Below are 72089 nucleotides of genomic sequence, written 5' to 3' on the forward strand. Positions count from 1 at the left end.
CACCCCGAGGACCGACCTCCGAGATCGCCTCAACTCTCAGAGAGGAGACCCAACTAGAAATGGTAGTCGTGCTCATCGAGGGTAGGGTCTGTCGGAAGTACGTGACAGTAGGAATGTCCCACATAACCTATCTCAAGATAGGAGGGAAAATAACCCACCTAATGCGTACACTGGAACTGGAGCTGTTGAACAGCCCCAGAAAAACCAAGGAAGTAAGGACCAAACCCTGGAGCGTCTGGCTTAGATGGAGGAGCTGATGAGGAAGCTCTTATTGGAAAAAGAAAAAGATGAGTATGACTCGGGGGACGAACTCGAGCTCTTCGCCCCCAGCATAGCAGCTACGACGTATCCATCTGGTTTCCGTATGCCTCACTTGTCCAAATTCAATGGAGATGGGGACCCGTTAGATCATTTAGGTATGTTCAACACCCTGATGATGGCCCACAACATCGGTCCCGAGCTGAGGCGTTTAATTTTCCCTTCCACCTTGACTGGGGCGGCCAGACAATGGTTCAAGCAGAATAAAAGGCAGTCCATCAGCTCGTGGAAAACCTTTTCTGCCGACTTCAAGAGGGCATTCCGAGCTTCTCAAGCTGCCCGCGTCAAAGCCGACACCCTGGTAAACGTAAAGCAACAACCTGAGGAATCTTTGAAAGCTTACTTGAGCAGATTCGCAAACGTCGCGGCTCGAGCCAGGGACGCAGATGATAGTTCCAAGCTTATGGCCTTGAGGACTGGGATCCTCGTTGGAGGCGGACTCTGGGAAGAGATACAGAGAAAAGGTGTTAGCACCGTGAACGAATTCCAAAATAGGGCCCAGGGATGGATAAACATGGAGGAGGCGCGAGCATCGGGCACGGGAACCAGCCAAGCCTCTGATTAGCCCGCTGGATCGGGAACGGATGTCATGACAGCGACCCAAACCGTTACATAGAATTACCAATTTGGTGGAGGCAAGAGAAAAGGGAGCAGCGAGGGAGGCCAGCACGGCCCGAAGAAGAACAAGCCCGAAGAAAAGTTTAAGCCAGTCTACGCGACTTACACCGAGCTCACGAACACTAGGGAGAACATTTTCCTAGCAAACTCTGCTCGCCTCCCCTGGAAGAAACTGGAGCCTTTGAAGCACCAGAAAGCTAAGCGAGACTCCTCTAAGTTTTGTCGATTCCACAACGACATTGGCCACAACACTGACGATTGTAGGCACCTGAAGGACGAGATCGAGACTCTCATCAGAGCTGGGCCTTTGACTCAGTATGCGCAGAATAGAGTTCTTGCCGGTCAACTAGCTCCAGAAGCTTCGATAAGCCAGCTCGGGTCTCGGATAAATCAGGACACCCCTCCTCCTGTGATAGGAGGAGAGATCTCCACGATCTCCGAAGGCCTCATCTGGCTGGCATGAGCAGGGGGGCCCAGAAGAGATATGTCAACGAACTGAAAGCTCATAACGGAGTGGAGTTCTTCCCAGAGCAGCATTTACCCAAACAGCAATGGCTGGAGAGGCAACCAATCATATTCACCGAGGAAGACGCCAGTAACATCCAGTTCCCTTGTAACGACCCTCTGGTCATAGCCACCCAGCTCGCCAACCGGAGACTAAGGAGGATACTGATCGACAATGGGAGCTTGGTGAACCTGCTGTTTCGGTCTACGCTGGAAAAGATGGGTTTATCTATCACCGAGTTGAAAGCCACCTCCATGATTCTATATGGATTTTCTAGAGAAAGGTCGGCGGCAATAGGAAAAATCGAGCTGGTGATCACCTTGGGAGAGGGACCCCGGACTGTCTCAAAACTCCTTGAATTTGTTGTCATCGATTGTCCCGCCGCATACAATGTTATTTTAGGCTGACCTACATTGATAGCGTTTGAAGCCATAACCTCCATTCGCCACCGCGCGCTAAAATTCTGCTCTTCCACAGGGATATGCGCAGTCCGAGGTGATCAGCTCGCTGCCAGGGAATGCTATAACATTTCTATGAAGGGAAAATCAAAACCCGGGCAGCAGACGATGACCATCCAGGCCAAGAGTGAGGATTCTCAGGAAGTTGTGCCTAGTCTTGAGATTGAAAAACTTCAGAGTGCCAGAAGGGAAGATATCATCTTAAATAATGATATCGACCCCAGAGTAAGCGAGGATAGATCCGAGCTCCAGGCCATCGAACAGCTCGAAGAGGTACCTATCGACCCACAAGACCCCTCGAAGGTGGTAAAGCTCGGGAAAAATCTATGTAGCGAAAGGAATGCGGAGCTGATTAGGTTTTTGTGAGAAAATCTAGATGTGTTCGCCTGGTCTCATGGAGACATGATAGGGATCCGTCCGAGCGTCATCATGCACACCCTCTACTTGGATAAAAACATGCCTGCAAAATCCCACAAACAAAGGCGCCTAGGAACAAGCGGAGCTGAGGCCCTCGAGGAGGAAGTAGCCCGGCTCTTAAAGTGCGGCTTTATCCGCGAAGCAAAATTCATGGTCTGGGTCTCCCATCCTGTGTTGGTCCCAAAGCCCAACGAGAAATGGCGGACCTGCATCGACTTCTCCAATCTGAACAAAGCCTGCCCCAAAGATTGCTTCCCCTTGCCAAGGATCAACCAATTGGTAGATGCCACGGCGGGGCACGAGCTCATGTCTTTTATGGATGCATACTTGGGCTATAACCAGATCACCATGAATCCAGCAGACCAAGAACACACTAGCTTCATGACCCTAACTAGCGTTTATTGTTACAAGGTCATGCCCTTCAGGCTGAAAAACGCAGGAGCTATGTACGAGAGGTTGGTAAATAGGACGTTTACCAATCAGATCGGGAAAAATATGGAAGTTTATGTTGATGACATGTTGGTCAAGTCCAAAACTACTGATAACCATGTCTCCGATCTGGAGGAATGCTTTAAGGTTTTGAGGGAGTATGGCATGAGGCTAAACACCCAAAAGTATACTTTCGGGGTCGCGTCATGAAAATTCCTGGGTTTCATTGTCAATACCAGAGGAATAGAAGCGAACCCCGATAAGATCCAGTCGCTACTCGAGATGCCCTCACCCCGGTCGTGAAAAGACGTTCAAAGTCTGACAGGAAGGGTGGCGGCCCTTAATCGGCTTATTTCTAAATCTACCGAAAAATGTTTGCCATTCTATAACCTGCTCCGGGGAAATAAAAAAATCGAGTGGGCCGAGGAATGCGAACGTGCCTTCCTCGACCTGAAAGCACATTTAGTCAAGCCACCCGTATTATCCAAACCAACGACAGGAGAGCCCCTTTTCCTTTACCTAGCTATGACGAAAGATGCAGCTAGCGTCGTGTTAGTTCGAGAAGAAGACCGATCTCAAAAGCCAGTCTATTACTTCAGCAAGAGGCTTCTCGGAGCTGAATCCCGGTATCCGTTGATGGAAAAGATGACTTTCTGCCTTATTACGGCCTCCCGAAAGCTCAGGCCGTATTTCCAGTCCCACTCAATACACGCCATAATCGATTAGCATTTAAGGCAGGTTTTGCAGAAACCTGAAGCATTGGGGCGTCTGTTGAGGTGGGCTATTGAACTCAGCCAATTTGAGATACTGTACATACCACGAACTACAATAAAAAGCCAGGCCCTGGCTGATTTTGTGGCAGAGTGCACAGGGTTCCAAGAAGATCTTGTAGAAGAGTCAGCCCAGGCCTCATGGAAGGTCTTCGTAGATGGCTCGTCTAACGAGAACGGCTCCGGGGCTAGAATCATATTGATATCCCTAGAGGGACATCGATTCCACTCAGCGTTACAATTCGGATTCAAAGCGTCCAACAACGAGGCCAAATAAGAAGCTTTATTGGCGGGGCTAAGGGTGGCTCAGAAGCTGAGGGCCAGCTCCGTCCAGTGTTACAGCGATTCCCACCTCGTGGTAAACCAGGTGTTAGGAGAATACCAAGAACGGGGAACCAAGATGGCTGCTTACTTGGCCAAGGTAAAGAAAGAGCTATCCGCATTTGAGCGTGGCTCAGTCGAGAAGATACCTCGGGAGCAGAATGCCAACGCGGACGCCCTGGAAAAACTCGCTACCTCTGGGGAGGCGGAGACTTTGGGACTGGTGCCGGTAGAGTTCTTGGAAAGACCGAGTATAGAGGAAGTCAGGGCGGAGGTCGAGATGATTGACGCCAAACCGACTTGGATGACTCCCCTCCTCGAGTATCTCACAGCAGGAAAGTTACCTGAGGGTCGAAATGACGCAAGGCGGGTACTTTACCAGGCTCCAAGGTATACAGTGATAGATGGGATATTATACCGGCATGGACACCCTTTACCTCTCCTGCGGTGCGTTCTGCCAAGCGAGACGAAGACCATTTTACATGAGGTGCACGAGGGTTTTTGCAGAGATCACACTGGGGGGCAAAGCCTATCCCTGAAGATACTAAGGCAAGGGTATTATTGGCCCACTCTTTCAAAGGGCTCGATCTCCTACGTTCGAAAGTGTAACAAGTGCCAGTGATTCGCCACAATTGCCTGGGCTCCTCCGGTCGAGCTGAAGATGATCTCGTCCCCATGGTCGTTCACGGTCTGGGGTATTGACCTGGTTGGTGCCCTCCCTATTGAAAAGGGAGGAGTTCGCTACGCGGTGGTGGCTATCGACTACTTCACAAAGTGGGCAAAAGCAGAGCCCCTGGCGACGATCACTTCAAAGAGAGTCCTCGACTTCGTGGTCAAGAGTATTGTCTGCCAATTCGGGCTGCCAAAGAAGATCGTGTCGGATAATGGGATGCAATTCGATAGCGACCTCTTCACCAAATTCTACAAGAGACACGACATTGTTAAAAGCTTCTCCTCCGTGGCCTATCCCCAGGAAAATGGGCAGGTCGAGGCTGTCAATAAGACGCTAAAAGCAAGCCTTAAGAAAAGACTGGATGAAGCCAAGGGCATTTGGCCCGAACAGCTTCCCCAAGTACTGTGGTCATACTGGACCTCGCACCGAACTTCGATGGGTCATACTCCTTTCTCCCCGGCTTTCGGGAGTGAGGCAGTCCTTCCTGTCGAAGTAAAGGTAGCCTCACATAGAGTCCCAACATTTGACCAAGACCGGAACGACGAATTTCTCTGCGCGCCCCTCGACCTAATTGATGAAAAACGAGAAGCGTCACAGCTGCAGTTCATGCATTATCAACAAAAGATCACTCGTTATTTCAACTCAAAGGTTAAGAAACACGTCTTTAGCGTAGGCGACCTGGTACTCAGAAGAGTCTTCTTAGCCGGTAAGGATCCCCAGGACGGAGTGTTGGGACCAAACTGGGAAGGGCCCTATCAAATAATGGAGGTCGTGAAAGAAGGATTCTTCAAGCTAGCTCGTCTTAATGGAGAAGCGGTCCCACGGACTTGGAACGCTATACACCTAAAGAAATATTATCAGTAATATCTTTGTAAGGCTTAGTTAGAAAAGCCACTTTTGTTTATTAAGTAATAAGAATTAATCTTTTTGCATTATCGTATATGTTTGTGGTCGTAACGTCAAGTAACCACGAAAGACCCTTTCCTGATTACTTGGGGGGCATATATCCTGGATATAACCAGGTCTGAAAACTTAGAAGTTAGTTCAAATTGATTGATCAACGTTTTTCTTAAAAAGCGCTAGATATCAATATAAAGGATTAACACGAACTAAGTTTTTAAAATTAATGTCCTGGATACAACCAGGTCCTAAAACTTAGAAGTTAGTTCAAATTGATTGATCGACGTTTTTCTTAAAAAGCACGAGATATCAATAAAGGATTAACACGAGCTAAGTTTTTAAAATTAATGTCCTGGATACAACCAGGTCCGAAAACTTAGAAGTTAGTTCAAATTGATTGATCGACGTTTTTCTTAAAAAGTGCGAGATATCAATAAAGGATTAACACGAACTAAGTTTATAAAATTAATGTCCTGGATATAACCAGGTCCGAAAATTTAGAAGTTAGTTCAAAATTGATTGATCGACGTTTTTCTTAAAAAGCGCGAGATATCAATAAAGGATTAACACGAACTAAGTTTTTAAAATTAATGTCCTGGATATAACCAGGTCCTAAAACTTAGAAGTTAGTTCAAATTGATTGATCGACGTTTTTCTTAAAAAGCGTGAGATATCAATAAAGGATTAACACGAACTAAGTTTTAAAAATTAATGTCCTAGATACAACCAGGTCCTAAAACTTAGAAGTTAGTTCAAATTGATTGATCGACCTTTTTCTTAAGAAGCGCGAGATATCAATAAAGGATTAACACGAACTAAGTTTTTAAAATTAATGTCCTGGATACAACCAAGTCCTAAGACTTAGAAGTTTGTTCAAATTGATTAACAGAAGTTTTTTCCTAAAAAGCATAAGATGTCAATCATAACACCAACAGAAACTAAGTTCTCACCAAATGCGTTAAAGAGAAGTAACAATAAAGTTAACCACAAATATATATAAATAGATTAAAATAAATCTAACGAAATCAATTGTCTCGAGGATATAAAACCTCGTAATGTAAAGTTACAAATAAAAATAAGAGAAAAGGAGAAAAAATCCTAAGCCCCGCCAGGCCGCTCCGACGAAGTCACCCCCTCAGCGTCCTGCTCGGTTGCAGTGGAAGTCTCCCCGGTCTCAGAAGGCGCCACTTGTTGAAGGCGATCTTTGAACTTCTCCAAAAAGGACTCCCACACCTCTGGCCCCAGGAAGGAAAAGTCACCATCCTTGTTGAAGGCTCAGCAATGATACAGCATGGCCTCCATGGAGGAGCTGGAAGATGTCCTCTCTGCAACAAGGGCGGCATTGGCCTCTTCAAGTTCGACCTTCGCAGCACCCAGGGCGACCTTGGTAGCCTCGGCCTCCAGCACCTTGGCCCGGGAAGCCTCCAGGTCGACCTGCACAGCAACCAAGGTGGCCTGCGCGACCTTCTCGCTTTCCCGGGCAGTCGCTAGGGCAGCTTTGGCATCCTGCTCCTGTTGTTGAGCGGACGCAAGGGCGGCCTGGTGCTCGCCCCTGATCTCGTCAATCCTAGCCCTGGACCGAGATATGCTTCGGTGGAGAGCCAAAGCCGCCTGAAAAACAAAAAGATAATAAGGCAAGTGCCTTAGAAAAAACAAAGAGAACCAGTGGTAAAGCAAACTTACCGTGAGGGTCATCCCCAGTGAAGACTCCATCACACTCTCGGGGCTCCTCGTCTCGATCTCCCGCAAGTCCCTCAGGGTGGCGTTGTAGCAGTGGTCCACCATGTAGGTTGCGGTTTCGTAAACCGTCCCCCAAAAGGCCTCGGGGATTTTCTCCAAGGCCTCTGGGACGTGCAAGGCAGGAGTCGGAGCTGGCAAGGTCCCGGTTGGTACCTCCTATTCCCGGGTAGGGACAGGAGGTCGCGGGGGAGGTGGAGCCATCTTCTCTACTGCAGGAGGGGGTGGAGGCACCTTCTCTATGGCGAAAGGACCCTGGCTTTTCCCCTTGGCAAGAGACTTGGAGGAAGTCCCAGGAGTTTGCTTGTCCAGCTGGAGCCTCTTCACCAAGGGCCTGGATGACCCGGAGGAAGGATTTCCCCCATGGAACATAGATCGCAGAATGTTGTCCCCGGGCTGCGACATCTCCTTGCCTGATACAAAGACAACGAATCGTCAGTATGCATGTAAAAATATTTGATTGCAAAACAAAAAATCTAAAGTATGTATTGAAAAAGGTCCGACCCTCCGAGCTAGAGGAGGAATCTATTGTCACGACCTCTGGCCGCGGAGCTTCTATGGGGGAGTCTAAGATTATAACTTCACAAATGAGAGGGGACTCTGGGTCCGGATCCGCCTCAGGACTAGACTCCTCTACATACTGCCTAAGCCCCGGAGCTACTATACCCTCCAGACGGGAGGGCCACGACCTAAGGTTGGTCCCATACTCCTCAAAGAAGGCCGACCTAAAGGCCAGAGTATTGTCTACTACTACAGTGCCCCTAGGGGGCTGATGTCATGATGCAATACTAGCTGGTCAACGAACTGGAGTAAAGTTATGTTACGATCTGGGTCGTTTCGGTGACGGTGAACGAGTTGGTTGGGGTTAAACCTAGCTATTCGTAGGTTTGCGGCAGCTCTGTCTAAATCCTTAAACAAGTATGGGTTACCTTGGCTGGAGGGACCAGCTGCTGCCCGGACTGGACCCGCTTCGCATTGACCCCCTGGGCGACCTCAAGAGCCCGCTTCCGGCGCACGAGAGGCACCTCGTCTTCCTCATCCTCCTCGTCAAAATCCGTGGCCCCCTCCTCGGGGATAGGCATCATCTCACGAGCTGCTGGGGCGATCTGCGGCCTCCTCAAGGCTAGAGTCTGGCCTGGAGAAATTAACTTACACGCCAGCGTCCTCTCATCAGACACAAGTTGGCGGTAGTCTTTTTCGCTTGGAGGGAGCCTCGCCAAGGTCTCATATTGACCCCCGAGGGTCACCTATTTAGCTGTCCTCACAAAAATAGCTGCACAATAGTATTCGAGTCAATAACGAATGGAAAGAAACTAATCAGCGACGATCTCGCAAGCTGAGGTTAGAAAGAACTTACGAGGACGAATGAAGTAGTGGTGTTCGTAGTTACGAAACCCCGTCGACATGAAGAATTGATCCTTGAAGTCGTTGGGGTGGCTGGGCAGCTCGATGACCGCGGCAGAGTTGGGAAAATGGGTCAAGTAGTAGAACCCGTCACCTCGCCCCCGTTGATCCGGGCTGGCTTTGAGGCAGAAAAAGTAGAGGATGTCTGCTGGTGTAGGGACCTCCGATTCCTGCTTCAGGAACAGGTACCTCAGCCCCACTAACAGACGGTAGGAGTTAGGGGGGCGCTGAAAGGGGGCCAGCTTCACGAAGTTCAAGAAATCTGCGAAGTACTGGTCCAGGGGACGAAAGGCCCCGGCCTTGAGGTGTTCGTCGCTCCAGGCCGCGAACTCCTCATCGAGCGGTGTGCAACTCCTCTCTCCCTCAAAGGGAGGGCGGACGACCAGAGCACCCTTCCCTATCTCAATGTTGTGGGAAAGCATGATCTTATTGACTTTCCCCTGGGTTGTAACCTTCGAGGCAATCTTCTCGGCCTCGAAGAAGGCGTCAGGTCCCACCTCAATCTCCTTCTCCATGGTGGGACCGAAGTGGGGGATTGGGGAGTCTGTTTCCACCTCTTTCCCCTTGCTGGCCTGCTGGGATGACGAGCTGTCGGCACTCTTCTTGGGCATACTCTTCCTGGGTCCCATCTGGTTGCCTAACGAAAAAAGATGAAGAAAGTTTAGAAAATGCGACCTAAGCATAAGAAAGAGTCTAGTGCGAAGAATGGTTTCCTTCACACGGGCTGAGGTAATCTCAGCCCGCGGCGAGTGAGACCACGCGGTTCTATGAACACGCGCCTATGCTCCCAACGGGTCCCCGATTACTCGGGATCCGTGTGTCAGGAGGGTCAGGATAATGTTTGCCTTGGAGGGAAAGTTTCAGAAGGCAAAACCGCCTGAGAAGGGTGGCCCCTAAGCTACCCGGTTTTTGCAGGAGGGAAAGTGGAGAACAATTGGTTAATGTCTATGGAGTGGATGTTTTTCATGAAAATATTATTATCTATGACACTTTAAAACATATTATGGCATGTATAAATTGATTCAAATGTTTGTGTTTTGGTTTGTTTAATTGTGCATAATCATAAATAAGATCAAGTTTTAAGTGGTGATGAGGCATTGAGTTGAAATTCTGAGGAGTGTGGAATTCATATTTTTCTTATAACCCATATTGGTTGATCAATCTTTGAGATAACTAACACTTTCAACAAAATCATTGCTTATGTTTTATTTGTTTAGTTTTTAGTTTTTATTAGGGATTTTGCTAAGGGACTAGCAAAGTTTAAGTGTGGGGGAATTTGATAAGGGTATTTTGGATATTATATTTTTTATCCTTTCACACTTAGATAATGTTCCTTTCAAGTGTTATTAGGTGTTCTTAGCTTTGTTTTACGAGTTTTTGATTTTTAAGTCATAAAATATTTTATAAGGTATTATTGATGAATTTGATACATTTTTGTGGTTAGGAATGAATGTGCAATGATAGGACTCGAGAAAATGAAGTTTTGAACAAGTTTGAAGTGTTTTAGAAGTCCCTAAACTCGAGGTTTGGGCCTAAAGTTGAAGATTATGAAGAAAAAGCATGCGAGCATAAAATGATCAGTGGTCGCGGCCACCAGCATTTACTGGCTGCGACCTGGGAGGCAGGGAGTAGTGGGAAAAGCCTCCGTGCGATTATGGCCCAGAAACTGACCCGTGGTCACGGCCGTGCGACGATTTTTTCTTTAAAATTCAAATTTTAAATGTAATTATTGAGGGGCTATAAAAAGGAATAGGGTTAACTTTTATTATAACTTTGGATTGCGATTTTTAGAGGCTAGAGCATCAGAGGAGGAGAAAAAACATGATCATCTATATTCTTTAATCTAGTTTTTCTTTCTTCTCAAAACTCTTTTATTTTCATTGAATATTTATGTTTATGAATATGAATATGATTATGGAGTAGTTTTCTTTATAGTTTAGGGTTATTTCAAAACCCTAGACATGAGATCTTGAATGCATTGATGAATTTTATTCCTTCTATTCACTTATATTAAATTGCTTCTATTTTTCTATTTTAATGTCATGGATCTTATAAAATCTTGTTTAGATGGCCACTAATTAGGGTTTTGTATTGTTTAACTATCATCTTAGGATTTCTATTCACCTAATAGTTTAGGATTCTAAGTAGAGTGATAAATTGCAATTAAGGTATTGTGACGGGTATTTTAATTGTGATGAAAAATTGAACTTAGGTTAAATGAATTGCATGCATAATGAATTTGTTGTTTATAAGGTCATTTTTGTATTAATATTTGTTACGTTTTTCTATGCTTGGATGGTGTTATGATAGCATTTTTAGTAGTTTTAACTTAGTTTCGTGATTCTACAACATATTTTCTACATTGCATTTTATGATGATAAATCTGACATTTTGATGGGAAGCATAGTTTATGAATCATAGGTTGAAAAAGACTCGCTGAGATGAGGTTAAAATGAATTTTTTGAAGCATTCCAGGCTTTCGAGATTGAAATGTTGAAGTGGCGGCAGCGTACAAGCTTTTTAAGGTTGAGAATTGAAGAAATTGAAGATAGGTCGCAGACCATAAATTTCAGGTCGCGGCCCTTTAATTGGAATTGACGTTTCAGATTTTCTGTTCCAGACAGGCTGCTACCCAGATTTTTCAGGCCTCTTCCTACTGTGAAGAAAAGTGAGTTGGGTCACTACCCAGTTTTTTCAGGCCGCTACCTACGTGACCAGTTTCAGTACATATTTTGTTTTGGGCCACGACACGCATTTTTCAGGCCGCGGCCTACGACGCTGTTTTTAGATTTTTAATTACATTTTAAATTTAATTTAAAGGAGACTATAAAAGATTTATTAGGGTTAATTTGGGTGGAGTTTTTATTACAGTTTAGGAGAGAAAAAGACTCGGAAAGGGCTGGAGAGAAGACTACAACACTATTGTTCATCAATCTAGTTTCTTTTCTTCTCTTTAATCTTAATTATAATTATATTTGTGATTATGATTACTATTATGGAGTAGGTTATTTTTAGGTTAAGGGTTAATTCAAAATCCAATACATTAATTCTTGATTATTGATAATGAGTATTATTCTTTAACTTCTCTCAACATTAAATTGTTTCTATTTTTTCAATTGAATGTTATGAATTTTGTGATTTATTGTTAGGTGGCCAACTAATTAAGGTTTTACACTATTCAATTTTCATCTTAGAATTACCACTCACCTAATAGTTTAGGATTCTAAGTGTATGTGATAAATTGCAATTGATAATTATGTCAAAAGAATTGTCGAATGTGATGAAAAATAGAACCTAGGTTAAATGAATTATATGCTTCATTAATTTATTTCCTAGATTAATTTGTTTACATAGGACTTAATGCCTTATCTAAGTTAAATAGATTGTATGCTTTATAGATTTATTGCTTAGTTAAAAGAGTTAACTATTGAGCGCTTCGCCTTGATTACTTATAATAGGGAGACTGGGATAATTGACTGCTTCAGCGTTATCTGTAGGGTTAATAGTTTAATTGAGAAATTAGAATAATATTTATTATTATTGATTAGGAATGATTGTTGAGGGTGGAGATTAATCTTTAACTGTTTCTTAATATCGTAATATCAATCTTTATTTGCTTTCTAGTTTATGTTATTAATTTTGAGTTAAAAAATTAAAATCCCCTTCTTTATTAATTTTTTTCTTTTAAATAATAAATTGAATAGTAGTCATCGTGGGTTCGACCCTTATTTATCACTATACTGAAATAGTTGGTATAAGGAATTAATAAAATCAATAATTAAATTTGATACGGCATACGACACCCATCAGTTGCCTAGATTAACCTGTTTCCACAAAGTGCAATGCTTTTACTAGGATAAATAGATCGCATACTTAATGGGTTTATTGCTGGGTAGAAAGGGTTAATTAAGAGCGCTTGACTTTAATTAATTAGATTAGGGAAACTGATATAATTGACTACTTAAGTGTTATCTGCGAAGTTAATAGTTTAATTGGGAATATGGAATATTATTCATCATTGTTGATAGACTGATTATTGAAGGTGGAGAGTAATTCTTGACTATTTCTTTAATATCATTATATCCTTAGTTTTTCAATCGGTGATATTTATTTCATTTTATGTTTTCAGCTATTAAAACTAAAACCCCTTTTTAATTTCAGTCTAGTATTATCTTGAATAATAATTTGATCATAGTACTCGTGGGTTCGACCCTTATTTACCTATACTGAAGTAGCTAGTGTAAGTGAAAAAAAATATATATTTAAATTTGATACAACATACGACACGCATCAGCGGTGGTTCACAGCGACGTCATACAGTGGTCGCAACAGCGATTGGTCGACGGTGGACACGAGGGAGGGGCTGAATCTCTTTCCATGGACGCGGAGTGGTAAGATAATGGTTTTGACATCTTTTATTAAGTTGCAGAAATTGTTTTTCATAGATTGAACCTATTTGTTATATTGTATTGTTTTTCAAGCATATATCCATATGAATTTCTAAGCACACATATATATAAATATATTTAGAGAAATTAAGATAATTTTCTTAGGTTGGTTTTGTATTCACCTAATCAATCTGAAATATTATAATTTTGTTTTCTTTTTCCAGATTGTATATTGGTTGCAGACTGAGTTTCGTGTTTGCTTGAAGTTGGTGAATCAGACCTAGTTTTTTTTGTTTTTTTTCTACAAATCTGAGTTTTTTTTTAGAATTAAATGGGTATGTATATTTGTGGATTAGAAATTGTAGTTTATTATGAATGAAAGTTTGATTATAATTTGTTTTTGGCCTTTTATTTTTGAAATATTGTTTTGTAATTTTAATATATAATTAAATGATAATTTTGATTTCAGTTTTATTATTTAATTAAATAATATTTAACATTAATTATAAACTTAAAATTTAATAAAATAAAATAAAATAAAAAAGAACACCTATAATGTCTTCCCTATGGATACTTTATAGACATTTCACGTCTCCCTAGGGGTGTGTATAGGGTGTAAAACGTATATCCTATGATGACTCCCAGGAGAAGACGTTGAATGTCTACAAAATCTCCCCTTATGAGTCATCATAGAGCACCTACAATGTCTCCCATGGGGAGACTTTGTATACATTCAACATCTCCCCCTGGGAGTCATCGTAGGGTGTAAAACGTACACCCTATAATGACTCCCAGGGGGAGACGTTGAATGTCTACAAAGTCTCCTCATGGCAGTCGTCGTAGGGTTACTTAAGATGGCTCCTTCAACAACGTCTCCTCTGGGGGGAGACATTAAATGTCTACAATGTCTCCCCCATATAGCCATTAAATGCCTATTTTGTTGTAGTGGGTGAAGCATGGAAACAATTTGATAACCTATATCTGTCTTTCGCAGTCAAACCAAAAAATGTGAGACTAGGGTTGGCTATTGATGGATTCAATCCATTTGGCAATATGAGCAACTCCTACATCATGTGACCAGTTATCTTAGTTCCTTATAACTTACTGCCATGGAAGTGCACGAAAGCAAAGTCCTTAATGTTGTCTCTTTTGATTCTAGGCCCTTTCTGCACCTGGAAAAGACATTGATGTGTTTATGAGACTGTTAATTGAAGAGCTTAAGCAATCTTGAGAGATAGTTATTTTGATTTTAATTTCAATTAATTATCAATTAATAAATAAATATAAAAAATTATAATTATATTAATTAATAAATATGAAAAAATAAATTATACAATTTCAAAAAAATTCGGGGGAGCGAGAGCGCCGGCAAAAGTATTTCAATGCAAATTATTTACCAGCACATTAATCATACAATCGGTGAAAGTGGCCCAACCGCCGGTGTAAATGGGCCGTCGATTCAAAATCCGACACCACTTTACCAACGCGTTGACTTATGTTGGCATGTAAAATCGTCGGTATTGTATGTTTTGCCGGCACAGTTAGAACAACGCTGACAAAGAGTTATTCATCGACAAAATATCACCAGCAAGTTTTGCCGGTGCGGTACCTTTGTCGGCGCAATATGGGTACTTTGGTCAACGCAAATTTCCGCCAACAAAAACTTCCATTTTTCTAGTGGAAATGGAATCCAAATAATTTTATGTTGTTTACTATGATCAGAATATATAATTTGAATGCTTAAATTGATAAAATTATCTTTTTGTATTATTAAAAAAATATATAGTTATTTTGTGAGATATATTTCAAAAGAAAAAAATTGTCTATGATTCTCATTCACCTGAAGTAAATATGTCATAAATGTTATACACGTTAAGGAAATAAACTAAAAGAAACATAAAATTCATTTAACAAAAATAATTTTCATAACGGGCCATTCATTATATAAAACACTCATATATAATTGGCAAAAACAAAAATAAATTCAACAAGAAATAAAGAGCATAAAAGCCGTCGCAATATAGACATGTACTTGTCGATTGTGAGATATGTATATGTATATGTAATATCACTTAAAAAATTTCATTGGACAATACACATATATACTTTTGGTTTTCATTCATACCCATATCTGCTACAGTGCTACTCATACATAGGTTTCTCTTGGTAGTATGAGTTTTACTCTATGATAATGATATATATACATGCATGAAGTGGTTTTTATTTTTATTATTTAAGGTGTACTAATACAATTTCAGCCATTAGATCTATTATTAAACTATGTATTTCACAATGTAAGAACATGTATAGAAACATATATCCATTTAATTAATCTATACCAATATAAAATTATTTTAACCAAGTTCAATTTTTTGGTCTAATTTTATTACATGGAAAGCTAGCCCAAAAATCTATTCAACTGCGTATATCAAACGTTGATGAAACTCCAATCCTTCAAAACCGCACCCGTCTTATTTATGTAAAATATTTTATTATTTAAAGCATGAACAGACTGAACAATTTTGGTAATTAGAAGATTTAGACACTTATTATCAATTGTTGTTTTGAAATAAAAAATAAAAATACATGTTGATCTTATCGTCCTCAAATAGAAGAAATTACGCAGTGCTTGATTGACTCAAGTATGCATCAACTTGGAGTTTTAAAGAGGAAGAAAATAATTAAACACTAGTATGATCTCGTCCTATATATGAATAAAATAAATAATTGTAGTGAAATGGCCGTCCTAATATATGGTCAAATCTATTTTTTAAATATGTATTGGTCACCCAGTCAGCAGTAAATATATTAATTGTTTAATACTACATTGTTTTTTTCTTATTATAAACTATGACTAAATATGTATTCAATTAATATGTTTACGTATTTGACCACTCCCTCTTATCTATTGATCATGATATACATATAATGATGATTGTCATTGGACGTTAGAACTTGATTATCATTTACGGCTGGCTTTGGCTTAAATTAAGGTCTACATACTGGCCATAATATATAATCAATATATAATCTATATTGCCTTGAAATGAAAGTCCGCTTAATTGTTTCTTTTTAAATAATGCATGAAAAAGAAAAAAAATGTAAAAATAAAAAAATAGTGTCCATATAAGATGATGTCGTTAAATAATATGAGAATATTAGTCTTCTTTTTCAACCAACTAAAATATTACTTAATAAAACCATAAAAAATGAAACACTACAAAAAGTGAGATGCCAATTTATAAAACTATATGTACATATGAGTTGGTATTATTAAAATAAAAGTATTGTGATTTAGCAATTTAAGGTGTCTAATACTAAATGAGGTGACACATCATAATTAGTTAACGATCTTTCATAATATATATAAAATTCAAATATGTGATATTCAATATTGAAGTGGAGCACTATTGGTATCCCTTATCAATTTCCTTAAAATAAACATTCATTAATGAAATATAATTATATTGAATGCTACCGCGTACTGCTATAAAGTGAAACGTAATTTAACGTTTAAAGTACTTGCAAATTAAAATTTATAGTTTACATTGCAACTAACACAAATAAAAATAAAAGTATCTAATTTCAATAATAATTATATATGGGATATAAAAGATTCTCAATTCCATATGTTAGCTAGTCTTCCACACATTCCACACACACATATAATATTCATATCTAACACGATCTCCATTCATTGAAATCTATACACTGATATGACATGATAACATATTCTTTAAATAAATATACTAATCAACATGTAATTATTTTCAAAAAGAAACAGTTATATTATTTTGTTTGTTTATATGAATAAATATATATAATCATTACTTGTTCCTACCAAGACATACATGAATCTAGCTACTTACCTTTTCCACGGTTTTTCCCTTGACAAATTCACATCAACCACTACAATAAGTAAAATTCCTACCAAAACATTTCTCTCGATTATATAAACAAATAATAGTCTTACGTACCAGAGGAAAACCATCACAAGACCAAATTAAGCTTGATCAGAAACTAAACCAAATCAGACAAAAATGGATTCAGGAGAAGTGTTAGCGACAAAATCATTCAAAGTGATTGTGAGAAAAGAAGAGGTGGTGGCACCACTTCTTCCACTACAAGAGCATTGGCTGCCAATGTCCAACCTCGACCTTCTCCTGCCGCCGCTGGACTTTGGACTTTTCTTCTGCTACAAGAAGCCAGCGGCAGCAGAGCTAGAAGACTCTATCAACAACGTTGGAGCCAACGGGATTTCGACGTCGTCAGTATTTGGGGTACTGAAGAAGGCCATGGCTCAAGCTCTTTTGCCCTACTACGCCTTTGCTGGCGAGGTGGTGAAGAACTCGAGTGGCGAGCCCGAGCTTCAGTGCAGCAACCGTGGGGTTGACTTTGTTGAAGCATTTGCGGAGGTTGAGCTTGAAGAGCTTAACTTTTATAACCCTGATCACAGCGTTGAAGGCAAGCTTGTTCCCAAGAAGAGCCCTGGCCGAGTTCTCGCTGTCCAGGTTTGTGTGTTTATGTTTTTTTTTTTAATTTGTCTAGAAAATCATTTCTGATCACAAAAACAAAAAAAGAAAAGTGATAATCAAATTTTGTGGAAAACGTGATCTTTGTGCTCTACGTACAAGGGAACACGACTACACTTTAGAATAAGAAAATAATTGATTACCAACTTTCATTTATGTCATCATTTGCTGTCTAAAAGTTTGAAAACTAAAACAAATAGTAAATTAAAATTATGGTGTATGTGAATATTCTTCGATAGGCGCAAACACTTTTTTCATAAAGGGAAATGGAAGTCATCAAAATATCCATTGAAATTGATTAGCTGATGCTTCATTTATTATCCATATAGAATTAAGAAATTATCATACACATAAAAACAATAATATTTATATATATAAATTATTCTTACTTTTAAAAGTGAGGTGTAAATACGGTGGGGAATCATCCTCTTCCCTTACGCGTGAGCGTTTCTTCCAGTCCTTCGTCGGTTTCAGAGAAGGAAACTCATAAAAATTACAAAAATAATATATTCATAAAAATAAAAATAATAAAATAATGTATCTGAAAATGTTTTATACCTATATATATATTTAATATTGTATCATTTATATTTTCAAATAATATAAACATAGTTAGATTAAACAGTATATGATGAAAGTTCACACTGGTTCTTAAAAATGTAAAAATAAACTAAAAAGCAATTTAAAAATAACACAACTAATAAACATCAACAAAAGAAACTTAAAATTAACTAAAAAAATCAACTTGAAAATAACACAAATACAGATAAAAAAAATCGTAAAAATAATTTTTTTTTACCAAAAATAGTAAAATTGAAAGGAAAAAAACTATTAGAATGCAAAAAAAAAGTAATTTTAAAAAATATATATTTATGGAGACGATAATTATACAAGGGTGTAGCAATTATATACATAGGCGCATCACAAATTAAATTGGGAAGATGATAAAGTTAATTCAAGGAAACGTTTTGTTTATATTTCTTAAAACTGGAATGACTTGCGCTCTTATACAACATAATTAAACCCAAATTAAGAGTCAAAAGAATATTAGAATATAATTATTAAGTAATCAACCGAAACATTAGCATTATAATTTCCTTTATTGAACTAGTTTATTCTGGTTGACATACTAAAATTAAACCCAGATCTTCTCTGGATTCGATGATTTTATTAATATACTAATATATATCAGTAGGTAAGGAACTAAAATTAAGAATTAATAGAGTTTGCTACATATATCTATCTATCTATATATATATATGTGTGTGTGTGTGTTAATTAAATAATTAAGTTATGGGTCAGGTAGCTTATTATCAATGAGCAAGGTCATGTCATGTATCCATTTCTCCACGCATCTCTCATCTGTAAAATTTGTATATAAATATATATATATATTCATATATAGTTTATTTAAATATTGTCCAATCAAATCCCAAGATATGTTGTATTGGTTGAAGGAAGGCGTGCCTAACGCAAAAGCTCACTAATAATTCGCCCACCCATTAGATATTTTAGTTTTTAAATACAATAAAACAAAACTCAATAATGGATATTCCAATTTTTAAATTGAATGTTTAGAAGTACTCTCATCAAAATAATTACCAATATAATTAATGACATATATATATTATGTACATATAAGTATATGCATTTCCGATCAATATACAACTCGCAATCTCAATAGCTTTATTGGAAGATTATAACTATGTGTGGTCACGTTTGAGTAATTCGATAGAGTTTGATTAGATTAAAAATTACTATAGAAGAATGAATATGAGTTGATTATATTTGCAAACTAAATTAGAAAAAAATAATTTAAATGTAAAGGTAATTATTATTTTTTTCTTTAATAAAATATTATATGAAGATAGGAATTAGATAAGATAAAATTATTCTAATTTTTTTCCTGGGATTAAGTAATCCAAAATTAGGGAAATTTTATCCCAATATACAAACATGACATATAAGTACACGACTAAAAAAAAATTTTAACTTCGGTTTTTTCGTTTGATAATATTAAAATCTCGCGGATATTGTAACCAAAATTAATCTAAGTGAAGTTAAAATGTAAGACTTTGTCTTTTGTTCTTTGAACATATTTTTCTTGGAGCGAGAAACCCAAAACTGAAGTTAAAAGTTATGTAATAGCTTTAATTTTAGCTTTGTGTTATTTCAAGGGATATTATTATGCGGAAAACCCGTACTTAAAAGCTTTTTTTAGTAGTGATATATGTTATATTTTTTGAATTATGATACTATATGTTTGTGCATATGCAATTCTTATTGGCAGTTATTAACATTTATGAATAATCCCAATTTAATTATAGGTAAGCACTAGCTAGTACTATATTTCTTATAATATTTGTATAGTACCATATATTGAATAGAGGGAATCTTATATTCTGAGTTGTTATGTTTTTTATTATAGTATATATATAACTATTATAGGATTTTTCTCAGGTGGATACATACCATTTTGTTTTTGGCTCATGATGTATTTTGATGCATTTTATTTTTATTTTTATATATATTGTACTTATTATTTAGAACATTCGATAAAATTTTAAATAATTTATTGAGCCAAAAATTAAGTTTAAATAAATTACTTTCTATAAGCTTAAAAAAAAATAACCGTGTGTGTAACAAATTTTTTACTTGATTTTTGATACTATAAATGATTTAAAATTTCTTAAAAATTTATAAAGTGTACTAAATATTTATAATATATATTGCAACATTATGCTGAAAATTCTTCACCAATCCAAAGCAAAAGGATATACACCAGTATATGACTTTTTAGGATATGTACTATCGTAGAAGTATCCAACTATTATATAAATGATATAGAATAATTTTGAGGAAAACACGTAAGGTATACCATTATTAAATACTAAAAGATTCACTTGAATAGCTAGTTTTCTAACTAAAAAGAAAAGTCCTTGAATGACGTCGTGATAAAGAATAAAGTGTTAATTAACCCTTATTTAAAATTAATGATAATAAATTAAAGGAAAATTTACAGATATATTTAATTTGGCTAAAATATTAAAGTTTTATAGACTGAGAAAGTTTGTTGTAAATTTTAAGATTTTAAGGAAATTTTGAGATCTTTATAGTTTTGCATTTGTTATTTTAGTTGTTTAGGTTTATGTATAATTATTTCCATTTTATTTTTTAGTGGTATATGGGTAAGTATAATTGTTCTATAATTCTATTCATGTTTAATTAATATTTAGCTGTTTTCACGTATATTTTGATTTTTTTTTTTTTAAAAAATTAGTATAATGAGTTGATTTTTAATTGATATTCAATTATTATAATTTAATTGTTTATACTGTATTTTTGTAAATAAAAATTTTTTAGTCGTAATTTAAAAAACTGAAGATAGTATTTAAAAAAAATAAGGAACCGTGTAAAAAAAATAAAAAACAACAAAATAAGTATTTCTATGAAAGAAACCCTAAATTAAAATAATATGCAAGACAGTTTTTAAAAATATAATTTTAGAAAAATATATATATAAAATGAATTTTTTTCAACACATTATTTTGATTTTTGAACTCCCTTTATATAAATTTATTGATAAAACTTATCTGTGATGCAGCATTTTTGTCATTATTATTTATTTTATTTTATTTTCATGTAAGATTATCATTATTTATTAATTGTTCATAATTTGACTCTCTGCACAGGCGACTGAGCTCAAGTGTGGTGGAGTGGTGGTTGGATGCTCATTCGACCACCGCGTAGCCGACGCATACTCAGCCAACATGTTCTTAGTTTCATGGGCGGAACTGGCTCGCTCCAAGCCCATTACGCACTTCCCTTCGTTCCGGCGCTCACTTCTCAACCCACGCCGCCCGGGCCTCATCGACCCCGCCTTCGAAGACATGTACGTCCCGGCTATGCCGCCACCACCGGAAGACCCTTTAGCTCCCCCCACCGACCATCTCATAAGCCGCATATACCACGTCAAAGCCGATGATCTCAACAAGCTTCAAGCCCTAGCCAGCTCGAACGACCGCAAGAGAAGCAAGCTTGAGTCTTTCAGTGCATATTTGTGGAAGTTGGTGGCCAAAAGTTCTCAGTACACTGATGCAGAAAAGCCATGCAGGATAGGGATTGTCGTGGATGGGAGAAAGTGGTTAAGCGAAGGAGAAAACAAAGCGATGGATTCTTACTTCGGCAATGTATTGTCCGTTCCTTTTACGGGCAAGAAAGTTAGTGAGCTAGTCGAAGAGCCGCTCAGTGAAGTGGCTGCTGAAGTTCATGAGTCCTTGGAAGCGGCGCTGACGAAGGAGCATTTCTTGGGGCTGATTGATTGGGTTGAGGCTCTTCGTCCAGTTCCCGGAATGACAAGGATTTATAGTTACCGGAGGGAAGATGGGCCATCTTTTGTGGTGTCGTCGGGCCAGAGGTTTCCGGTTTCGGATGTGGATTTCGGGTGGGGCAGGCCGTTTTTCGGGTCGTACCATTTCCCGTGGGGCGGAGACTGTGGCTACGTGATGCCGATGCCGAGCCCTGGCGGGAACGGAGATTGGGTGGTGTACATGCACCTCTTTAGGTGGCAGCTGGAGGTGATAGAGAAGGTGGGTTCTCAGGTCTTTAAGCCATTGACTTTTGATTACCTAATCAACTGTCATTGAATAAATTGTTTTATTCCCCTCTCAATTACTGTTTTCAACACGCGAAACTAAAAAAAAAAAAAAAAAAAGACATTTATATTATTGTTTTCTTTATTATATTTTAATGGATTGATTGTCCTACTTGCTTGGAACATATGATATATATAATATAAAAAAGGTTGTTTGTATACTTTTAGAAATATTTTTACTTTAAATTTTCTGTAACTTTTGTCTTTTTATTATTATTTATCTTAAGACATGAAAGCCTCAGTTTTTTAATGTTATTTTAGTAGTTTTTAATTGTTGAAAATAATATAGGCTAATCTCAAGTATCTGCTAGGATCACATTTTCTTCAGTGGTAGGTAGGACGTAGTATAGTTAGTGTAGTACATGTCAAAACGGTTTCTCTATTAGTTGGACTTAATAATTATTTAGGTGATCTAATTAATTTTACGTAGCGAATATCAAGTTACAAATAAGAGTTCCTTTTGCATCACTGCATGTCCTTATTAATGCAATAATTGATTAAGTTATACGGGTGAAATTATGTTGTGAAAAGTATATATCAAATATTTTATAATCAACATTTGAGTGTTACAATAGTAAGAATATCCAATAAAACTGGTCACATTTGTTTTCCTAATGAAGACTTGACATGAAAGGATCACTACAACAAAAAGGTATTTAGGGGCAACACCGTTGCCTCAAATAATGAGCAAAGTCAACCCTAATGACAATTAAGAGTCGTCGCTAAAAATTCGACGCTAATGTTGATTATTAGCGGCGACAAAAAAGGTCGCTGCTAATAATTAATATTAATGGCGACAACTTCGCCTTAAATAAATTGAGAGTCACCCCTAATAATCGTGCTATCTGGATCAACTTTCGCTCTTAATAATAAAAAGTCGTTCCTAATAAGAAAATATTAGGTGCAGTTTTTATATTATTAGGGGTGAGAAAAGTCGCCCTTATTAGTTTTATTTCCTTAAAAAAATAAAAAATATATTTATTAAAATAAAATATAAATATTTTTAAATAATATTTTTTTAATTCATAAAAGCAATAATATCAAAATTAAATATGCATAAAAACAATAATTTTTTCAGATTACACAATTAAAAAATAATATCCAAATTAAATATGTATATAATAATATAGTAATTAAAAGTTATTGTTTAATACAATAATATATATATATATATAATCTCTCAACCCTCAACGTCATCTGTATCGTCATCCAAAGTTTGTAGTCTAACATTCAAGTATTTGACGCATGGACATCTTATTCTCCCGTCACAGTCTTTGTATTGTGGCGCCATATTCATGAAATTTTGGAGACCATTCCAATAAGCATCACTGACACGATTTCTCAATTTCGCCAAATTCTTATTAATCGCCATCTACGGTAACTATAAGAACATACAATTTTAAAATATTAATTATGTCAATTTGTTCACTTGGTCGGTGAATTAGTTTACCAATTTTATTTTGTTTTATAAATTTTTTTTGAAATGAAATAAAATAAAATTATCAACAAAAATTATATCTAATACTCATATTCTGACCTAGTCAAACCCTTGAAGATAGTAAGTAGACATTTAGCACTCCCCATTTTTTCAAGATATTTCTTCAGATACCTTGAAAAAATGGGGACACTACACCAAATACCTATTACCATAACACATTAATATAATACTAATAAAAAAGAGTTATGCTAGAGTATAATGGGCATTTGTGAAAAAAAGGCGGTAATAAAAAAGGGCGCCACTTAGATTTTTTTTCATTTTTGACCTCAAAATTTTTGAGACCCGATAGAGACCCAATTCTCATACCTTTTTTCCCCTTCTCCTTCTCGTCTCTCTCTTCCCTTCGCCCTAGCCGCACTCCCGTAACCACCATCATCCTCAGCTCCGACCACCTAACCACCATCCTCACACCCGTTTTTCTCCGAGCCAAGCTCCAAATCTCAGGCACCCGTGAACCCAACCCCCGAACCAAGTGACCCAGGTGCGAGCCCACCTCTGCGTGCCTTCGACCCAGTGGTCTCATCGTTCTTAGATTGAGAGAACGAGATTGAGAGATAAACAAGGCTATGGAGCCAGAATCTGGGATTTCCACTACTCACCGCTCGACTTCTACTACTATAGGCCAGGTTTGTACCAATCTTTTCACGTCTTTATATATATATGTATGTATAAAGGTGATAATTTTGGGGAGCGAATCTTTGTTAGATCTTGTGATGGGTTGGTGATGATGATTCTTAGTGTTGTTTACTGATAACCCTTTTTGTTGCAGCAATTTTCATGGCCGAGGATGTCGAGGAATTGTTACTAACTTATCAGAGCTTTGGTGTAGTTTACGGGGACTTGGGTACTTCACCTCTTTATGTTTACTCAAGCACATTTTCTGGGAAGTTACAGAAACATATTAGCCAAGATGCAATCTTTGGTGCTTTTTCATTGATCTTTTGGACTCTTATTCGTATCCCTTTGCTTAAGTATGTCATTGTCTTACTCAGTGCTGATGATAATGGTGAAGGTGAGTGTTTTGTTTCCTCCCTTTTCATTCAATTTTATTTAATTCAATCCAATTCAATTCAATTTCAATTTCAGTTTTTGTTTCATTTTGATTCATTTCAATTCAATTCATTTTCAGGTGGGACCTTTGCTCTTTACTCACTGCTTTGCCGCCATGCTAAGTTTAGTTTGTTTCATTTTGATTCATTTCAATTCAATTCATTTTCGGTTTCGGGGCTTGAAGTTACAGAAAAGAAATTAACTAGTGGTAAGTTGTCATGTTTTGCTATATATATATACATATATTTTATTTTCACTTTGATTCTTTATGAGTGACTTAACAAACTATGTGCTGCTCACTGTTTTTAGGTGAACTTCTCTAGATTACTTGTTGCATCTTGGTCGGTCTGTTTGCTCTGCAGCACTGTGGCACACATAGAGTTGCCTTTTTATTTGCACCTATCGTATTGATCTTGTTATTTTCCATTTTTTCTATTGGTCTCTACAACACAATACATTGGAACCCAAAAGTTGTTTATGCTTTTTCACCCCATTATATTGTCAAGTTCTTTAAGGAGACTGGTCAAGATGGTTGGATTTCTCTTGGTGGGATTCTTCTTTCTATAACTAGTATGTGCTATATCCCACTTAATGGAAATAAACATCATTTTCATTGGCTTTGTTATGTTAAATTCCATTATGCCACTACTCATCTTTATAAGTCTGGTCAACCGTTAAGTTCTATGTAGTTTACTAAGGTCAAAATGTCGTTATAATACCCTAAAAAAAATGCCGTTATAGTTCTAGAGTATATGTTTCTGTTAGTTAAATTAACGATAGGCATTTTCTAATTCCTTCCAGGAACCGAAGCTATGTTTACAGACCTTGGTCATTTTACTGCTTTGTCAATAAGGGTGAGTTATATATTATTATAATTTTTTTTGACTAAATATATTGAATTTATTTTCTACACATAATAGGAAACATGTACATATTGGCTGGTTTGGAAAATTTAGTTTGGTGCAAGGCAAAGTAAAAGGAAAAACCACACGAATTAGAACCTGGTAGGAAAAAGCCAAGTAAAAGGAAGACCAAATGAGATCCAAGAGGGTTAGAATGACTGGTTGGGCTCTTGGTTTGCTCTCATAAGATCGGGGTTTGATTCCTCATGAGACCTTCCTAGAAATTTGTTAGAGTTTCCTGCCTCCCCCAAAGATTATAGGTTCAATGGGAGAACATGTTAAAAAAAATTGAAATAAAAAACCAAAAAAGATGACCAACTGAGTTAGCAAGTCATGCATAGAAGTAACTCCATTAGATGCTGCTGGAAAAGTAGAGCATAGCGTTGAAGATATTTCTTCAATATCAAGCGTTTATACTTTTGTATTTTATTTACCCCAAATCACTGTGCTTTTGCAGGCCTTGTTCACCATGATGTAGTAAATGCTTTTTGGCTATCAACAAATGATAGTTATGGTTCCCTTTTTTGTCTGTGCAGCTTGCGTTTGCTTTTGTTGTATACCCATGTTTGGTTGTACAATACATGGGTCAAGCTGCATACTTGTCCAAAAACCCCGATAAGATTCATTACAGCTTTTATAATTCAATCCCTGGTTAGTACTCCCTGGCATAATTAATATTGCTTCCAGAATTGCATTTTAATATATGAGTTGATCTAATTGTGCTTTCTGTTCTTGCTTAAATTGCAGAATCTGTATTTTGGCCAGAATCTGTATTTTGCAGAATTGCATTTTAATATATGATGAATTTTTTCTTGCAGAATTTGATATCTGTACTGTATTGACAGATCCCTGTGCTACTTAAATTCTCCCTTTTATATTTTGAAATTTTTGTTATCATAAATCATCAAATTTATTGCAAGGAAAACATATGCAAAATTTGAGACTAACATGGTAGAAATGTCACCTTTATGATATATATACATGTGACCGAGTTGTTGCTCAACTTTTCTCTTCTGTAGTGTGAATGTAGAATAAAAAAGCTTCGCCATGAAGATAGCACATTAAGAATGATTAGAAATCGGCAAAAAATACTAGAGCGCTGGGAAAAGGTAACACTTTCTTGAGGATGAAATTTTATGTATCTATTTATTTTGTGGTGTGGTTTTAATCCAATTAAACTTACTGATATATTTGTTTTGATTAGTTGAGGAAATATGTGATGTACACATGGGGCTTTAGCATATTAGATGATGACCACGACAACAAGAAAAATGGATCATGTTGTAGTGGTGATATGCTAAAATCTATCAGCGGAAAAGGATCATCACAAAAACATAGGCAACAGAGCAGAACAGATTCTAAGGTAGCCATGTTTTTGTCTTCTCCGTTGGGAGGAGGTGTTTATATAATAATGATTGTACTTTTGTAGTGGGATTCATGTTCAATCTATGTCTTTTTCTCAGTCTTTTTGCATACTAAGCTAAGACTTGGTGAATTTCTTTGTATTACCATTCTTCTTCGTCATCCACTGCTAAGTAGTATTTATTATAACTGTGGTATAATAATATAAAGAGTAACTAACATATAGATATTGGTGAGATTTATAAATATAATGTTCCAAACTATAATGTAAATAATTTGGGGTCTGACTTGTGAAATTTTGAAATGATGAAACCAATGCATGTTATTGTAATCATAACCTAAATTTAGTGAGTTGTTGAACTAGATGACATGGATGTTATTGGCATATCTGGTTAGTTTTTTTTTTGGATTATTATATTTATATTTTTAGACCATTTAGTCACTTTTCTTTCTTGTGAACTTGTCAAATTTTTCTTCAACTTGAGTTGTTGCTGCTGTTCCTTTTTTCAGTTATGTGCAGTAATACACCCCCTATATTCATATCCCTTGAAGATGAACTCAAGGAAAATAAAACATTTAAATAATCAAATAATGAAATGGTTTAATTTGGCAATAAGTTTGAAGACAATTATTTTATTTGATTGCTATTTTGGCTTGTATCCATTCATTTATTAGAGAATTGAACTGTGTCTTTTATTTTATTAGATAAAATAGAAGCGAATAGAATATCTGAGCAGTATATGCCCAAGCTTTTATTTATTAGGCTAACTTTTTATGTACTAAGGAAGGCTTATGTAGAAAATTTTATTTATTAGATTCAGCATGCCTATTTACTTGAAATAGAAAAATTAATATGAAAAACTCAATGTAAAGTTAAAAAATAGTTGAGGTTCAGTCAATCATTTTGTTTACAAGAGAGCATAAACATATATTTTTGGAATGGGTTTTGTGGATTAAGTTGGGATCAGATTGTATACTAGTTTTTTGTAATGAATCCACTTATGCTTGTTTGTTTTTATTGAATACCCGTTACCACTGGTTTTCTGAGGCCATAATTTATGTTAGTTTTGTTTCCAAAATTGAGCTACATTTATGATACTTGATCTTGATATATAAATAAATTAGCAAGGTGATTCTATACTCTCTGTTCTCTATTCGCACCTTTCTTTCCTCACTTATTTTGTTCTTACTTTGATACAAGTTTAGGTTCATATTTTAAATTATTTGAATATGGCAGTTTTAATTAATAATACTACTTTAGATTTGGGCTGTGTTCATTTTTGTGTTTGTGTGAGTTTTTGGATTTTTTATTAACTTTACTGTATAATTATTTATTTTACAGCAATTTTATAGTCTAATTATTGATTATGAGCTCCCTTTTTGTTGTTTGGTTTGTTAGTACTGATACTTTACAAGGATGATTGACCTAGCTGCTGATTATTGTCCATGATTCATTCTATAATTCAGACAGAAAGTATGCTTTTTAGTTTGGAAAATTACAAGAGGCATGGGGTCTGTGGTGTGCAAGCTTGCTGCTACAAAATTTTCAACTTTGTTCTTTTTTATTTGATCAAACTGATGTGCTTGTTTGTTTGTGTCTCAAACAGAAGTGGCAGCATATAGAATGGTCAATATTGAAGTGAGCTATCCCATTTGATATTTCCAGGTACCTTATATGATGTAGTAATTAAAGTATAAACCTGATTTATGTGTCTCTTATGACAAACTGGTTTTAGCCCCATTGATACATGCCAAACTTGCTTAAGGTGTTCAAAAGAAATGGATTATGTGTTTTTGTTTTTAATCTTTAGTGCTTTATCAAATGATATACTTCCTTAACGGTAAATTGGCCATAATAATATATCATTACATTTTGAGCACACCATGTCACTATGTTAGGTGCCTTTCGGCATATTTTAGGAAATTTCTCAATGTTGGTTCTTTTGGGTTTTTGTGATCTAAACAATATAGTCGAATCTATTGTCTCAAACATCCATGGTATACTTTTTTGTTGGCTTTGCAATTTTTAACGTTATATATTGACTTTGATTTGATGAAGTGGAATGTTGTGTCTGCAAAATGCCTATTCAAGTTTATCTCTGTGAGAGTTTCTTAACTATAGGTCATATTGTTCAAGCCTCACAAAAGTTTTTTTTTTAAGTAAGAATAATGAGTGAGAAGGTGGACTATATAGCATTATAGCATGTAATCTATTGCTTTGCTCTGGATTGTGTATAATGCTAGATGTGACATTAGGCAATTTCTTGTGCATCATTCTTTTGAATCTTATAATTCATGCAGAAAAATAAAATTGTAGAGGCTAGTGAAATTTATTCTAATCGTCAAGATATATAAAACAATATAAACATGGAAAATTTAAATTTTTTTAAAGCTATTTTTTTAATTGCATGTAAGAAAATGAACTTTGTTTTGAAATCTTTGATGTGCTGCATATTAAACTTAGAATATGTTTTGTGTTAGTCTTTGTAAAATGTGAAGTATTAAATTTATTTATTTTCATGTGAACAAATTAACCTAAATAGGTGAAATGTATTTAAATGCAGGGGTTGGAGATTGAAGGGGAGTTGCCTGAGAAAAAGACTTGTTATGAAGGAGTATTTTATAATTACTTTAGCATAGGTATGTTTGTGTGATTTTTGACTTGTCTAAGAGCTGATAATTATTCTGTATTAGTATATGTGTGTGTGTGGTTCGCTCCCTCTTAGTTTTATCTGATGGAAATAATTTATCAGCAAGTAGGATTCCACTTTGATTTTATTTTATTCTCTTGTGCTTTTCTCCTTCTAAAATTACTGGGGTGAAAGCACAAAGCATATTTTTAAATGATTCTCTCCTGTTGTGGTTGATAATTTTTTCAGAGCTGTAGTCATTAAGAGTAACAATATTCTGCCTTGATCATAATCTGTATTTGCTTACACGTCTTAATACTTTTTTGGCTCAGGGGACTAACAAATATTTTAAGGCTGCATGTCAAAAAGGTCAATTGCTCAGAATGGAAGCAAATTACTCTTCCGTCAAGGTACTTTTGTGAGTTTGTTTTATTTGCAATATAATTTTATTTGGCAATGTGTTTCTTCTTATTCTTCTTAGATAAGTACCATCTCTGTCGCTAAGTATTATCATCATTTATACATTTTTCATTGATATTCTTATTCTATAAATCTCATTTTGTAATTATGTGTTCCTCTAGTGTAAGAGCTATTGTTGCTTTAAATCTTCATAACTATGGAAGTGGACGACATCCCTGGGGTAATCTGAAGCCAGGTTATTTGGAAAAGGTATGTATCTCTCCTCGAGATAATGTTAATTTTCATTGGGTTTGTTAGCTCTATGTTCTTCTATGTTGTATGTTGGTTATGCAGATGCGAGCATGAAAATACTCGAGATTTGTTACTACAAATTTTATCTATTAAGTGGTAGCTGCTAGATTTGTTATGGTGTTCTATGAATCTGTTAGTCTTACTCTAATTTCTAGTCTTACTCTATGGAATCTTTTTGCATGACCAGATTATCTTTATTAAGTTATTCTAATTTGTTCTTGCTGTGATTTCCCCCTTTCATGTTTCCAATTAGTGGTTTTCTCTATCTGGATTCCTATTGCAATATTATTCCTTAGTTTAGCATATGGGTACTGCCTTAGGGAAGATAAAGTATATATGTGTATATATATGTATTTATATTGGAATTGGTGAGCACAATAAGAAATTTAATAGAAGTAGATGACTGTTTGATCTTATATGTGTTCCTAGTTATGGTTGTTGTGGTGGTATTGTTTTGGTATTGTTTAGGCTCCTCCAGTTTATCTACCAGAAAGGAACTTGCCTCCACCTCCTGCATATGTGATGAACAACCTGTTGACTGAAACCAATATGTATCAACACCATCAACCCCAGAAATTGATATGCTCTGTTATGTTTGGTTCTTGTGGGCTTCTTAATTAGGGATAGTTCAAAAGTGTTCTTCTTCTTTGAATTTTTTTGATCTGAAAGCATGCTGTATAAACTTTATTGCATGGTCCTCTCTTGATGATGCCTTGTCTTCTGTTTTTATAATTATTTTTTCGTTGTAACAAAAGTTGTCTTTGAGTTGTTCCTTGAGTCACTGCCATGTGCATCTTGTTCAGTTGACTTCAGTTGATTAGTGAATAATATTGTAAAGTTTGGCAAAAATGCAGATTGATACCACTAGTAATTTTGCTGACTTTGAACTTCTCTTTTGCAGCTTTTTTTTGCTGACTTTGAACTTCTCTTTTTCAAAAATGCAAAAATGTAGACATATGAGTAAATTGAGTTATTATTGTAGCTTTTTTTTAATCAGCTTTGGCTCACCTCTAGTTTTGGGCTTTTATTTTGCTTGTTTCTTAGTTTTAGCTCTCGGACTTGGAAATTGTGATAATCAAGCTGTGACCCAATTTTTGTTTAAATCCTTTGATGCTTTCCTCGTTTTAATCTAGATTTTAGGATTCTCATCTTTAATAGCTGAACTTTTTTTTTTCTTTTGGAAAAAGTGACATGTTTTATGTAGAATGGTGTTTAATGGTACATGCAGTTCTTTTGTCTGAAGTTTTGGTCATTTGTTTCTATGTTTTCTGCCTTTGGTGACTAGGGATTATTGCTTCAGTACAGGTTCATCACAGCTCTCTATTGTGCTCTAGTAACATACTGTAACATTTAAGGTTGAGTTTTGAATTAAATGTTGGTTTCTGTGTGTGATACTAGATATGCATTTTTTTTAAGAAACTACATAATTTAACAATGAAGTGTAGATAATCACTACAACAAAGTGAAGTAATTGTCACTTAAGGTTCTTATTTTAATACTTTTCCATAAAACTTGTGTAGAATTTGGAAATATCTTGTCTTGAAAAGAATCTGGATATGAGACTCGGTGTAGTCACCAAAGAAACTAAACCTGGTCTAACTGTAAGTCTTCTATATATCATATTAACTGAAAATCTATCTTTCTAGAGACTACAGAGATATTAATTACTCCTAAATTATTCATGCTATATTATAGGAAGATGACATGCTATTTAACTGAAACTAATCTAGATTTCTGATGAACACTTAGAATCTTGTGCAACTGGGATATCTAACTGAAACTAATCTAGATTTCTGATGTTTTGACAATACTAATTAACTAAAAGCTTCTGCAGCATTACCTGCTAGGCTGTGTGTTTTGCTTTAATGGGCATTGAGTGTGGTAAATACTGTTATTTTCCTGTGTACTGTATTATGTTTGTTTCTTGCCGCGTTAATGCTCTTGTCTCTTATCATTTGCCCAGGGTTGTTGAGATCATCTGCACTTTGGTCAGGAAATTATCTTCTAATCCTAATAGTGCTGCTATAATCGCCATGGGTGTTAACATCTTGGGTTCATGGGAGGAGCTGCCATTGTTGGGTTCATGGAAAGAGCTGCCATTACAATTGCCCTTCAACAGCTCAAAGGATTGCTTGGCATAAAAAAGAATTTCACAAAGAAGACAGATAGTCTCTGTTTGTTTAATTCAACCCATCATGTTGTAATATGATTAAATATTGTAATTACATTTGAGTAATTAATAAAAATCTATTTATGTTATCTTATTTGGCTTAAACTTTCATATTTGTTTTCCTAGTTTTGTGCAAGTAAAAAAAGATTATGTTTCTCTAAGCTAATATAACACGTGTGTTATACTAAAGTGTAGTATAACACAAAAAATGTGTTATACTAAAGTGTAGTATAACACAAAAAAACTGTTATATTAAAGTGTAGTATAACACAAAAAAACTGTTATAATCAACTATAAATAACATAATTCAACACTTATCTATATATTAAAATAACACAGAAATTGTGTTATCGTTGACAGTACAATAACACATCTGTATAACACTGATAAAGTGTTATGTAAAGTACCTTGACCTACGATAACGTAGTCAGTCTTAACACATCAGAAAGTGTTATCGTAGGTTTTGATAACACATTTTTGGTGTTATTAAAAGCATTTTTTCTTGTAGTGGGAATACTATATGAATATATTCGCTACACCTAGATTTACCCTCGTAGAGCCAAATCTGAGGCCTTTCAGGTCTTCATTCAGTTTAAAACCTTAGTTGAAAATCAATTTGAAAGAAATTACAAACAGACTTGGGTGGTGAGTATCAAGCCTTTGAGCGTTTTGTCATTGAAAATGGGATAGCCTTCCAACACTCTTGTCCTCACACCTCTGCTCAAAATGGTAGAGCAAAGAGAAACCACCGTCATATCACTGAAATGGGACTCACTTTGTTGGCTCAAGCCAGCATGCCCTTGAAATATTGGTGGGATGCATTTGTTACCTCTGTTTACCTTATTAATATGTTGCCTTCACCCATTTTTAGTGATTAGCCTCTGTTTTAGGTTGTTTTTGCTAGAAAACTAGATTATAAGTTCCTCAAAACCTTTGGTACATCTTGTTTTCCATGTATTTGACCTTACCAAACACATAAGTTCTCTTTTCACTCATTAAAATGTGTCAATTTAGGGTATAGTGAAGCTCATAAAGGATACAAATGTCTTAGCTCCACAGGTAGTATATACATTTCTCGTAATGTCATCTTTAACAAGCTTGAATTCCCTTTTAAATCTGTTTTTCTTAACAACATTCAATTTGAACAATCTGTTGTTGCTGAAATGACTCAGGGGTCTGCTATGCTTCCTGCTCAAAATCTTGTCCCTTCCACATTTACACCATGTTATACCCAGACTTCGAGATAAGGAGTCTTGATCCCGAAAGCTGGGCTCGACGGGTGTGAGCTCGAAGTATGCATGGTCGTCATTTGATCCTTCTGTCAGACCGCTCTGCTGTAATTGTCGACCTCGAAAGCTCGAAGATGTGCAACCTCGAATATGTTCTGAGCTTGCACGGCATGACACTTAAAAATATTTTTGACCAATTTCCTTCAGGCGAGATAGCTTGAACTCGGGAAGTACAGGCTCGGATGTAGCAGCTTCGTCGGCATCCACATGCCCCGAGCATAGCACAAAGTTGGGGTGGCAAGCTCGTGAATGACTCTTGGTCTCGATAGAGTCAATGCTAATGGTCGATCTCGAAGATTGGATAATTCATCTGAAATAACTCATTACGTGTGAACGTGTTTATTGTTATTTTATCCCCTAATTTAAGGGATATCATTTAATATGTTATCCGTTCCCGATTTTCATGGGACGTTTCCATGTATATAGGAGATATTGCATTTAATATCACTATTTCAATTGATATATAGAATATCTTCCCGAAATATGTGGGAATGAACTCTGTAACCTTCCCTATAAATAGAGAAGGGATCACCACTTGTAAATGATCGAATTCTGATTTCTTGGGAGAAAGCTATGGGTAATTTATCTTTGAAGAATTTCCAGAAAACTCCAAGTCTTAACAACATAGACTCGTGGACTATGCATAATTAACTGCTGAACCACGTAAAAGCCTTCTAATCTTCCTCTTCAAATTCAGTCGCTCCATTTTCCATTTGCTTAATTGCTCTACTGTTTAAGTTGACGAAAAACGGTATCAACACACCAGGTTCTATGATTGATGGCTCCCAATCTCATGCCTATATTGAAGAATCACCTTCATCCATTCCATCACAAAGCAACAATCAGGTAGAGTCTTTCCATGAGCATATTATTACTAACAGTATGTTAGATAATGAGCATTTTGTAGCACACACCTCAACCACCTCTCATTCCAGCCCTAAACACACTAGTTTCAGCTGCAATATTGTACAGCCACCACCTATCACAGGAACTTCAGTGCACCCCATGGTTACTAGATCGAAGGTTGGAATCTTTAAGCCAAAACCTTATATCAGGCACTCTCAGTGGCAACCAGTTAGTGAAGAATTGACCTATATACAAGCAGCCCTTGCTCACAATGTTTGGAAACAAACTATGACTGAAGAGTACAATGCTCTCATGACCAATGGAACATGGACTCTTGTCCCTCATTCCACTTCTATGAATGTTGTAGGGTGTAAGTGGGTCTTTAAAATAAAAAAGAATGTTGATGGCTCCTTTCAATGATATAAAGCTCACCTTGTTGCTAAAGGCTTTCACCAAAGACCAGGCTTTGACTTTGGCTGGGACATTCAAATTATACTCACTATTGTTGTAGCAAATGGCTTGGACATTCGACAACTTGACATTAACAATGCATTCATGAATGGCCACCTCAATGAAGCAGTTTTTATTAGCCAACCACCTGGTTTTTAGCATACACAACTCCCTCAACATGTCTGTCGTCTTCACAAGTCCTTGTAAGGCCTAAAGCAAGCCCCTCGAGCATGGTTTAAACGTTTGAAAGACATTATTCTCAGCTGGAAGTTTCTCAATTCTGGAACAGATTCCTCCATCTTTTATTACAACTTTAATAATTTTGTGATAATTATTTTGATTTATGTGGATGATATAATTATTACAGGAAATCATCCTCATAAACTAAGAGATTTTACTACTCGACTGCACCAGACATTTGCCTTAAAGGATCTAGGCGACTTGAACTATTTAATGGTTATAGAAGTTGTTCGAGATGACACGGGGATTTATTTGACATAATCCAAATATGTTGCTGAGCTGCTAGAAAGAAGCAACATGACCCACAACAAGCTTGCCCAACTCCAATGACCACGGGGAAAACTTTGTCAATTAATGATGGTGAATTGCTGGAAGAACCAAGTATGTATCAGAGCATCATAGTAGGTCTACAATACCTCACTCATACTCAGCCAAACATTAATTTTGCCATCAACAAACTCAGTCGATTCCTTAAAGCTCCTACAACTGCTCATTGGAGTGCGATCAATTGTGTTCTGAGGTATCTCAAAGGAACCATTAATTATGGTCTTCACATTAAATTTAGCAAGCATTTAAGTCTTATTGGATATTCAGACGTTGATTGGGTTTGCTGCCCAGATGATAGGAGGTCAGTAGCTGCATATTGTGTGTATCTTGGTGACACGTTAGTAGCATGGTCCTTAAAGAAACAAGTTGTTGTCTCTTGATCTAGCATCGAGTCGAAATACATGGCCCTAGCACATGTAGCAGCAGAAATCTCTTGGATTCAAGGATTCCTTTGTGAATTGATAATGATGTGCTCAACAACTCCTATAGCATGGTGAGACAATATTGGAGCAAGTGCGCTTGCTTCAAATCTTGAATATCACGCTCGTATGAAACGCATTGAGTTGGGTGTGCACTTTGTCTGAGATAAGGTCCTACAGAAGCAACTTGAAGTTTGATTCATCCTTTCTCATGATCAAATAGTTGAATTCCTCACCAAGAGCTTTCCTCCTTCAAGATTTCAATTTCTCATTGACAAACTCAGTTTCGTTCAGTCCCCGCTTTGTTTGAGAGGAGGTGTTGAGAAAATGAAATAATAGGCTAGTTTTTTACAGCTGTATTGTGGTCCTGACGTTGTTATACCTCTGTTTCTGTGCCTCCCTATTTTCCAATAATTGGCATTCTCTTATGATTTTGATATCATTGGGTGGATATTCCGTTGTATACATGTAAAATGCTCAATGAGCTCATTCTGTATATTCTATCGGTATAAATGTAGAGGCATACCTCTTAGCACATTTATGTTGAGCATTATAGTAAATTGCATTTCTTTATTTTCTTTCTCTTATTTTATTTCTTTTAAACTCTCACAACTATCCCTATTACTCCCTAGGAAAACCAAAATTAGTTATCCCTTTAGAGACATGCTTTACAATAGTATCGGTCAATATTGTTGTCTTAAACCATTGGGTGATGCAAAATCATATTTTTTGCATGATGGGGCTGCTATATATAACATTAGATCATATCAGACTAAAATAGAACCTAACCAAACTAATTCTAATACCTTAATATATCTAATTGTCGATGACTAGTGTGAATACCTTAATAATTCTAATGATTTGTGTGAATATTGAAATTATTGTAAAAAAAACAACCACGTGTAGAAAATAACATAAGATGTTATTGTAGTTCAGTTCGAGTAGAGCCAACTTCCACGATCGAAAGATTGCTCCACTCTTTAAATGTTGCTGAGTTCACCTACTTATAAACACAATAGGTAAATGTTGCAAAATTGTTAGGTCATTAAAAAGTCATTACAAATGCTAATTAGTCACCTAAGACGATAATAACAACGGTTACACTATTATAGCAATGTATAAATTACACTTGGATACTCGACCAACGCTACATGGTTGTATATTCACTCTTTTCATGCAAGAGAATGATCCTGACATTGCAATTTCACTTCTTTGAGACAGACAGGCTGACACTACAAGAAAAAATGCTATTTGCGGCGATATATATTCGTCGCAAATAACCCTATTATTTGCGGTGAATAATACTTTCTGCCGCAAATAAAAACAGTATGAGTTAAGGGTAATATTAGTGACCATATGACATTATTTGCAGCGAAGATTTCACCGCAAATATTGAAGAAAAAAAATTAAATAAAATTGGAGGGAAAATCTCGCAGTCATTTATTTAGCAAGTATTTGCGGCGATACTTTTGTTGGGGTTTTATGCCCTAATGAAAACTCAAATTCTTTGTAATCTCATTTTATTATCAATAAAAGAATAGAAATCATTTTTTGACTTGGTTAATCACTTTGCTCACATGTTTTTTTTCCATGGTTATTTGTTTAATATAAACTTCTATTAAATCCCGAGCATATAGCTAATCTTATTTATAGTGACGTAATCACAGTGGAATATGAATATGATTATATGTTCAAAATAAGTTAGTCCTAAGATTAGTCAGTGCACTGGATTTACATTGACTTGCTAATCTACGATATGATCTACTTACACATTACAGTGTTATGTTCTTTCCAGAACATTAGCAAAGTAGATAAGATCGGATGTATTTGTTACATTGGACAAGACCGATATTGACAGTTGATAAGATAAGTAAACATACCGTTATTATCTATTCTAGTCATATCATATAGTTGACCATAGGTCAATTTAATCTCAATTCTGAGTGGTTAGTATTCTAACTGATTGTATTATTTGAGTTCTTTGACTTGTTCGTTACCAACTTACCCTACGAACTAGCCTATACTTACATCTTGGGAACTCGGTAGTATAATTGAGTGGGAGTGTTAATCATAGATATGAACATCTATAGCTTCTGATGAAGAAGTGAAACGATGGTTTCCTTTTAGTTTGCTTCAAGGTGTTAAATGATAGAGATCTCATTTCAGTAATTAAATTAGTTTACTAAAATATCATTTACAAGGAACTAAGTGTTTTAAGGATAAAATACACTGAGGGGTAAGACGATATTTTAGTCCTATCTCATTGTAGACCGTCTATAGAGGATTGAGTGACAATTATGGTTGTAACAAGGGATAATTAATAGCGTATCTATATTTTTTATAGAGCGTTCTATGAATTCAAGAGTGCAATGTCTATTGTGGAGTCACAAGGAATTAATATGTTAGTAAATTTATTTGTTAGATTTATGATAACTTATTGGAGCTTGATTTCATAGGCTCATGGTCCCCATTGTACCTTAGATAAAATCATCTAGATAGTCTCAATTAATTGATTTAATCATCAATTAGAATTATCAAAGTTGACCAAGTCAATTTTGGATAGTTTCACAGAGTTGTGTAATTTTGAGAAGAAAAGAGAAATTATGGTAGATTTATTAATTAAGATAAATTGGTATCTAAATTAATAAATAAGTTTAAATCAAGGTTCAAATTATAAATAATTAATTTGATAAATGATTTAAATAATTATTTAATTAATTAAATCAATAGAAAATAATACAGGCATTGATTTTAAGTCCAATGGACTTATAATCAAATGAGAAATTTCACGGGCCTATAGCCCATGATAATTTCGACCTAGGGCTTCAAAATGGCTATTATTTTATTGATTTTTTAATTAAATTAAATGGCCTAATTGAGTTTATAAAATGAGTGCTTAGAGAGAAGTCAAAACATAAGTTTGATAAGTCACAAGTCAGATTTTCTGATAGTTTTAGATTCTCTCTAAACACAAGTCATTTTCTAAGCCTCTTTGTTATTTTCTCTTCTTCTCTCTATATCTATCTCATGTGTTGAGAATTTCCCACACTAGTCTAGGTGGTTCTAAGGATACATTGGAAGATTGTGAAGAAAATAGAAGATCGATTCAGTTTCTTGATAATACTCTACGACAGAGATGATACAAGAGTTAGAGAAACTGAAGGAATGACTCTTTAATTTCGATGCGTATACTGTAAGTATTCTATTATTTGTTTATCTTTGAATTCAATTTTAGAAACATGTTTTAGGCTATCTCGTATTAATTTGTTTAATATTAGATATACATGAAAATAAATAAAGATCCTGTATAAGCTAATCCAACAACTGGCTTCAGAGCTTTTGGTAATCTTTATTTTCATGCATGAACATGTTTAAAATTGGATTATTTGATATGTTTGAATAATTGGATGGTTTTCATGTTTTTATGAAGCATATTGATTTTATGTGAATTTTAGCAATTTTTAGGTTATTTTGTTGTGTTTTCTATGCTATTAATTTTTATATATGCTTTATTTTGTGTAAACCATGGTAAAAATTAATTAGAAAATGGTTTTGGTTTGAAAAATTGCACAAAAATAATTTTCGAAATTTTTTTCTTTTGGCTGCCACCCACGCGCGCCCACGCACACCAGCCACCAGCACGATGAACAGTACCGTGAACAGTACCACGGGTACTATTCATCTTTTTTTTTTAAATGACTAAAATTTGTAGAAATAAATTATTTATAATCAAAACCAAAAATATATTTTTTTGTTTTATTATTATTTTTTTTAAAATAAGATTTTTTTTGTTAGTTGGGATTTAAATAATTAGATATTTTCTACAAAGATTCAAATTCAAATTTAAAAATAGACTAACAACTTAATTTTAAATATTTTAATATATTAAAAATATTAGAAGTATGATATCAGATATTTAAGATATTTTCATTTAAATTCTTGATATTTTTATTAAATCTTTATTTGAAAATATAAATATCTTTTTATTCTATAGTTTTTAATATTTAAATTATTTGAAATTTGAATATTGTTAGTTAGATATTTTTATGGATATTTGAATTTGTTTAACTATTTTGAGATATTTTAAGATTGTTATAACTATTTATATTTTATTTTATTTTTTAATTGTTAAAATATTAGCTAATAGTTATAACAACACAAGATATTTTGGAAAATAGTTAAGACATTGATCTTAAAATTTAAAATTGGTTAAATTTTGAAAAATATAATTTTTTTTCAGCCAATTAACAAAATATTTTTTTTTAATAAACGGGATTTGTTATCCAAAGAACAGGCACGGGTGACGTGGCAAACTTTTTGAGCACGTGGCTGACACCTGGCAGAAGGTCCGTTTGACCATCGACCAGAGAAATGCCCATGGCGAAACATTCTAACTTTATATACGACCAGCTTGGTTGTATACTGGATATGTTTGGAGAAAATCTTATGCAGTTATGATCATATCCGAGATTATCTCCCATGATTTCCTGAATATCCGATTAATTAGGAAAGAATATCTGTAACTAATGCATGTAATCTTCCCTGAGCCTATAAATAATGAGAAATCGCTCAAGGAAGGGACTTTTGGCTGATTTTTGTTTACGCTTTACATGAGAATTAGAGCTATCATTATATTAGTCGCCTCTCTAAGGTTTGTGAAACTCGGAGAACCCTAGTTCTTTGATCACTCCTTTGAGAATTCAGATCAATAACAGCTCAAGTGGACGTAGGCTATTACTATTTTCGTGGGGTCGAACCACTATAATTTACTGTGTTCTTTACTGTTTTTGTCATTAAACCTATTCCAACGCATCCTTCCACATCTTTCATTTGACTCCGTGTCAGTTGACCAAATCGAGGGTCAACATTCTGGTGCTTTCATTGAGAGCTTGATACGAAATTGTTGGAGCGCTAATGGCGAAAACAACAAAGAAAACTGGGCAGGCGGCTGGCAGTGCACCATCTCAATCTCCTCCTCCCCCAAACATGGCTGAAAATTAGCCGCACTTGGAGTTTGATGAGGAGGAATTGGATTCTGAGACGCTGAGAAATACCCTGGGGGTATTGCAAGATGAACTGGCCAATCTGAGGGCCAATCAAGAAAGTGCTGCGGAGATTATGGCGCGACAGCAGTAAGAGATAAAGCGACAAAGCCAAGAGCTAAGTGAAAGACAAGCAGAGATGGACCATCATCAGAGGGAGGCCATGGCAGCCCTTGAAGCAGCCCTATAGTTGGCTAGGAGTCAGGCTGTACCTGCCTCACAGCCTGATCAACCCTCAAATGGGCCACCCCAATGGGGTCCCAATCCTAGCCCCCCAATCCAGCCGACGAGCCCTCAAAGGCCAGAGCAGCCACCTGTGCCTCATGATGATATCCCACTAAGGGATCCTGAGATGCAACCTCCATCCCAGGCTGATCAAGGCAATCCCCCACAGCCAAGGCAGAATAGGGCCGGGAAGCAGCCCCGTAGTCCTAGACGCCATGGGGGTGAAGAGCCAAACCCACCGAGCAGGGGACAGCGTCCTTCTGGCAACCGAAGGAACTCAGAGATAAGCTCTGCGTTCCGGGGGCCCCCACGGCATGATAATGCACGAGGACCTATCTGCCAACGCAGGCCACCCTCTAAGGCTCGGGAAGTTCCAGCCCGGGGAGGCAACCGAGGGGACAGTCGGTCCCACCATAGCCAATCGAGGTTCAGAGATGGCCATGGTTATAATGAGGCCGACTTAGGCAGAAGAAATGCCGGTCAGAGAAATGGAGAGAGAGGTGGAGGCAGAAGCCCACCACCTAGAGAAGATCAACAAGAGAGACGTAACGCTGGGGGGTAGCCCAGAAAAAACAACGTCTTTGACCGGCTCAGAGCAAGTGAGCAGCGGCGTAGAGACAAAGACTTAAGGGACGTACTCAATGACCGCCGGGAACAGCACGATGAGTACATCCCCCCAGCAGCAGAGGCCCCGGCGATTTCTGGCGCCGTGCAAGCCCAAATAGATGCCCTGAACCAAGAAGTACAACAGCTGGTCGAGGGAAGAACGTCTCATATCGAGTACGATAGGGGAAGAGGCACTCCTTTCGTTCAAAGGATAGCTATGGCAGAAACTCCCAGCAAGTTTAAGATGCCCACGCTTCTAAACTTTGACGGGTATGGTGACCCGGTATGTAATGTCAACAAGTTTGAGATACAGATGAACATTCAGAAAGTGTCCGAAGACGCTCAGTGCAGGATCTTTCCAGCAACACTTTCTAATGCTACACAGGAGTGGTTTTTCAAATTCCCTCCTGCAAGTATTATTTCTTGGGAGATGTTTGTAAAGGAGTTTTATGGACAATTCTATGCGGGTCGGGTGCACCCAACTGAGGCAAACCAACTGGTAGAAATACGCCAGTAAGAAGGAGAACCACTGAAGGATTACGTCCAGCGCTTTATGCGAGTAGCTTCTGGAGCTAAAACAGTGGGAGATGAGGGCAAGATGATGGCCCTAACTGCAGGAGTTAGGCATCGTACGCCTTTGTGGAATAGCCTCAGGAAGCATGGAGTTAATACTACCGAAGAATTCTTGGATCGAGTTGATCGGTACATCAAGCTCGAAGACGCCATTGCCAGTGAGGGAAATCCCCCAGGCAAAGATAAGGGGACTGCAGAACCCGCCAAAGCCGCCAATGGGTCAAAACCCAACGGCAACGGTAAAGGCAACGGGAACGGCAATGGAAATGGCAAGAATGGGGGAAAGAGGCCCCATAATGAACCCTTTACCTTCGAGAACAAGCGCGCTAAGGGCAACCATTATGAACCGAGGTTCACTAACTATACTGCCCTCATCGAGTCTCGAGCAGAGGTATATCAGGCCACAAGCTCCAGTGTGCCTTACAAAATACTCGCTCCCATTCGAAAAGAAATGTCAAAGAGAGATACAACCAAGTTCTGTCGTTTTCATAACGACTACGGACACGATACAAGTGAGTGCAACCAGCTGAAAGACGAAATCGAGTTTCTTATCAGACAAGGACACTTGAGGACATATGTACGGGCCTTGGGAACTTCCCAAAGAGAGGCTCCAGGTGGCAACGAGCAGGCACATGCATGCCAATGCTCGCCACCTCTGCAGCCTGATCCCGTAGCTGGCACTTTGCTCACGATTTATGGTGGCCCGCACCTCGCGGGAAACAGCGGAAAGGCAAAGGAACGATATGCTCGGACCCTACGCCATGACCAGGACATCGAGATGATGACTGTGGAGGACCGGGCATCAAAGAAGGCTCGATCAGAGGACGGTGAAATAACCTTCTCTGATAGCGATGCCTAGCATGTCCGATTCCCACATTCCGATCCGCCGGTCGTGGATGTTCAAATCGCCAACATGATGGTAAAGAGAGTGCTAGTCTATACAGGAACTTCAGTAAACATCCTGTATAAATCGTCGCTGGAACGCATGAAGTTGTCCATCAAGGACTTGGAGCCCTGCAGCCAAACAATATATGGCTTCTCTGGTGAGGGACTCGCCCCAACAGGGTCAATCAGACATCCGGTAACAGCAGGTACAGCGCCCGCAACCAGAACATTACTCGCTACTTTCATAGTAGTCGATTGTCCTTTGGCGTACAATGCAGTAATCGGAAGGCCCATACTGGTTGACCTTCGGGCCGTCACCTTAGTATGGCACCTGGCCATGAAATTCCCGATAGACGCAGGGGTAGGATGCGTGTTGGGAAATCAGAGGGAAGCAAGGGAGTGCTACAATGCCTCAGTCATGAAGGCAAAGAAGGGAACATCGAAGAGCACTCCCCTAGAGATGTTGCAGATGCCATTGATACACAGGCCCAATCCGGTGATGGAGTCACCAAAAAGGGTGTTGCCCAAAGTGAGGATAGAGATTTAGATCCTCGCTTTGGGTATTTTGAGGAAGATGTTGGACCCGTCGAGGACCTTGAAGAGGTCCAACTTGACGAAAAAATTCCGACTAGAGTTGTAAAGGTCGGTAAAAATTTAGAAGCAACAACGAAGCACGAACTGGTGGAATTTCTGAGAAAAAACCAGGAAGTTTTTGCCTGGTCACATAAAGACATGGCTAGGATAGATCCTGCAGCCATTAGCCATGTCCTGAATATTGACAAAAGCTTTCCACCCGTGCAACAGAAAAGAAGGTTGCTCGATAAGGAAAGATCGAAAGCCTTAAAAGAATAAGTTGAAAAACTGAAGGAGAATGGGTTTATCAGGGTGGCGTTTTATCCGTCATGGTTCTCTAATCCAGTACTGGTTCCCAAGCCGAACGGCAAATGGCAAACCTGTGTGGATTTCACAGACCCTAATAAAGCCTGCCCAAAAGATGTCTTCCCACTCCCAAGGATCGACCAGCTGGTCGATGCAACAGCAGGACATGAGATCCTCTCTTTCATGGATGCATACTCAGGATACAATCAGATCAGTATGCATCCCCCTGACGAGGATCACACTAGCTTTCGGACCAATACAGGGTTATACTGTTGTCAAGTAATGCCCTTCGGACTGAAAAACGCTGGTGCGACTTACCAGCGATTGGTTAACCACATGTTTAAGGAGTTGATCGGAGTAAACATGGAGGTGTACGTTGAAGACATGCTGGTAAAGTCAAAGAAGGCAGAAGGACATGTGAAGGATTTGCATGAGTGTTTCAATGTTTTGAACAAGTATCAAATGAAGCTAAATCCTCTCAAGTGTTCCTTCGGAGTAGGATCAGGGAAATTTTTGGGATTCATTGTCAATTCGAGGGGAATCAAAGCCAACCCAGAAAAGATCAAAGCCCTAATCGACATGAAATCGCCGTTGAAGATCAAAGATGTATAAATTTTAACTGGAAGGATTGCCGCTCTTAGTAGATTCATCACAAAGTCGACGAATAAATGCGTCCCATTCTTTAATCTACTTAGAGGTAACAAGAAGTTCGAATGGACAGAAGACTGCGAACAGGCTTTCCAAGCCTTAAAGGCCCACATGGCACAGCCTCCTGTCTTGTCAAAGCCTATAGATGGAGAAACTTTGTTCATTTACCTGGCGATCACCGAATATGCTGCTAGTGCGGTGCTAGTAAGAGAAGATGAAGGCGTACTAAAGGCGGTGTATTATGTATGGAAGAGGTTAATCGGGGCCGAGTTGAGGTATCCTCCCATTGAAAAATTATCCTATTGCTTAATTTTGGCCTCAAGGAAGTTACATCCTTACTTCCAAGCCCATCCCATCACAGTCTTAACCGATCAGCCCCTCAGGAAAATTTTGCAAAAGCCAGAGCTGCTGGACATTTGTTGAAATGGGCAGTCGAACTCGGGCAGTTCGATATAATGTATTCACCGCGAGCAGCAGTAAAAGGACAAGTCTTGGCTGATCTTATCGCCGAATTCACTGAGCTCCCAGACAACAAGCAGTGCGAGAAACCTAGTGCGATGGAGCCCCAAGTTGAAGCTCCTTCGTGGAAGTTATTCACAGACGAATCGTCCAACAAATCTCACGCAGGAGCAGGAGTGATATTGATAACGCCAGAAGGGCATCGATTTCACTGCGCTATTAGGTTCGATTTCACTGCTTCAACAATGAAGCCGAGTATGAAGCACTCCTCGCTGGGTTGAGGTTGGCCAAAGACATGAGTATAAAAGTGCTGAATATTTACAGTGATTCACAGCTGGTAGTGAATCAAGTCGTAGGGGATTATCAAGCACGAGGCCTGAAAATGGTGGCCTACCTGAACAAAACCAAAGATCTTTTGGCGCAATTCGAGAAATATACCCTCCAGCAAATACCTCGAAATCAAAATTCAAACGCAGATGCCTTAGCCAAACTCGCGAGTGCGAAAGATGCTGACACTTTGAATATGTGCCATTGGAACGACTACGTGAGCCAACCATACGAACAGATGAAGCCAGTATGGAGATACGATTAGAAGATACATGGATGGCACCGTACTTGGAGTATCTCACTAGTGGCGTACTACCATCAGATAGAAACAAAGCCAGGACTCTTCATAGACAGGTTGCTAAATACATCCTGGTTGATGGTGTTCTGTACCGAAGAGCATACTCCATGCCACTGCTCAGATGTATTACACCGGAAAAGGCTAAAGAGCTGATGAGGGAAGTGCATGAAGGCTTCTGTGGAGATCACGCTGGGGGGCAGAGTTTATCAAAGAAGATTCTAAGGCAGGATTATTTCTGGCCAACTATGAACGAAGACTCAATAGAGTTTGTGCAGAAATGTGATAAGTGTCAGAGATTCTCCAAGATCCCACGTGCAGCTCCTAATGAGTTAAAACAGATGCAAAGTCTGTGGCCTTTCGCAGTATGGGGGATTGAGTTAATTGGGTCCTTACCAACAGGAAAAGGTGGAGTAAAATACGCAGTTGTGGCAGTCAACTACTTCACCAAGTGGGCCGAAGTTGAGCCACTCGCTACCATAACGACAAATAAAGTGCTTGACTTTGTCATCAAGAACATTGTTTGTCGATATGGATTGCCCCGGAAGATCGTCTCATATAACGACACCCAGTTCGACAGTGACCTATTCACAGACTTCTGCGAAAGGCATGGAATCATCAAGAGCTTTTCTTTAGTCGCGCATCCACAAGAAAATGGGAAAGTCGAAGCAGTAAATAAAACACTAAAGGATACCTTGAAGAAAAGACTCGAAGAAGCTAAAGGAGCATGGCCGGAACAGCTGCCTGAAGTGCTTTGGTCGTATAGAACTTCTCATCGAACAACAACAGGTCATACGCCGTTTTCCTTAGCATACAGGTATGAGGCTATGTTGCTAGTCGAGTTCGATCCGCCCTCACATCGAAGAATCACATATGACCAAGATCAAAATAACCAAATGTTGATGGAGTACCTAGACTCAGTTGAGGAGAAACGAGAAAAAGCCCAACTCCGAGTAGCTGCGTACCAGCAAAAAGTCGCCTGGTATTTTAACTCTAAAGTAAAAGAAAGAAAGTTCAACGTCGGAGACTTAGTACTTCAAAGAGTTTTCTTAAACACCCGTGACTCAGCTGCTGGAGTACTCGGACCAAACTGGGAAGGACCTTACCAGATTGAGGAAGTCCTTCACCTAGGCACATACAAACTTGCACGCTTAAATGGAGATCTCGTTCCGCACTATTGGAATGGAGAACACCTGCGCAAGTATTATCAATAAACAGTCCTTCTTAAAGGACTGACTTGTATTAATTTTTACTTTTTACAAGTTGTGAAAAAGGGTTAGTCATGTTATGTGACTGATCACTTATAAGTGTATGATCTTTTAAAGATCACTCGTAAAGACATGTTTAGTCCATTTTAATATGAGAACTATAAGGGGTTGTGCGCAGCCAGTCATTCTTGCCAAACCTTTGTAATTTATTACAAGTATTTGTCCATTACGTGTGTTGTTTTGCTGTATTCCACGTTTTACAAGTTATTTTGAGCAGCAATGTTCGTACAGGTCGTGGTCAAGGCAAGTGACCAAGGACCTAAAGCTCCTCAGTCACTTGGGGGGCATATAAGGTTCACCGATAGCAAAGCATACCAAGAGGTATGTAAACACACGAACAAAATAAGTGAAAGCATACTACGGTACTTAGAGTATTTTTCAAAATTTATATTTTGAAAGATCAAGCCAAAGTACTATGCTAGGTTCAGTCACGCGAACAGATATTATAATAAAGAGAAAATATTATAATGTCAAAAGGAATTCTTTTCCACCGCGAGCAATACTGCTCGGATGTAACTGTTCAAATAAAAGAAAAATTGCTGCCCTTGCAGCAATAAAAATAAAATTATCTTTACAATACAACCCATGGGTCGTGTAATTAAGATAAAAGAAAAAAATTTCAAGGAGCTGGAGGGTTCTAAGGGTTTTGAGGAGTGCCTTGGTCGGCGGAAGGGCCAGCTTCAGCATTTACACCATCTATCCCCCCTGCCATAGAGATCTCTGGAGAGGCAGGCACTTTGGCCTTTTCTTCTTCTTCCAATCGGATGGCACACTGCGTCATCAGAGTCTTCCTCAAGCGTTCGGACAAGTAATTGAAGTTAGCCTCCCGGTTATGCTTCCAAAATTCGTAGAAGCAAAGATGAGTGGCCTCCTTGTATTTCTTCAAATCCCTAGCCCCGGCCTCCTCGAGCTCCTGTACTCGTTTTCCAAGTTCCTCCGCCTCTTACCTGCTGGCAATCAGATTAAGCTCGAGTTGGACAGATTCTTGATGGTTGAGCTTGGCACTTTCCTTGAACTTTTCCTTGGCTTCGTTGGCTTTCCTCAAGGTCTCCCGGGTTGGCAGCAGCTCCTGGGTCACATTAGCTTTGTCCTCGAGCAGTTGATCTTTCTGCTTGGACAACTCCTTTTTCTCCTCGAGTAGCTCGCCATTCTATTTAGTAAGCTCATTGTTTGCAGCTTCGAGTGCTTGCTTACTCTCGGCAAGCCTGGAATCAAAGTTCCTTCCCTGAGACACCAACGCCCCAGTACGGCGCCAGCCAGCAGTTAAGGTCAACAATCCCTGAAGTCAGATAGAATAAGATAAAGTAAGGACAAGGAATAAAAAATAAGTGTTAAAGCAGCAGGAATTGACTTACGCTGACTATCTCGTTCAGCCCTTTATTGATGACTTGATCAGCCTCCATAGAGACAGTTTCAGTAATGGCTGCCTGGCTGCGTTTGTGCTTTGAGAGCTTGTATATCCTCTCCCTGGCAGAGCTAACCATGAGGCTGGGCAGGGAGCCTTCGGGCTGAGTGTTCAATGCCTCCCTATTAGGAGCCTTAGGAGAAGGCTGTTGGTCCGCAAGAGTGGAAGTCGGCTGCTCGGAGGATGGTGGAGGTGGTGAGTTCTCCTTTGAGGGGGCAGTGGCTGGAGGATCGTCAGTTCGAGCCTTCTTCGAGGGAGTCTTACTGCTCTCCCTTCGAGCCCTCTTGCCATCTTTCTTTTGGCCAGAAGAGGCAGCAGCAGCCTTGTAGTGCTCAAAGACGTCCTCAGAGTCCATATCTACACAAAAGGAAACAACATGAATAGTGAGACTAAATGATTACGCAGGGCAAAAGAATGTAAGAAAAGAGATTACAAGTAAAGTACCCGCACTACAACTACTTGTCGCTACACTATTGACTCTACTAGTCATACACTCACTCTCTGGCACGAAGAAGTCTGGCCCTAGATTTGGAGTATATGTAAATTTGTCGTCCCCATCAAACAAGTGACAGGGAATTGGCAAGCTATTTAAAAGAGAAATAACAGTACCATTTTCGTCTGAGGACTCATCCAAGTTTATGACAGTCTCTGCTGCCTTTTGTTTCCCCTTCCCTTGGGGAGGAGGAGGCCTTTCTGCTAAGGGGGCGCCAGTAGGTACCCTAATCATAACCCCAGTCAATCTCCTTCGAGGAGGAGACGCTTGGGGTTGCTGCTCGGGATGTTCATCGGCAGCGACATCAGCCGCCGCTGTTTCCCTCATTTCCTGATGAGGGGTCAGGAGGCCAGACAACCTCAAGTTCTCATTAGTGACCAGAGACTTAACACTCTTTTCAGCGTCAGTCATTCTGGCCAGTGTGTTGGCCCTCAACACCATGTCTGGTGTGGGTTTGGGCATAACCATGGTCCTGAAAAGCACAAGATATCTTAGTGAAGTGCAAGGAGAATCGCTAAGTAAAAACAGCGACCAGTAGAAAAGAGAGGACATTTACCTCCTCGAGCGAAGGCTAGGTTGTTTGCAGTCATGTCGGGTGTGAGGAAATACTCCTGATTGTATTTCCCCACATTGGAGATATGGGTGGTGTCACTTAGGAATGTTCGGGCTATTTCCTGGTGACAAAAATGAAAAAAGCCCGTCCCGGACTGTTGGGGATTGGACTTAAGGTCAAAAAGGAAGTTGACCTCGTGAGGAGTAGGCTCTGGCCATTTTTTGAGTTTGTAAAGGAGGATATAGAGTGCAGCGAGCATTCTATATCCATTGGGAGTAATTTGAAAGGGGGCAACACCGAAGTAGTTCGTCACCCCCTGATAAAAAGGATGAAGAGGAAGGGTAGCCCCCGCCTCTATATGGTACCTCGACCAGGCGCTGTAGGCGCCTCCAGGCAAGTTAGCCCTCTGGTCCACGGTGGGGATCTTCAGATTGACCCCAGTGAGGGGATACTTCCTGAGATAATTAGCCAACATTCTGGGGGTCACCTGGCTAAGGGGAGAGAGGTACCACTCGACATCAGAAAGGGTTGAATATTGAGGGCGAGCCCTGACCTGAATGCGAGGGTCCGGGACGGTGTTTTCTCGACCGCTGGTCGAGGGAACCCGAGCCTGCGAATCAAGCTTGGCAGGAGGATTTGGATTGGGTTCGGGATTTGATTTCTTTTGGACAGAAGTTTTAGAACGGGCCATCCTGGACGATGATGGTTGAGGTCTGGAAGAAGAAAGTCTTGAAAATGGAATTTCGTGGACGCGTTGAGTAGGCTGTTCTTCACCTTCAAGCAGTTGTGCAAGAAGATCTTCTTCGATAGGCCGCTTACCTCCGCACAAATCTGGCATTAAAATCTGCAGACAGAAAAATGGGGAGGTGAGGATTGAGAGTCTAGAAAGGTGGTTAGAATAACGCTGGTCGTGTATAAAAGTCAAACTTTTATACAACAGCATTCTAAAAAAAACCAAAGTTTTCCACACGAATAGTTTGAAAAATAGATCAAAAAGTGAAAGCAAAAAGTTTTTTTGAAAATGCTTTTTCAACTCCTTTAAGGGCGAGAAAAACTCAGTTTTTCAACTAGCATAAAAAGCAAATTTTTACTTCGGTTTTACGTCCTAAATTTATGATCTAGGCTATCAAACTGATACACAACTCCTGAATGGAAAAGATACACCATCCTATCTAGTATCACTCAGTAAACCCCCTGTTTTCATGCATTTCTACTCAAGAACACAGGCAATAGCAGAACCTAGAAGTTAAATCACAGCGTCATGCACAACGAAGACAAAAAAGTAGAAAAGTTCTGAAACGTACCGAAGCGAAGATTAAGGAGGTTGGAAGAAATTCCAAACATAAGCTAACAACAGCTAGTGGTTCTTGAAACGCTGAAGGATGGTCTTCAGGAAGAACGAAGGTTCTAGTTTAGGGTTTCTTTTTAGAGAAAATGGCTTGCGTAAAAAGAAAAAGGAGGCTCTGAAGGAGCTATGTTTTTTTTTTCTGTGACATGAAAAAAGAGGTAATCATCAGTTTCCTCTTTTCGAAGCATGGGGAAAGGTGATAGCTGTCAATAGATTACTTGGGAACCGAAAAGTCGTGATTAGACAGGGGTAGGTTGCTTTTTCCAAGAATGCATGAACTACTCTGACAAATTGGGTGGGATAATCGAAGAGTCGTTTACCTTAAAGTTCATTTATTACTGGTCGTAATAAATAAACTTAAGGGGCAAATGTTATCCAAAGAACAGGCACGGGTGACATGGCAAACTTTTGAGCACGTGGCTGACACCTGGCAGAAGGTCCGTTCGACCATCGACCAGAGAAATGCCCATGGAAAAACATTCGAACTTTATATACGACCAGCTTGGTTGTATACTGGATATGTTTGGAGAAAATCTTATGCAGTTATGATCATATCCGAGATTATCTCCCATGATTTCCTGAATATCCGATTAATTAGGAAAGAATATAAGTAACTAATTCATGTAATCTTCCCTGAGCTTATAAATAATGAGAAATAGCTCAAGGAAGGGACTTTTGGCTGATTTTTGTTTACGCTTTACAAGAGAATTAGAGCTATCATTACATTAGTCGCCTCTCTAAGGTTTGTGAAACTCGGAGAACCCTAGTTCTTTGATCACTCCTTTGAGAATTCAGATCAATAACAGCTCAAGTGGACGTAGGCTATTACCATTTTCGTGGGGCCGAACCACTATAATTTACTGTGTTCTTTACTGATTTTGTCATTAAACCTATTCCAACGCATCCTTCCACATCAAGCATTTGACTCCGTGTCAGTTGACCAAATCGAGGGTCAACAAGATTTAAATTAACTTTGGTTAATTGTTGATAAATCATATTTAAATTAAATTAATATATATTTTTTTTATCAAATTAACCTAAAACCAATTTGATTGTTGATAAATGAAATTTAAATTAACTATTGTTAATTGTTGATAAATTTCATTTAAATTGACTTATTTTTTGTTAAAATTTAATTAATTTGAATTTTTTTGATAAATTCTAGATAATTAATTGTGGTATTTTTGCAAATGAAATAAATTGTGGTATTTTTGCAAATGAAATAAATTGTGGTATTTTTGCAAATGAAATAAATTGTGGTATTTTTGCATAAATTCATAGAATTTCTCATATAGTAACATGATTAGACCCATCCAATCATAACATGTCTGTTTGCACTATATGTGGTATTTTTGCAATTGGGCTTAGATGCATATAGTGGCCCATATGTTTGTTAGATATATGGTATTTTGCCAAATAAAATATTCATAAAATGATAGGTTTTATTTGGGCCAATTAGAAAATGTAAAGTTTAAATTCCTCTCTTGTCGGTGATTCCACTTGTGAAGGCCCATTTGCTTTGCATGACTATGGTGGGCCTAATCAATTAATAACAATTAATAAAATGAATGTTTAAATTCCTGTCTTTTGGACCTTGTATGGAAGATAGGGGGCCTTTGTAGTGGGAACAACATACTGGACCCAGCCCTCCTCCATACAAGCCCAATTATTAAGGCCCATTTACCTGAGTTGGACTTAATGGTATAGGTTCATTATATTAGTTAATCCTAAATATTGATTAGCAAAAAATTAATTCTAAATTAATTGAATTTGTTTCAATGTGACACTTTAGAATAAATAAGAAATTATAGGACTTTGGTTTTGAAATTTTTGATATGTTTAATTTTTTTTGGGAAAACCATAGTCATTAATTTTCTAAAAATAAATAATAAAAATTCTATTTTTAATTTTATAATGAGCTTATTTTAAGAATTTTATTCGATCTCCACCGTTGGTTTAACATAGTCAATAGCTTAATGGGGCCTTGAGGCACTTTGATTCGTCCCACTACGGAAGGTGTTCATTAGTTATTTTGACAAGGTTAGATTTCAGAAGATAGATAATTATAGGTCAAATTCTACTAGACTCACCCCTATGTTAACTACTAGGACTAAATCTATGATTATTGAAACCGTGGGTCTAGCTCATAAAATAAGAGATTTTGTTTTCTTATTTTGATCGAATAGTAAGTTGTTAATAATGGTGCCCATTATTAAATGAGTTTACAACTCTATTTAACTAGTGGTATTTTATACTCTCGCCAACCGGGACAAGGATATCATAGATTAGTTAAAAACCTAAAGAAATAGAGATATGATTGTTTTTTGTATTTTTTCTCATATCTTACATATTTTTGGTATATGTTGTGCTATTTCTTGAAATTTGTGTGAATAGAAGTTTTATTGAGAAAATGTGATTGATTTATATTTTATTTATAATTTGTAGTTTTAAGTTAAGTAGTGTCTGTGTATACTCCCATTCTTTCTCAACTTTCGATGGAGAAACTCACTAGAAAAAACTTCCTTAATTGGAAGCAGAATATCAACATAAAGTTGATTGGTGACAACTTCGAGTTCGTCATGATTGAATCCCTAGAACGAGCATCGTCTCCGCATGTTCTTGATAGCACAGTAAATGCTTGGATAACACCATCTCCGAATGTAAGTTATGGCACCGTGAATTCTCGGATGGCACCGTGTCTGCACGTTCGTGATCAACTCAACTATGGTCTGACGTAGCTCATGAACGAGCTTCAGATTATTGAACCTTCCATGGGTGGACCTAGTAAAGGAGCTGAAAAATAAGACTAATGATGTTGCTGCTCATCTAGCTAAGGCTGAAGCTAACCAAGCTTCGTCTTCGAAAGCTGGAAACAAGAGGAAAGGTGGACAAATAAACAACCCTAAGCCTGCAAAGGCTACAAAGATGAGTGCACAACCAAGTGCACAGACGCCTAAGGGAAAGAACAAGAAAAACAAGAAAGGTAAAGATAAGTGCTTTCACTGCAAAGAGAAGGGGCATTGGAAACAAGATTGCCCTAAGTTTCTAGCAGCGAAAAACAAAGGTAATGATTATAGTTCATTTATCTTGGAAACATGTGTTTTAGAGAATGATAAATCCGTTTGGATTATTGATTCTGGAACTACTAACCATGTTTGTAACTATTTACAGCTACTTGAATCGTGGGAGGAAGTAAACGAAGGTGGCTTAAAGCTTAGAGTTGGGAACGGAGTGTTCGTTAAGGTCCAAGCTAGAGGAATAGCTTGTCTGAAGTTCAGAAATAAATACTTAATTTTAAAAGATGTATTTTTTATTCTGGATTTTAGTAGAAATTTAATTTCAGTTTCCATGTTGCAATTAGAACGATTTGTTATGAATTTCACAAGTTTTAATATATCTATTTCTTTCAATGGATCACAATTGTGTATTGCATGTTTGGAAAATGGGCTTTATATTCTGCAACCTAACGAACCCCTCACTCTTAATAATGATTTATTCAAAGTAGCTAAACCTAGGACCAATAAACGTCAAAAGACCAATAACAATAATATGACGTATTTATGGCACTTGAGACTAGGTCACATTGGCTATGATAGGATTCAAAGACTTACAAAGGATGGACCTTTGAGGGAACTCACCTTAGGTGAATTACCTGTTTGTGAATCTTGTCTAGAAGGAAAACTGACCAAGTGTCCATTCTCTACAAAGGTTGATAAGGCCAAAGAACCACTTTGTCTTGTGCATTCAGATGTTTGTGGACCATTGAATGTACAAGTCAGGGGTGGTTTTGAGTATTTCGTCACTTTCATTGACGATTACTCTAGATACTCATGTCTTTACCTAATGCATAGGAAATCAGAAACATTTTCAAAGTTTCAGGAATTCCTAGCAATGGCCCAAAACCAATTAGGTAAAACATTAAAGATCTTGCGATCTGATAGGGGTGGAGAATATTTGGATATGCAGTTCCAAGATCGTTTAACTAAACTTGGGATTTTATCATAACTTACTGCCCCAGGTACTCCGCAAAAAAATGGTGTAGCGGAACGCCGAAACAGAACTTTATTGGAAATGGTTAAATGCATGCTTAGTTACTCAACTCTACCAACTTTGTTTTGGGGACATGCAATTGAAACCGCGAATGACATTCTCAATGTCGTGTCGTCAAAATCAATCCCCAAAAGACCTTTAGAACGCTGGAATGGTCGTGAACCTAGTTTACGCCATTGTAGAATCTGGGGGTGTCCCGCTCACGTCCTGAGGAAAAAGGAGGGAAAGCTAGAACCACGAACTGAAGTTTGCATGTTTGTTGGCTATCCTAAAGGTACTCGGGGTGGACTTTTCTATAGTCATTCAGAAAATAAAGTGTTTACTTCTACAAATGCTACTTTTCTGGAAAATGACTATGTCCATAACTTTAAACCTCGCAGCAAAGTAGTTTTAGAGGAGATGGTTAAAGAATTGACTCCAACCAATGTTCCATCGTCATCAACGCAAGTCGATGATGAAATTCCCACTCTTCATGTACAACCGACGCAAGTCGATTTAAATGAAGAAAGTACCACTGTTCTTGAGCAAACAGTCACGGAGCCTCGTCGTAGTGGGAGGGTTTCTAGAAACCCAGTTCGCTATGGTTTGGATGGTGAAACCAATATGGTTGTTGGTGACACTAGTGATGATGATCCATTGTCTTTCAAACAGGCAATGGCTAGCCCTGAAAAGGAACTATGGCTCGAAGCCATGAAATAGGAAATGGAGTCCATGTACTTAAATTCCGTTTGGGATCTTGTGGAAGCACCTAGTGACTTTAGGGCCATTGGGTTCAAGTGGATCTACAAGAAGAAACGAGGTGTTGATGGAAATATCGAGACTTATAAAGCTCGATTAGTGGCAAAGGATTATACCCAAAGAGAAGGCGTGGAATATGAGGAAACTTTTAGTCTGGTAGCCATGCTCAAATCCATTCGCATCCTTCTATCCATAGCAGCCGCTCTCGACTATGAGATCTGGAAAATGGACGTCAAGACAGCTTTTCTTAATGGAAAGCTTGACGTAGTCATTTATATGGATCGGCCAGAAGGATTTAAAGTATCTGGACAAGAAGGAAAAGTTTGCAAGTTGAATAGGTCCATCTATGTACTTAAGCAAGCTTCTCGTTCCTTGAATCTTCGGTTTGATGAAATAATCAAAACCTATGGCTTTGAACAAAATATTAATGTGCCCTGTGTTTACCAACTGAAGGCAAATCAAATAGTGGTATTCCTGGTTCTTTATGTAGATGATATCTTACTCATTATAAATAATGTTAAGAAATTATCACATGTGAAAAATTGGCTGAGCACTCAATTCCAGATGAAGGATTTGGGTGAAGCAAGTTATGCTCTAGGCTCAGGAACGGATCGTGCTTGAGGGGCGTTGCTCGTAATTCAATACCATAAAGATTAAAGGTAAGAAAACTACACCCAGTTGAATATTTGAACGGGACTAAGGGCTCCTTGATACATATGATTGAAAGAATGGTATTATGCCATGTAAATTGAAAACCAACAGCCTAAGCGAGCCATGGTTAACTTGTGCAATTGGCACGACTTGGACACTGGTATCCGAGGATAGCTTATTATGCACTGAGCTCGGTTTAAGTGGGCCGGAGTCAATGGGTTAAGCAGAGGGTGCAGTCTAAGGTGTCGGCCCTAGTATTTGTGTAAATTGATTATTTATTTGGCTATAAATGTTGATTAATGAGATTGTTGAATAATATATGTGTGGATTAAGTTGTTTGTACCTTGGAGTATGCTCATATGCTATGGATTGGATAATTGAACATGCTTACTAGAATGTCTGTTTGATATTACTGTATATGTTGTTTTCTTGCTGGGCCTCGGCTCACGGGTGCTGCGTGGTGCAGGTAAAGGTAAAGGAAAGATTGATCTACCTTGATTGGAGAGCTCTGCAGGGTGAATGTAAATGACAGGCCGCTCAGCCACCACGGTTGAGGAGATTACAGGGACGATAGGACAAAATCACCTGTTTTTCCTTAGCAGGGCTAATGATGTCTTTGACTTTTGAATTTTTGCAAATCAACTTGTAAACACTAAACTTTTTGGGGATCCATTCTGTAAACTGTTTATAATTTATAAAATGTATCTTTTGAGGCCAAAATGTCTTTTAACCTTAGAACACCTAAACCAATGACACACTTTTAAATTAATGACTTGATTAGCAAGTCTTGCACTTTATAAGTACATAGTGTAGCGGTCTTGGCTATCCAGGGCGTTACTGGGAAGCCACCCACCTTTGCTTCTATGAGTTTTGGAAGCATAGTCAAAAGGTTGACTTCAGCTATCTGTCTGAGCGCTTGAGACGAACTCAAATAACTCGATGCACCTTTCACCTGGAGGAAGAAGAAAGAGCCAAAATTCCTGCTTCCCCCAAAATTTCCTTAGCAACGAGGATTGACAGTGCTGACAATGAAGCTGGCACTATTGTCGACCAGAACACTCCTCAAGATCCTCCAGTCTCGTAGACTTTTTATTTTTCTTTCTTTATCTTTTAGATACACGACTTGTGGGTCGTGATGTAAAGACGATGTTTAACTTTTTTGCTGCAAGGGCAGCTTTTTTTTCATTTTAACAGACAATTACATCCGAGCAGCAACTGCTCGTGGTGTAAAGGGATTTACTTTGGTATTATAATATATGAATTTTACTATAACACCTATTCGTATGACCGAATTTATCATAGTACTTTGGGTTGATTTAACAAAATTTTGAAAAAAACTCTAAGTAGCCTAGCATGCTTTCACTTATTTTGCTCATGTGTTTACATACCTTTCGATATGCTTTGCTTTACTAGATACCTAATCTGCCCCCCAAGTGATTGAAGAGCTTTAGGTCCTCGATCACTTGCCTTGACTAGGACCTGTTCGAACATTACTGCTCGTAGCAAAGAATTTAAAATAAAAATATAGCAAAATAACACATGTAATGAGCAAATACTTGTAATAAATACAATAGTTGGCAAGAATGACTTGCTACGCACAGTCCCTTTTATTTCTCGTAATAAATGGACAAAACATGTCTGTACGAGTGATCAACAAGATCTTACACTTATAAGCGACCAGTCACGTAAAATGACCAACCCTTTTTCATAACTTGAAAATAGTAAAATTAATACAAGCCAATTCTTTAGGAAGAATTGTTTATTGATAGTACTTGCGCAGGTGTTCTCCATTCCAATAACAAGGAATGAGATCTCCATTTAAGCGAGCAAGTTTAAAGGTGCCTAGTTGAAGGACTTCTTCAATTTGGTACGGTCCTTCCCAATTAGGTTCGAGTACTCCAGCGGCCGGATCGCAGGTGCTGAGAAAAACCCTTCTAAGTACTAGGTCTCCAACATTGAACTTCCTTTCACGTACTTTAGAATTGAAATATCGGGCGACCTTTAAGCAGCTACTCGGAGTTGGGCTTGCTCTCGCTTTTCATCGACCAAATCAAGAGATTCCATCAATAGCTGGCCATTAGAGCCTTGATCATACGTTATTCTTCGATGCGATGGCGGATCTAACTCAACAGGCAACATAGCCTCATACCCATAAACTAAAGAAAATGGAGTATGGCCTATTGCTATTCGATGGGAAGTTTTGTACGACCAAAGGACTTCAGGCAATTGCTCTGGTCATGCCCCCTTCACCTCCTCAAGTATTTTCTTGAGAGTATCCATTAGCGTTTTATTGACTGCTTCGACTTGTTCGTTTGCTTGAGGGTGAGCAGTTGAAGAAAATCTCTTGATAATTCCATGCCGCTTGCAAAAATCTGTGAACAGATCACTATCAAACTAAGTGCCGTTGTCTCAGACAATTTTTCTTGGCAATCCACGGCAACACACGATGTTTTTTACTACGAAATCTAGCACTTTCTTGGTCATTATGGTTGCGAGTGGCTCAACTTCTGCCCATTTAGTGAAGTAATCGACGGCCACTACGGCGTACTTGACGCCGTACTTTCCTGTGCGCAGAGATTTGATTAGATCTATACCCCAGACTGCGAATGACCACAGACTTTGCATCTGTTTTAGCTCATTAGGGACTGCTCGTGGAATTTTAGAGAACCTTTGGCATTTATCACACCTCCACACGAATTCCATTGAGTCGTCATTCATTGATGGCCAAAAGTATCCTTGCCTTAGGATCTTTTCTTATAAACTCTGCCCCCCAGCGTGGTCCCCACAAAAGCCTTCATGGACCTCTCTCATCAATTCTTTGGCCTTCTCTTTCGAAATACACCTGAGGAGTGGCATTGAGTATCCCCTTTGGTACAGGATTCCATCAACCAGAATATACGTAGTAGCCTGTCGCTGGAGGGTCCTGGCTTTATTTCTGTCCATTGGTAACACGCCCTGAGTTAGGTACTCTATGTAAGGCGCCATCCATGTATTCGTCGCCTGGATCACCAAAATGGTCTCCTCTGTTTGGATGGTTGGTGCAGATAGTCGTTCAACTGGCACTATGTTCAGAGTGTCAGCATCCTTAGCACTTGCCAGTTTGGCCAGAGCATCAAAGTTTGAAGTTTGGTCGCGAGGTACCTGCTGGAGGGTGTACTTATCAAACTATGCCAATACATCCTTCGCCTTATTCAAGTAAGCGACCATTTTTAAGCCTCGGGCCTGGTACTCTCCAATGATCTGATTGACTACTAACTGAGAATCACTGTAGATGTCAAGTGACTTTATGTGCATGCTCCTGGCTAACTGTAGTCCAGCGAGCAGTGGTTCATACTCGGTTTCGTTGTTAGAAGCAGTGAAGTCAAACCTGATTGCGCAGTGAAATCAATGCCCCTCATGCATTATCAAAATCACTCCTGCTCCTGCGTGATGTTCATTAGAAGAGTTGTCCGCGTACAACTTCCATGAGGGAGTTAGGTTTTGAGGCTCGTGCTCTTCAGGCGCTTCTGGTTGCTTGCTATCTGGAAGCCCAGTGAGTTCTGCGATGAAGTCTGCCAAGGCCTGCCCTTTTATCGCTGCTCGTGGAAAGTAAAAGATATCAAACTGCCCAAGCTCGACCACCCATTTCAATAATCTGCCTGCGGCTTCTGTAGAACTTGTCGTAGAGGTTGGTCGGTCAAAACTGTGATTGGGTGAGCTTGGAAGTAGGGCCGCAGCTTCCTGGAGGCTAAGATTAAGCAATTGGCTAATTTTTCAATAGGTGGATATCACAGTTCTGCTCTTATTAGCCTCTTGCTTACATAATAAACGACCTTTTGCACGCCCTCCTCCTCTCTTACTAGGACAGCACTAGCAGCGTATTCTGTGGGCACCAAGTAAATTAACAAAGTTTCTTTATCAACTGGCTTTGATAGAATCAGTGGCCGCGACATGTGAGTCTTTAAGGCTTGAAAAGCCTGTTCGCACTCCACCGTCTTAAGGTGGCCTCATTTTCTGCTGTACTGGTGGAAAACTCTTATCTATGTTCAGGACATGGCTAATGACCGCAAGGTCTATTCCAACCATGTCTTTGTCCGACCAGGCAAAGACTTCCTGGTTTTTCCTAAAAAATTCCACCAGTGCACGCTTCGTCGTTGTCTCTAAGTTTTACCGACTTTCACAACCCTAGTCGGATTTTCTTCATTGAGTTGGACCTCCTCAAGGTCCTCGATGGGTCCTATCTCTTCATCAAAATCCCCAAAGCGAGGATCTAAATCTCTGTCCTCATTTTGGGCAACGCCTTATTTGGTGACATCATCACCTGATTAGGCTTGTACATCAATTTCCATTTGTAACTCTTTTCCGGAAACTTCCCTCGATACACCTTTCTTCGCCTTAGATATCAAGGCGTTGTAGCACTCCCTCACTTCTCGCTGATTTCCCAACACGCATCCTATCCCTGCGTTGGTTGGGAATTTCAGGGCTAGGTGCCATATCGAGGTAACGGCTCGCAAGTCAACCAGAATTGGCCTCCCAATTACAGCATTATATGCTGAAGGACAATCAACTACTATGAAAGTAGTGAGTAATGTCCTGTTTGCAGGTTCAGTTCCTACTGTAACTGGGAGCCTAATCGACCCAGTTGGGGCGAGCCCTTCGCCAGAAAAATCATAAATGGTTTGGTTGCACGGCTCCAGGTCCTTGACGAAAAATTTCATTCTTTCCAGTGAAGACTTGTATAAGATGTTGACTGAGCTTCCTGTGTCAACCAACGCCCTCTTAACCATCATGTTTGCGATTTGAATGTCAACGACCAGCGTATCAGAGAGTGGGAATCATACGTGCTGGGCATCATCTTCAGAGAAGGTTATCAATTCCTCCTCTGTTCGAGCCTTCTTTGGTGCTCGATCCTCTACACTCATCATTTTGATGTCCTGGTTGTGGCATAGGGTTCGAGCGTATCTCTCCCTTTCCTTCCCACTGTCCCCTACAAGGTGTGGGCCTTCACAGATGGTGAGTAACGTGTCTGCCACAGGAGCTGGCTGTAAAGGTGACAAGCATTGGCGTGCAGGCGCTTGCTCGTTGCCACCTTAAGCCTCTCGCTGAGACCTTCCTGCGGCTCGCATGTATCTCCTTAGATGTCCCTGCCTAATCAGGGACTCAATTTCATCCTTCAACTAGTTGCACTCATTGGTGTCATGTCCGTAGTCGTTGTGTAAATGACAGAATTTTGTGGTATCTCTCTTGGAGATATCCTTCCTTATAAGAGCTGGTTGCTTATAAGGAACATTGGCATTGGTTGCCTGGTAGACCTTTGCCCTACTTTCGACAAGGGTCGTATAGTTGGTGAATCTCGGCTCGTACCTATTGCCATTGGGGCATTTATTCTCAGATGCTAGCGGCTCATTGCTCGCCCTTTTTCCACCATTTCTGCCATTTCCATTCCCGTTGCCCTTGCCGTTGCCAATGGGTTTATTCGACCCGTTGGCTGCCTTGGTGGGTTCTTCCTTCGGTCCCTTCTCTTTCGTAGGAGATTTTCCCTCGTTGGCAATCACGTCCTCGAGCTTGATATATCGATCAGCTCGATCCAAAAACTCCTGGGGTACTCTTTACCCCATTTTTCCTCAGGCTGTTCCATAGGGGAGAATGGCGTCTGACCCTGGCAGTTAGGGCCATCATCTTTCCCTCGTCACCCACTGTTTTGGCTCCAGCTGCTGATCACATAAAGCACTGTACATACTCCTTCAAAGGCTCTCACTCCTTTTGGTGTATCTCGACCAGCTGGTTGGCCTCAGTGCGGTGTACGCGACCCGCATAAAATTGTCCGTAAAACTCTTTCACGAACATCTCCCAGGATACTATGCTAGCAGGAGGGAATTTAAAGAACCACTCCTGAGCAGTGTCAGATAGTGTGACTGGGAAGATCCTGCAACGGGCATCGTCTGACACCTTCTAAATATCCATTTGTATCTCGAATTTGTTGACATGAGATACTGGGTCTCCGTACCCATCAAAGTTTGGCGACATTTTGAATTTGCTGGGGGTTTTTGCCATAGTAATCCTTTGCACGAATGGAGTGCCTCTCCTTCGATCGTACTCTATGTGGGATGTTCGACTCCCAACTAGCTGTTGAACTGCCGCGTTCAGAGCATCAATTTGTGCCTGAACTGCGTCTGATATCGCTGGGGCGACCGGTGCTGGAGGAGCGTACTCATCGTGCATCTCACGACGGTCGTTGAGCACGTCCCTCAAATCATCATCCCTACGCCTCTGCTCGCTAACTCCTAGCCGATCAAAGACATTATTTTGTCAAGGTTGCCCCCCCCCCCCAATGTTATGGATCGTCAGCCTATTTTCTCTAGGTGGGGGATTTCCGTCCCCACCTCTTTCTTCATTCCTCCGACCAGCATTCCCCCTGCCAGAATCACGCTGTTTCCTCCTTGGGCTGGCATCTCACTAGCATCAGGGGGAGGCCTGCGCTGGTCGTGGGGTCCCCATGCATTATTGTGTCGTGGGGGGCCCCTGACTGCAGAGCCTGACTCATTGTGCCTTCTATTGGCAGAAAGACACTGCCCCCTGCTTGGTGAATTTAGCCCTTCGTCCCCTGCGGAGCGGCTGCCCGGCCCTATTCTGCCTTTGGCTCTGGGGATTACCTCGACCAGCCTGAGATGGAGGCTGCTACTCAGGATCCCGAATTGGGACATCATCCTGAGCCACAGGTCGCTGCTGTGGCCTTTGAGGGCTTGCTGGCTGGAGCAGAGGACTTGGATTAGGAGTCTACTGAGGTGGAGCCCGGTTTCCTGATGACAGAAGTAAGAAAAACCCGTGCCTTCTTGGTTGGGGTTAGATTTGAGGTCGAACAGGTAGTTGACCTCATGAGGCATTGGCACGGGCCATTTCTTGTGGCTGTATAGGATATAGAGTGCAGTGAGCATCCTATATCCATTTGGAGTTATTTGAAAAGGGGCAACTCCAAAATAGTTGGCCACCCCTTGGAAAAATGAGTGAAGAGGCAAGGTAACCCCTGCCTCGATGTGAAACCTCGACCAGGCGCTGAAGGTGCCTCCGGGAAGGTTTGCCCTTTGGTATTGGTTAGGTCCGACTAAGGTCACCCCCGTGAGACTGTACTTCCTTATATAATTGGCGATCATTCTGATCGTCACTCTGCTCTCAGGAACTAAATGCCACTCAACATCTGGCTGAATGGCATGTCGGGGTTGAGCGTGTCTTTGGATGTTGGGTTCGGGAGCATTTTCATCTCAACCACTAGTTGAGGGAGCATCAGCCCTAGAAGCAGGCTGATGAGAAGGATCAGGGGTTCTCTTTTTCTAGGCTTTGATTTTGGTGCGAGCCATATTTCGAGTCAAGACATGTGAAGTGTTTGGATTGGCACGAGAAAATGGAATTTCGGGTATCAGTGACGATGGTTGTTCTTCGTCCTCAAGCAGTTGAGCCAATAGATCGTCGTTTATAGGTCTTTCTCCTCCCTACAGATCTTGCATGTAAACTGCAAACGGAGAAAGGATGAGATAAGACGCACAACCTCGGAGCTTATGTTGAAAGTTGGAATAACATTGCTCGCGTCTACGATCAGCAACATTCTAACGGAAACACTAAGTTCTATGCGAGCATTTTGAAAAACATATCAAAAAGCGGAAATAAAAATTTTATAGAAAAAAGCTTTTTCGACTCCGAAGGGGCGGGAAAAACTTAGTTTTTCAGCTAGCCTAAAAATCAAATTTTTACTTCAATTTTACGCCCTAAACTTACGATCTTGACTATCAAACTAGCTCCTAACTCCTATAGAACAAAACTGCACTACCCTATCAAGCATCAATCAACAATCCTCATGAATTTCTACCCAAGAACACAAAAAAGTTTCAGAACTCAAAACAGTCGTATAGCAGTATGCATGGCATGTCAAAGGGCTTAAAAACTGAAGAAATTTACCTGGATGAAGGTTGGAGGTTCTGAAATGGAACAACTTTGAGCGTGCGAACAAATGATCCTTAGAACAGCAATGGAAGACCTTCGAAGTTCTGAGCTCTGAGATGGAGTTCTTGAGGGTTCTTGGCAAGAGAATGGCGAGTAAAAAGTTAAATGGTAAATGTGAGGATTATTTATAAAGGCTGAGATATGTTGAAAAGGGGTAATCATGAGTTACCTTTTTCAAGGCATGGGGGAGTGTAATAGCCGACAGAGGGATTACTTGGGAACCGAAAATGTGTGATTAGACGTGATTAGGTCACAGTTTTCGAGAACGCACGAGGGGCTCTGACAGATTTTGTGGGGCATATGAAAGGTTAGTTTCCTAAGTTTACTTATTAATGGTCGCAATAAATAAACTTGGGGGCAAATGTTTATCTAGAAAACAACTGTTGATGACGTGGCAAGAATTTTCGACACGTGGCCGACGCGTGGCCGAGATGCTGCTCGCCTATCGACCAGAGATATTTCCATATGAGACATGCAAGTTTTATATACAACCAGCCTGGTCGCATACTCCATTTATTTATGAATAAATCTGTACAGTTGTAATGATATCCGAGAATATCTCTTCATTATGACCTAAAGATCCATTTATTAAGGAAAGATATGACTAATTGACTCATGTAACCCTCCTTGAGCCTATAAATATACAAGAAATAGCTCAAGGAGGGATCTTTTTTTTATCTTTCTTCGAATTACATTACTAATATCCATCGTTTGTATTGTTTTCTCCTTCTAAGGTCCGTGAAACTCGGGAACCCTAGTTCTTTGATCACACCTTTGAAGCTCAATATTAATAATAGTATCAAGTGGACGTAGGTCATTACCAATCACTGGGGCCGAACCACTATAATTCTTTGTGTTCTTTATTTCCCATTAGATTGTTTCCTCAAGCTTTGTACTATTTTTCTGTCGTTTTCTTGACTCCGTGTCGTTGACCAAAACGAGGGTCAGCAATAATAAGTTTTTTTTGCTTTTCTTTGATGATAAGACTTTTTTTTTATAACTAATTCATAAATGTCATAAAACTTAATAAATCATAAGACCATTTTTTATTTGTCTTGATTTTCTTTGGTAGTAAATTTTTTTAATTATTTGTAATCACTAAATACCTTAGACTCATCTAGAGAGGCTGAGTCAGTATACCTTTCTGACCTATCCATGACTTTTAAATCCAGATGGATAGTTTGGGTATGTACTCTTAATATGAAACAATATTAATTATGATTTATTCGTGTATCGTAGATGTCGATCGATAAGTGTTGGACGTTTTTGAGAAATCATAATATTGATGAGTATTGGAACGATCTCCAAGTCTTTATGAATTTGGCGAGGCAACACAAAGACTGTGATGGAAATATTAGATGTCCATGTCTGAAATGCCTAAACTCGAGGTTCCATTGCTCGGATACGGTAGAGGGACATATCTTTCGATGGGGTTTTCAAGAAAGTTATCAATAGTGGCTTTTCCATGGAGAGTTGGACGAAGTTGTTGTCGATGAGGTAGTCGAGGATAATGAAGATGCAGATGAGATGATCGAAGCCATTGATGATTTCATCTTACCGGCAAATACATAGGAAGCAGATGAGGCAAATGGCAGTCGAATGGGTCAGTATTACGATGAGTTGTTCGATGAGATTGAAGCCGAGTTGTATCTGGGTTACAATTGGATATCATCCCTTAACTTTTTGGCAAAGTTGATGCACTTGAAAGTTAAGGGGAAATGGCCAAACAATTCCTTTGATGAATTGTTTAAGTTACTAAAGTTTGCATTTCCGAAAGATAATAAAATTCCTCCAACACACTATGATGCCAAAAAGAAATTGAGTAAGTTAGGGTTGGGATACACAAAAAATTCATGTGTGTATGTATGATTTCTGGTTATTTTATAATGAGGATGCAACTAAAGATTCATGTTCGATATGTAGGAATAGTAGATGGAAAAATGAAAGGACGAAAGGGAAAAAAGTTCTCCATAAAGTGATGCGTTACTTTCCATTAAACCCCAGATTAAAATGAATGTATAGCTCAAGGCATACATCAAATGAGATTGTATGACATTATACGGGGAGATCAAAAGAAGATGGGGTGATGCATCATCCTGTTGATGGGGCTGGTTGGAAGGACTTCAACGCCAGACATCCAGAGTTTGCAATAGATGCTAGAAATGTTCTTTTAGGTTTGGCTGCCGATGGGTTTAATCCATTTGGCAACATGAGTCTATCGTATAGTATGTGGCTAGTGGTTTTGACCAATTATAATCTACCGTCGTGGTTGTGCATGAAGGAGGAGTATTTCATGTTGACTCTTCTAATTCTGGGGCCAAAATCACCTGGTAAGGACATGGATGTATTTCTAAGGTCGTTGGTGGATGAGTTGAAGGAGTTATGGACTAACGGAGTTGAGACAAGAGATGGCAGAAATAATGAATTGTTTAAGATGAGAGTGACACTTTTGTGGATGATTAACGATTTTCCTGCTCGCAGTAGTTTGTCTGGATGAAGTGGGCAGGGATCCAAAGCTTGTTCAACATGTAATGAATATACTTCATGCATCCGAGTTATTGGTAAAACATCTTATGTTGGTCATAGACGGTTTTTGGGAAATAATCATAAGTATAGAAAGAACAAAGAATTTAACGGTCACATTGAGAAGAGAGATCGTCCAAGGAATTTTACTTGCCAACAAATTTTAGAGCAAGTTAATGCTCTACCACCTCAAGTTCCTGGTAAACATGACAATTTTGGGGGTGTGAAGTGCAAACGAGGTGCAAATGAAAGTAATTGGAGGAAAAAAAGTATATTCTATGAACTTGAATATTGGAGTTCAAACCAGTTGAAACACAATCTGGATGTGATGCATGTCGAGAAAAAAGTATGTGACAATCTTCTTGGAACATTGTTAGACAATGATAAGTCTAAGGACACTACTAATGCGAGACATGATTTGAAGAAAATGGGATGTAGAAAAGAGTTGTGGATCTACGAAGATCAGGACAAAAACCTACTGAGGCCGCATGCTCAATACGTTTTGACTATTGAACAGAGGCATCAATTTTGTCAATTTCTAAAAGGAGTTAAGTTGCCAGATGGTTTTTTTCCAATCTGAAGAAGAAAGTAACTGATAATGACACAAACATTGTTGGGTTGAAGTCCCATGACTGTCATGTGATAATGCAACGATTGCTTACAGTAGGTGTTCGAAAGTTTCTACCAGAATTCATGTTAGGCACAATCATGGAATTGTGCAATTTCTTCAAACAGTTGTGTTCTAGGACGTTGAACATAAAAGATATGGAGAAAGCAAAACAAGATTTGATTATCATTTTATGTAAGATGGAGTTGATTTTTCCTCCAGCATTCTTCGATATAATGATCCATTTAGTGTTGCATGTGCCTGACGAAGCTATATTAGGAGGCCCTGTATTTATGAGGTGGATGTATCCTTTCGAAAGGTACATAAAGAAAAATTAAAAAACTATGTCAGGAATAAATCTCGTCCAGAAAGGTCTATAGAAGAAGGATACGTTGTGGATGAGGCTTTGACATTTAGCTCCATATATTTCAAAGGAGTTGAAACACAATTTAACCGTCCTGATCGAAATGAAGATATAGTATAAAGATGACTAATATACACTTGCTACCCAAGTGAAGCAAGTTTTCTATCTTGACGATCTATTGAAAGGTCGAGGTTGGAAGGTGGTTCAAGATGTGAATCATAGACATGTTTGGGATATTCTGGAGGCTAATGAAGTCATTACTGATATTGATGTTGTCCATGTCAAAAACTCATCAAACTTCTTCCTAACTGTCGATTTGGGAGAGCTGATTGTGCAACAATCTAACGAACTAGCTCAACATGTTGACATTGTGTCTCGTCCTTCTACTACTAATCAACAAGACCATGACATTGGCGATGAATGTTTTATTAACGATGATGATGCAGATAATGATGATGAAGAAGAAGGAGGTGCAAATGATGAGGAAGAACTGCTTGAAGACATTAGTGACGACAATAGTGATAATTTGAATCCCATTAATGTAGCTTCAAGTATTGATGATAGTGATTACTTTATGTAGTAGAATTTTTTTTATATATATGTAACAAAATGTTATATTTAGAAATAATAATATGTCTCTTTTTATTAAGCCAATATGTGTCTCACATTAACACTAACTAATTTTGTCATATTTCAATAAATGTTTTTGTTATAAAGATGTCAGCAGATGTCGCACACTCTCATGGTGGAGATTCAAGAGGTGATCATCCCCCAGAGGTGATTCAAAAGGCAAAGCACAAAGCTGGCAAATCAATTCCAATAACTTTTGACCCAGACACTTATAAGCCATTGGGTAAGCATGGAACATGGTTCACACGTTTAGTTGGAAACACTGTGACCAACAACTTACCACCATATTTTCTGAATTGGAAATCAGTGCCTGATCAATACAAACAATTGCTTTATACCACTGTAAAGGTAAATAATTCAAATATATTTCTATATAATATATGTTTTGGAGGTACGCCATTTTACTAATATTTTTTTATTTTCAAAATGTAGCATTATTTTGATATAGCAGGGCAGCCAGACTATGATCATATTATTGAGGCTATAGATAATGATGCTAGCGTCAAATATCGTGATAGGAAAACAAGTAAGAAGGCACACTTCAAGAAAATTTATGGTAATGATAAGAACTTAGAGCAGGTCCTTAACAACCCCCACAGTGGTGTTAATGCTAAAGATTGGAAACAATGCATTGACTTATGGTTGGATGAGAAATCAATTAAACAGGCATAAAAGAATGAGGCCAATAGGGAACTGATGAAGTTTCCTTCTACTCAAGGATCGAAGTCGTTCGTGGCGGCCCGTCATGATAGAGTAAGTAACAAAAAAAAAGAAATTTCATTATTAATAAATTATTTGTCTAATAAGTTGTTTCTTTTTTTTTTTGAGGCGAACCCGGAATCTGGGAATGTACCAGGTTACATTAAAAGCTGGAAGCAATTCCACACCCGCAAGGATAAAGAAGAATTTGTCAATGAGCTAGCGAAAACGGACTATGTAAGGCTTATCTTATTGTTTGACCATAAAATCACTATGATTTGGATGTATTATTGATATTTTTCTGTAAAAATAGGAAATGATGTACAAATATTTTGAAGTGCAGAGCTAGCAAGTCTCGTCTTCTATTTATGATGAAGGAAGTTCTATTGACGAAAGGATGATCATGAAAAAAGTGTTGGGTGAACGTCCCGGGCATGAACGAGGAGTTGGTCGCACATTAAAGGGGAAAAAGGCCTCCAATAGTCAATCTCAGACTCGGGCACAGTCGTCGTCATACACCCAACTCGCTCAATCCAATGATAATAATAACATGATTGGACAGGCGATGGCTAACTTGCTGAGACAATACAAAGCAAACATTGAGTTCCTGTCTCAGCGCCTTCCTCCTGAATCCTGCCCACCACCTCAAACAATGAGATTGGATGAAGTAACTCAATGGTGGGAGATGTATGCGACTGCACCTTCACAAGCTCCACCACTGCCTCCACATATGTTCGGATATGACACACCTACACATGTTCCCCCGCCAATCCCACCTCAATTTACATTTAGAAATGGCGCGTCTTCGTCAGCACCTCCGTCACGATCTCCACCGCCCCCAGTCATTCAGTTTCCAAATGACTTAGACGATGATGATGCGACCAACTTAGGATAGATTATATAGTTATATAAATAGTAGTGTTTATTTGTTTTAATACTATTAAGACAATTAATAATATTAGATTGTATGGATTATTTTCAATTAATGGAGACTACAATTCTGATTATAAATTTTATTATATAGTAAAATTTTAAATTTTTTTTATTTTTGTTACACTATTTGCGGCCAAAATATATTGTATTTGTGGCGCATTATTCGCCGCAAATAAGAGCCAGACAACAAAAATCACCCATTTGTTGCAGTGAATTATGTGACTATTTGCGGCGAATTATTTTACATTTTCGCTGCAATTAAGGGACAGTTATGACCAAATCCATAATTATTTGCGGCGAAAATACCACCACAAATAATGACGTTATTTGCGGCGGGAATTTTCTTTGTCGCAAATAATTGTTTTTGCGACAACCATTTTGTGGCGACTTATTTGCGGTGAATTTTAGGGGTATTTGCGGCGAATTTTATCGCCGCAAAAACCTCAATTTCGTATAGTGTGATTTGATCACGTGTTAAACATGTTATGGTGAGTACATTTGACAACAAGGTTAAACTCCCAGCCTGGGTAAAATTACTATATAATATATATCAAGGATAATAATAGCTGACTGATTTGTTGATTGGTTTTCATACTAAATAAATTAATGTGGAATGGGTGAAAGAAGAAAGTGTTTTCATTGATCTGAATTGAATAAAAAAATAATCTAATAACTAAGGCCTATATATAACAAAGTAATAAGCTATAAGAGAATAAAGATCCTAACTAACTAGTAAATGTTAGCATAAGACAAATAATATTGTAACAAACTAATAACAAAATAACAAAAGGGAAATACAGTGAAATACAAAAGAGCTGATCAAAATAGAATAAACCTATAAATATAATATCCTCCCCTTAAGATGGACTGTATATATCATGTACAGCCATCTTACTGATGTGAAAATGGAGAGTGGTGGAAGACAATTCCTTTGTGAGTGCATTGGCTAGTTGCAGCCTGCTGCTGACAGGAATCAATCGAATGGAGTAGTTCTTGACTTTGTCTCTAATAAAGTGACAATCAAGCTCTATATGCTTGGTTCTGTCATGGAAAGTAGGGTTATTAGCTATGTGAATAGCTAACTGGTTACCATAGTAGATAAAGGCTAGTGTAGATGAGAGAATTTGAAGGTCTTTGAAAAGGTATTGAATCCATGTAATCTCACTGGCAGTGGAAGCTAAGACACGATATTCAGCCTCTACAGAGCTTTTAGAAATTTTAGGTTGTTTCTTTGTGCACCAAGAAACTAAACAATCTCCTAAGAAGATGCAAAAGCCTGTAGTTGATCGCCTAGTAACCGAGCAGGAAGCCCAATCTGAATCTGAAAAACCCCTGAGATGAAGAGAAGAAGAAGAAGAGGAATAGAGAAGTCCTTGACCAGGTCGACCCTTGAAATATCTTAGAAGATGATGTGCATCTTGGAGATGTGTTGTATGTGGAGTGGCCATGAATTGGCTAAGAGTGTGGACATAGTATGTGATGTCAGGTCTGGAGAGGGTCAAGTACAGAAGATGACCAACAAGTTTCCTGTAATGGGAAGGATCAGAAAGAAGGTCACAGTGTTGGTCATTGAGCTTCAACCTTGGGTCCATTGGGGTTTTGATTGGTTTGCTTCCAAGATAGCGCGGGTCTTCAAGTAACTGAAGTGTGTACTTGCATTGAGAGAGGAAGAGACTAGATTTTGAGCAAGCAATTTCAAAACCAAGGAAGTATTTGAGCGTGCCAAGTGCCTTGAGTTTAAATTGGCTATGAAGAGACTCTTGAAAACATTGAAGCTCATTGAGGTTGGTCCCAATGAGGACTATATCATCAATGTAGACTAAGAGAGCGATGAAAGTATTATCTTTGCCTCTAGTGAAAAGTGTATGATCTGCTTGTGACTGTTGGAACCCATCT

General features: G+C 38.5%; 3 protein-coding genes across 3 annotated transcripts in view; 2 read left to right on the top strand and 1 right to left on the bottom strand.

The window, feature by feature from the left end:
- Positions 1–16959: 16959 nt before the first annotated feature.
- On the top strand, positions 16960–22154 carry LOC133790067 (coniferyl alcohol acyltransferase-like). The gene is made up of 2 exons (XM_062227654.1): positions 16960–17449; positions 21163–22154. Exons 1-2 carry the CDS (start codon positions 16979–16981, stop codon positions 22114–22116), a joined length of 1425 nt encoding a protein of 474 aa, XP_062083638.1. The 5' UTR covers positions 16960–16978; the 3' UTR covers positions 22117–22154.
- Positions 22155–24188: 2034 nt separating this feature from the next.
- On the top strand, positions 24189–29709 carry LOC133792493 (potassium transporter 4-like). Its single transcript, XM_062230402.1, has 12 exons — positions 24189–24248; positions 24361–24634; positions 24752–24840; positions 24996–25242; positions 25474–25526; positions 26111–26225; positions 26322–26344; positions 26393–26409; positions 26605–26683; positions 26779–26937; positions 29501–29576; positions 29663–29709. Exons 1-12 carry the CDS (start codon positions 24189–24191, stop codon positions 29707–29709), a joined length of 1239 nt encoding a protein of 412 aa, XP_062086386.1.
- A 41341-nt stretch (positions 29710–71050) lies between these two features.
- LOC133792494 (uncharacterized mitochondrial protein AtMg00810-like) overlaps positions 71051–72089 on the bottom strand; it is a 1179-nt gene continuing 140 nt past the window's right edge. Inside the window, exon 1 of the mRNA XM_062230403.1 lies at positions 71051–72089. This exon is cut by the window's right edge and continues 140 nt beyond it. Within this exon, the coding sequence (XP_062086387.1) occupies positions 71051–72089 (1039 nt within the window).

The sequence above is a fragment of the Humulus lupulus genome, chromosome 7 (genome assembly GCF_963169125.1).
Source record: "Humulus lupulus chromosome 7, drHumLupu1.1, whole genome shotgun sequence".
Taxonomy (NCBI): domain Eukaryota; kingdom Viridiplantae; phylum Streptophyta; class Magnoliopsida; order Rosales; family Cannabaceae; genus Humulus; species Humulus lupulus.

What these genes read in the sequence shown, in the direction of transcription:
- LOC133792493 (XM_062230402.1), top strand. Translation starts at nt 24,189, where the DNA reads ATGGAGCCAGAATCTGGGATTTCCACTACTCACCGCTCGACTTCTACT. An exon ending in CTTCTACTACTATAGGCCAG is followed by an intron (nt 24,249 to 24,360) that starts GTTTGTACCAAT and finishes GATGATTCTTAG; the next exon opens with TGTTGTTTACTGATAACCCT. An exon ending in TTCAATTCAATTCATTTTCG is followed by an intron (nt 24,841 to 24,995) that starts GTTTCGGGGCTT and finishes GAACTTCTCTAG; the next exon opens with ATTACTTGTTGCATCTTGGT.
- LOC133790067 (XM_062227654.1), top strand. Translation starts at nt 16,979, where the DNA reads ATGGATTCAGGAGAAGTGTTAGCGACAAAATCATTCAAAGTGATTGTG. An exon ending in GCCGAGTTCTCGCTGTCCAG is followed by an intron (nt 17,450 to 21,162) that starts GTTTGTGTGTTT and finishes CTCTCTGCACAG; the next exon opens with GCGACTGAGCTCAAGTGTGG.